The sequence below is a fragment of the Solanum stenotomum genome, chromosome 1 (assembly GCF_019186545.1).
Source record: "Solanum stenotomum isolate F172 chromosome 1, ASM1918654v1, whole genome shotgun sequence".
NCBI classification, from domain to species: Eukaryota; Viridiplantae; Streptophyta; class Magnoliopsida; order Solanales; family Solanaceae; genus Solanum; species Solanum stenotomum.
In genome coordinates, this window is record NC_064282.1 from 89695267 (window position 1) to 89767355 (window position 72089).

Below are 72089 nucleotides of genomic sequence, written 5' to 3' on the forward strand. Positions count from 1 at the left end.
AACTATATATTTAATCTCTATATCATTAATATTAATATCTATCCTAAGTTGTGAAGTTATCACATTTACTCGACCATTATACAGACTGAAAAATTCATAGATAATCCCCTCCATCTGAAAATCAACATATTTCCCTGTTTCATTAAAAAAAGCATCAGTCAATCTTACATAATACAAAGGAATAGTAAATATATTGTATTTATATTCATTTTTCATACCAAGATAATACAAATTTCATCCACAACTTCATTCTTCTCACACAAATTTATACACACTCGTCATTACTTATTCATACAAACATCATTCCAAACAGTCTATCAGAATTCATACCATAAAACACATTTATAAAAAAATAACATTTCATATTTCATACCAACTTAATACACATTTCATACAAATCATCATACTTCTTACTCATATTTTTTACACAATACACCAATATCATTTCAATTACACTACCAAATTCATTCCAACCTATACATTTTATTTATATTTTCAGGAAAAAAAACAGCATCTCATATTATAATTTTAAAGTGCATACCGAATCCATCTCATTATTATTATTATCAAATTGACTAAAGAAATACCAGTTTCATAACAATGTTACAATACATTTCATACCATTAAACACATTTCATACTTTTATTCCCACAAATTTCATAACTTTACAACGATAAAACTATTAATATTCCATACACTTATACTCAAATCATTCAGATATTAATCCAATATCGCACAAAACCATCTTATAAACAGAATACAAAATAATCAAAAATAAATAAATAACAAACACAATCGTACCAACAAAATCAGAGAATGTCATTAGCTACAGTTTCACAAAAATTATTAAGTATTATGAACAAAATAATGTTTATAAAAAAAAACACCACATCTTAAATCTAGTATACATAAACAAAATCAGAAAATGTCATTTACAGTTTCATTGCTCTTTTTTTTTTTACATTTCAATAATATACAAATACAAACAATAAATCGTAAAGCATACTAACTAGAAGGATCCCATCTATCACCATGGTTAATTTATATAGATAAGAAGTCGTCCATTACAACAAAATAAAGATTTTTCAAACAAAAAAAAAATTGGATCTACTCTTGAGTGATGCCAAATTCTGAAGAGAAAAAACGAAGAGAGACAAACTTTGAAGAAAATTAATAAAATATGATTTTTTAATTAATGTTAATAGATTAGAGTGAAATAAGGAAAATAAATATTCCTAATTTGTTTGAATCTCCTAAATTTATGCCAATTAACGATTATCATCAATGAATTCAAAATTAATTAATACACCTTTATCCGTTTTTTATCTTCTTTTTTTCAAAATCAATTTTTAATCCTTTTTTAGTTTTTTCAAAACTATTTTTTTACAATTACTTTTAAAAAAAATTAATAAAATATTCCAATCTAAAAATTTTTATTGTTACAACTTGAAAGTTTTATTCTACTGCCATAACTTGAAAATATTAGCCTAATAAATGTCATTTATAAAATTTTCACCGTGAATTGGTGGTTTAGCGTGTAACAGTAAACATGGAACTGTAATCGATCTAAATCCCTAAAATTATGTAATTGATAATTACTGATTTTAAAAAAGGAACTGTAATCAATATAATTAAATTATTAATAATATAAAAAAGTTTTTAATTAAAGTTAAAAAAGTAAAATTTAATTATTTTTAAAATAAAGTTAAATTTAATTGATATGTTATAACCCGTGATTAAACTATTATAAGTAAGAATTTTTTAAGAGTAGGTTTAAAACCCGTAATATTGTCTCTTAAATATGTATATGGTGTGATTTTTCCTTCATAATATTATTTAAATTTAGGCTTAAGTCATCCACGGCCCCTTAAAGTTGTCCGCATAATTCGTTTAAACACCTCAACTAAAGCTTGTACCTATTGAACACATATACCCCTTAAAATTGATACCTATTTGACACTTTTTTGACAATCAGCCCAAAATATGAAATGTGTGTAATACACTTGCTGTGACATGTCTGTGACATGACAAATTGATGAATTAAATGATGACATGTGTAATTTAAATCTAAAAATATATTTAAAAAATGAAATTCTAAAAAATAATTATTTTAGTCTGTTTTAATTATTTAAAAAAAACTAACTAAAAAATTAAAAAGGATTTTTCTAAAAAAAGCCACCTACACACCCACGCCACCAGTCCTCTTCGTCAAATCATGTACTATCACTTTCCCCGGTGGTATTGTGCGATCACAATGAGTAAACCTTGCCTCTTCTCCCCAAGTAGTAGGACATGGTTGCGCACCCAAGCTAAAAATTAATTCCCCTTTCAACCGAATAACATCAAAAGTTTTCACTCATTCCATTCATTTTCTTTCCATTACTAATCATTTATTACAATTATATGAAAAATAATTAACTTTTACCGAAAAAAATGTTATCTTCATCGGGAAAATGGAGTTATGCCGAAAAATATGAAGCTTAGATCTATGTAATAACTAAAAAATGAAAGAAGGAAAAAACCAAAAAGAGTTGGAGAGAGTGACAGAAACAAAGAGAGAGGTGGAAGGAGTGTGGTGAAGGAGATGATGAAAAGAGGGGGTGTGGGGAAGAAGATGTCATGACCTGAGTCTACACCCTGGACGTGGCCGACACTCAAGAACCATTGTTGGTCCCCAAGCGAACCCTCATCCCGACTGACTACAAGCGGAAGACTAACTTAAGCATGCAAAAGCTTAATAATTGAATAAAATTCATGAAATTTAAAGAGAAAGCTTTAACTCAAAAGAAAACTCTAAATAAAATAAATTATTCAACTCACCATAAAATATGCAACTTAAGTCTTTAAAACATTTAATAAAATAAATGAATAATACAGACTTCTCAACTATACTGACTATCTATGAAGCCTCCAACTGATAAAGATGAAAGTCGGGACAAGACCCACGACATCCTGACTAAACTGAAAAGTAAATGAAATCCTCCGAAAACAGGAGGCTCACCATAGCTAACTCGAACTCCCAAATGTAATAACGAATCTCCTATTGATGATCCTGAATACTTGTGTCTACATCATGAGAAGATCCAGGCCAAATGGCTCAGTACGTGGAATGTACGAGCATGTAAGAGGAACTTTAAAGCATAAACATAAGCTTGAAAATTGATAAAAAAGAAACATACTTACCTCTTCTCAAACTTACTCAACTCAAAGAATACTCAAGGATATTCAAAACTACTCAAACTTACTCAACTCAGAAGTACTCAAGGATAAGATACTCGACTTCAAAGATATGATACTCTACTCAAAGATATGATACTCAACTTGAAATACTCAACTCATGAATACGTAATTGAACTCATTTCATTATAAAGCAGTTAAAACAAGTGCAATATAAAGAAAAGGAAAATTGTTTAAAACATGATGTTAACTCATAATCATAATATCGTAAAAGGCATACCATGCTCCCTCTCAAAGTCTACCTGTGCAATGCAATAATGAAGTTCCATACCCCCATTCATACTAAGCAGAACCCCTTGAGGAACCAAGCAAATACTGCCGTGGGAGTTTCTTTAACCGACAACTATCACTATGAGCCTAAGTGGTGATACAACGTCTTGACCACACTGTCAGAACTGTCCTATACTTTGCCGACATATAGAACGCTTTAACTTAGTGGATCTACTAGCTTAACCTATGTGATCATCTAAAAAGTATGACTCATTAATACCCATGATGGCTACATGGTTTATGGAGACTTGAGTTAATATAAACTCGCATCCCCATATCGGTGCTCAATACTACTCTAAAAAATATACTTAGCTCATATGTTTTAAAACAACTTCTTTCTTTGATTTGAGAGAATTACACAAAAAAAACTTAGCTTAAAAGCTCTCTTGGAATCAATGTTCCCTTTGTTGCTCAAAACTCTTTTGGAAATCTCAGTTTTCTCTGTGAAAACATTTACTCTTGGGAATACTTAGTTCCCATATATCATTTTAAAGAAAATGAACTTTACTTTTACTATTTACTCAACTTTAAAGCTTAAGTCTTAAAACAAAGTTAAAACATTTGTAAAAGACTTCTTAAATTATGGTTCATGCCGAATTATGGATGTGAACGACTCGATGCAAGGTTTTCAATAACCATAGATAGATCTCAATACTTGGAACTCAAGAACTTCACTGATACTACTCATTTCAAGAATGCTCAACTCAAAGGGTTCATCAAAATTATGAGCATGAACTACTCAACTCAAGGACTCAAAGATACTTCTCATCTCAAGACTGTTCGACTTATAAGGTTCATGCAGAATTATGGGCATGAACGATTCAACTCAAAGACTTCATGGGTAACATATAATAGTCCCATGATTAGAACTATAATCTCAAATGGGTTAGAAACTCAATATCTAAGACTTCGGACATGAAGATATCACTCCTCTCATATATACTAAACTCTGGAGTTCATGCGGAATTTATGGGCATGAACGAATTGACTCGTAGGTCTACATAACATTATGGAACTTATGTATACAACTTTTCTCATTCTCATACTTACTTTCTCAAAACATAACTCAAATTGATGATGGATCTCAAAGGATTCACAATTGAACTCAAATGCTTTCTTGAACTCTACTCTTAACTCTCTCTTGAATATGAATTATGAATTCAAGAGTTATGGTTCATGATATGAAGGATCTCGTGATGATAAAGTAGACTCATGAATACATTCTCATCATTCTCACTTTCTCAAGTCTTGAAACAAGTTACTAGAAGTTGTAGAAGACTCCACAAAAGGACTCAAAGGGATTTTCTTAGAATGTTCGAAAGAATTCTCAAAACTTAACTCTTAACTCTACCTTGAATTTGAATTATGAAGTCAAGGTTATGATTCATGTTATAAATGATTTCTAGGTGTTTGAAGTAGTTTAGAGTGTTTAGAATCAAAGGGGAGTAAAGGTACCCTTTGAAAGAACTCAAACGGACGAAACGATGAAGAACATGTGGGGACAGGCGACCCTGGTGCTCTGAGTGGCGTGGAGCGCCAGCCCCTAAAGTTCAAAGAGGTGGTTGGGGCGCTCTGTCTGGCATGACACGCCAGGCCCCAACCCAGAAAACTTCGATGACTTTCTTTGTTCGTTTTCTCACCCTAACTCGCCTAAAATCGAACGGTTTCTTCCCCAATCACTTGGATTTGATTACTTAACATTATTACACTCTAATCTACTCAATGAATCCCTTAAAATACTCACTTTGATCTCAAGAAATCATCCAAAACCCAACATAACAAGATTTAGAATGAACTTCAAGAACTCAAATCTTTCAACTTCAAGAATGAAAATAACATGTTTGGTGTGTGGGTGAGCAAACCCAACACTATGAAAGATTACATACCTCTTAGGGATTAAACCCATGGTGAAAATCCGCAACAAGACGCAAGAATCTCGACGAACGCTTGATCCTCTCTTCTTTTCTCCTCTTCTTTTCTCTTTTTCTTTTCTCTTCTATAACTCTCAACTAAAACCCTAGGCTAATTTTATGATTATAAAATTGAACCTAATAGGATTAGACCCTTAAAATATTACTAAAAACGAATTAAATCTGATTGGGTAAGGAAAAGACCAACATACCCCTCTCTATTTTTGGCTAACTTTCCTTAACTGGACAGCCTATCTTCAAAAGGCCATATCTCACTCACCCGACCTCGAAACTTAGCAAACTTGGCGGTGTTAGAAAGATAATTCAAAGGTATTTCCTAAGGTATCTTGTAGCACACCTAACTCATATTGAGCTATGAGTTATGGTCGTTTGAAGTCGACCCAAAACTCATACTTAGCTTAACTTGCAAAATTTCAGATGTTGCTATTTCCAATTTAATTCTTTTTCGAACTCAAGGTACTACATCTAGTGAACTTAATACTTAAGAAATTTTAAATTCCTCGGTAAAATCTCATTCACTACGATGACCGGTTCGAGTCTTAGTTCGAAAAATTTTCTGAGGTGTTACAGAAGACGACTTTTCTTCTTCTTTTTTTCATTTCTTTTTGTTAATTAATTTTTAAAAAATATTAGCAGTATAAGTTGGAAAATAAATAAAAAATAAAAAATCAACTGTTTAACGCGCTTAAGGAGGGTGGAAAACACATTTTTAGTCATGTCAACATTTTGTGTTTAATAGGAATGACTTTTGAACAAATAAGGTATTTAATAGATACAAGCCTTAATTGAGGTGTCTAAGTGAAATATGAGGACAATTTTGAATGGTTGTGGATGACTTACGCCTTAAATTTAAAAATATATTTTTTTTAATTTTTATTTTAATCCTCTGACTAGGATATTATCTTTTTACTATCTTCCTCTTGGTCTTATGAATTATGCCATTTGGTGGATGAAAATAGAAGTCTAATTAAAAAATAAAGGTTGGGTAATTATTGAAATTTGAACTCGAAATAGTACTACAAATTCAACTGTATTTTCAATACTTTCATGACTAGGTTTTTCATTTGAAGAAGGTAGATAATATCTCTGAGTAAAACGTGATTTCTTTTTATACATATTAACCCTAACAAAGTAGCAATGGGTGTGTTGGTGCACAAATTAACATTTAAAATCGACTTTTTTTTTTTGGTTCCCATCCGATATCCGAAGCTCACATTTGAAACCGACTTAATTAAACTACTCCAATGGGCAATTCGTAAATAGCCATCAAAATAACCTTAGGAAAAATAACCTAAATACACAATTTATTTTATCATACTTTTTAAAATTTCCTACCATTTGAAAAAATTACAAAAATCTCTACTCTCTCATATTCTCAGATATATCGTTTTATGCGATCAAATATCAGGATGTTGAGTGATGTATTTGAAATCAAGACGCGATGTATCAGACGTTTTGGAATGTATTCAGATTCCACCAAATTTAAGAAATTTTTATAAAATTTTTTTAAAAAAATAGTGATAAAATATAATTAGCTCTTAACACTGTGAGATTTGTGTATAATTCTCCAAAAAGATATGCATCCTTGTAACATGTTTGATCATGACCATATTCTCTTACACCTCCTCAACAATGACGTAGCAAAAAATTTCCCAAAATCAAATAGTAAGTAAATTTTTTTATTGATGATTAGGTACACTAAAAAAATAAATATCAAATTTAATTTAAATGATGTTTTATGAAATTAAAACATGATTTTTAAGTTGAATTTTTGTTTTTTGTACCATCTTAATTGGGAAAATTATATGAAATAGCAAATTTTTATCTCAAATTAAATGTTATAGCCATAGTTTATTTTATTGTAATTCGCAGCAAACATCCCATTTTTTTGCCATCTGATTTGGTATACAATTAGCCATTTTATACATTTCGGTATAAGATGTATAAAATGTATAAAGCGAGAGAAAAGTGTATATACAAATACAAATACAAATACATATATTTTCGTCATATACACTTATAATTATACAAATACAGATCTTATTATACAAATTACAATGTATAAATGAATTTATACAAAACTGAACAATTTGTATAAAATTGGATGTATCTAGTGAATTATACAAATCAAAAGTTCTAGAGCAAACATAAAACTTGTTATGGACCGCAATTATGCAAACTATAGCTATAACATGCAAATATGATTTTTATGTTTGTTAAATGTGAAAGTTAGCAAAGGCCCATTTGGTTTCAAAAGCTGATTATGCAAGTTTAAAGCAAAGCCGGAAGGCTACAAAATAATAAAATCGTATGTATTGGTAAAGAATTAATATGAGAAAATTTTCAAAACAACAACACTTTAGCATTTAATAGGACTCCTTAGGTGTATATTCAATAGTTATTAAGAATAGCTTTATTTAAGTTTGTTATGAGGCTGATTTATGTATTTTTTTCCTTTTAATTAACTTGGAAGAATACAACTAAAACTCCATTATCGACTTTCAGGTCTCCATTGATAATCTTTTTTCTTCCTAGAATTCAAGTCAATTGGTTATCATGTTTTGCTGAAAAAATAGGAGATCAATATCAGTAAAGAAGATTTTGAAAACAAAATTGGATCCATAGGAGATAATTGATGAAATACATATTTGGCAGGCAAATTTCATTTTGATCTTCGAGCTATAATCGATCAGGTATTCAAAAACTCATTGAATTGTTATTTTTTTTTTTTGGGAATAAATTTCTAGTTCAATTTGTTTTGAACAAATAAAATAAAGTTTTATTTCGAATTCAAATTGTTTCGAATATAGCAATTGAAAGTCTTATTATGAATACATTTTGATTCTAATACAAAAGTTGATTTTGATACATCGATTGAATGATTGGATGAATTTGAAATATTATATGTTGGCTGCTTTGAATACAAAATAAGTTTGAATACAAATGTAGTTGATGTTTTATAAATTAGACAGCTTCATATAATATATATTTGGAATACAAATTAAACATATAAAAACACTTTTTTTTTTGTTTTGAAATACAATGTTTTTTAAAAATATAAATTGTGATTCTCAGTGTGAGTGAAAATATGTATGTTTGGATGAATGTGATGGAAAATATATTTAAGTTTTAAAATACATTTTGTCGTCATCTGGTTGGGATACAATTAGAGAATGATTGAATACTTAAAAAAATAATATGCTAACTGCTTGGAATTCAAAATAATTTGGGATACAATTTAGTTGATGTTCTACAAAGTAAAGATGTTCTACAAAGTAAACATTGACTATAATATATTTTTGGAATACAAAACATAATAAAAATACATTTTCCAATCGTAGAATAAATTTTTTTCTAAAATACAAATTGTGTTTACTATGATTGTAAATTTGTATGTATTGATGACTGGGATAAAAATATTGTTGGAATACAATGTAGCTATGGGAAGCATTAATATTTTGATCATGCATTCTGAAAGATGGAACGAAAAACATTGTTATATTGATTACACAATAGAGGCGATTATGATGAAAGAGTATGCAACCTTTAGATATTTAGTGGAGGAAGTTGCTAAACAAATTGGTGTTGATTTGAGATACAATTGTATGAAGTTGAAGTATAAGATAGAAGGTAGCAATACCCCTTTGAAAATTCACAATGAGATGGGTGTAAGAGTGTATGTGTCGTTAAAGAAAAAAAGTAAGAATTCGACAAAGTATCTTGTGTGTGTAACTGTATTTGTGAAGGGTTGTGAATTATTTGATAGAAATCTTTAAGAAGAAGGGGTTGGTATATGTGGATTAGATGGAGGTTATACAACTGATACAGAAGCAATAATACTTAGTGTGGCATTTGTAAGGGATGTGATAAATTGCAATATTATTTCAAACATCAATCAAAAGGAAGTAATGGTAGATCAAGTTTACAAGAACAAGGGAACTTTAAAAGCTGTGATGACGCAGTATGCCATTGATCATAGGTTCCAGGGGAAAACAGACATTTCAAACCAAATCATGTATGTGCATTTGTATACTTTTATATTTATTTTAATTGATTATTTGTATTGATGAGCACTTTATATTGTATTATGTGTATTTGTGTTCTTATTCATTTGTATAGTTATACACTTATATGTGTGTCTGAGAACTGTGGATGGATAATGAAGTCATTTAATATCAATAAATCAGAAAAATTTAGAATTAAAAAGTTATTAAATGAAAATACATGTTCCTCGAAGGATCAGGTGTATTGTCAACGACAAGCAACAAGCAATTTGGTTGGAGGGATAATCAAACCTAAACTGGTGAATCATAAAAAGAAGTTCACCAAAGGATATACAAGATAATGTTAGACTAGACCTTGAAGTAGATGTAACCTACGTAGTGACATGAAAAGCTAAGGAAAAGATTGTGAATTCATTAAGGGGACACCATCTGATTCTTATAGTAAATTGTTGAGTTGCTTATACATATTGGACTACCTACCCTAGACCGCATATAAGGATGAAGAAAACCGATGAAAATCAGTTTTTTTTTTTTTGTATCTGGTTGTCTCTCTCTCCATTCATAAAGGGTTTTGAAAGTTGTAGACCAATTGTTATAGTGGATAACAGCCAACTCAAAGGGACTTATAATGGTACATTTGTGTCTATCAGTACTCTAGATGGAGAAGATAATTGATCTATAATGAGTACAATTTGATTTAGCTTTTAGAATTGTATTTTTTTTTATGCAATATTTTTTTTTTTTTATCATTTGTATTCAAGAAATATATTGCCACTAACGTATGGTATTGTTGATTCGAAGAATGATGCATTTCGGACTTCATTCTTTGAATAGTTTAGAAAATCTTATGGTGTAAAAGAAAATATGTATGTTGTATTGGATAGGAACGAGAGTATTATAAATGCAGTTTTGAGGATATACAATGGAGTCTCACGTTATGCTTGCACAAGACATCTGTGGAAAAATGTAAAGACACTGTATGGAAAATCACACAATTGGCTTTCGAAAGTGCCATGTGCAAACATAATGTGGGACTCCATTGTATACCCTCGAAACTGCCTTTATAATACTCTTGTTCCTATCGAATACAACACACATGTTTACTTATACACCACGAGCTTCCCTAAACTGTTCAAAGAATCAAATCCAGGATACATCATTCTCCGAATCAACAATACCTCTAGTGGTAAAATATTTCTTGAATACAAATGATAAAAAACAATATTTCATAAAAAAAAACACAATTCTAAAAACTGAATCATATTGTATCCATTATATATCAATTACCTTCTCCATTTAGAGTACTGACATGTATAAATGTACCATTATAAGTCCCTCTGAGATGATTGTCATCCACTATAATAATTGGTCTACAACTATCAAAATTCTTTATGAACGGAAAGAGAAACAAACAGATACAAAAACTGATTTTCATCGATTTTCTTCATCCTTATATGCGATCTAGGGTAGTAGCCGATATGTATAAGTAATTACTCGACAATTTACTATAAGATCAGATGGTGTCCCCTTTAATGAAGTCACAACCTTTTCCTTAGCCCTCCATGTCACTGCATAGGTTACATCTACTCCAAGGTCACGTCTAACACCATCTTGTATATATTTTGGTGTTAACTTCGTTTTGTGATTCACTGGTTTAGTCTGGATTATCCCTCCAACCAGATTGCTTGTTGCTTGTCGCTGACAATATGTCACGCCCCGAGTCTACACCCTGGACGTGGCTGACACTCAAAAACCATTGCTGGCCTCAAGCGAACCCTTGACCTGACTTACTTAACTAAGAAGACTTAAACATAAGAAAAAATAACTCATGCATAACTTGAGAAATAATAGTTTAACCAAAATGGCAACTTAGTCTTTAGACAACATCTGAATGATAATGTAAAGACAACTGAATTACTAATTGTCTATGAAGCCTCTAAACAACTGAGATGGATGTTGGGACAAACCCCACAACATCCTAATGAACTAAACTAGAAAGCGAATAAAAGAGTCCTCCGGAATGCACGGAGGCTCACCATTGACTCTGAGTGTTCAACTGGATCAACGAGGCGATGGATGCTGATCCTGGTTACCTGCATCTGCATCATAGAACGATGTAGGCCAGCTGGCATATATACATTAAATGTACGAGTATGCGAGTTGGAATGCTAAACAACAACTTAAGCTTGAAAAGAGTAAGAAGGAACACTTACCTTGGCTCTGTACAACTCATGAATAACTAAACTAAATATAAAGCAATAAGACACATGCAATATATATGTAAAGCTTGTAAAATAGTATAAACAACTTAGTTCATTAAAGATGAAGCAATAACAAACTCAACTTTACTTATATATAAAAGTAATATAACTTTTGTGGAAGATTCTTTAACCGACAACCACCACTATGAGCCTAAGTGGTGATACATCGTCTTGCCCACACTGCCAGAACTGTCCTATACTTTGCCTTCATATAGAACGCTTAACTTAGTGGATCCACTAGTCTATGTTGAAAGCATCTTAAGGAGTCATCTAAAAAGTATGATCCTTTACTACCCATGATGGCTACATGGTTTATGGACTTGAGTTAATATGAACTCGCATCCCCATATCGGTGCTCAATACTACTCCCAAAATATACTTAGCTTATATGTTTGTAAAAACAACACTCTTTCTTTGAATTGAGGTAATTACTCAAAACTTAGCTTAAAAGCTCTCTTGAAATCGATGTTCCCCTTTCTTGCTCAAATGTGAAAACATTTATAAACTTCTTTGGGAATACTTAGTTCCCTATTAGCTTTTTGAGAAATGAACTCAACTCTTTACTCTTTGCTTAACTTGAAAACTTGAGTCTTAAAACGAACTTAAAACATTGTTAAAGACTTTTGAAAACTTTAAGAAACTTTGCGTTAACTTGCTTCTTAACTTCTTTGACTTTATCTTAACTTTCCTTGAATTGGATTATGGATTCAAGGTTCATGATCTCATGTTTATGGATGATTGCATGATGTTTAGATGTACCTTAGAGTGTTGGAATCAACTAGAAAACATAGGTACATCACTTAGGAACAAGTACAAAAAAATGGGGGAAGAATAGGGTGCACTGGCATCCTTGGCACTCTGAGAGGCGTGGGGCACCAGGCCCCAAACTTCAGAGAACATGTTGGGGTGCGCTGGCTGGAGCGGCGCCCCAAGGCCAAAACTTCATACACTGGTTTGGGGCGCGCTGGCTAGTGCGGCGCCCCACCCTTTTTACCAAACAAATTCCGACTTTTCTCCTTCGTTTTTCATCTCTAAACCCTCCAATCTTCCCTAGTTCTTTCCCCAAACACTTAGGGTCATAAGTACTCTCAACTTACAATAGATCTAACTTGAAAATCCACCCAGAAACATGAATCAAATCAACAAGAAACTTCAACAACACAACCAATCAAGAACTTAACGATGTCCTTCAAGAACTTCACTTTTTAACATATGAACAACTCAAAATCGCTGAATTGAAACAAGTTGGGGTGTGGGTGAACTAACCCATCACTAAAATATCTCACATACCTTAATAGGGATCACCCATGATAAATTCCACTCCAAACACTTGACGTTCTTGGCGAAATCTTGGCTTTTCTCCCTTTCTTTCTTCTTTTCTCTTTTCTCCAAGCCCTAAGTGTGAATTTAATTTTACTAATCTGACCAAAATAAGGTTTTACCCCAATAAATCCCCAAAAACGAATTAGGAAATAAATTAGAGAAAGGACTACTTTACCCTTCCCTAACTCTGGATTGGGACTTTCCTCAATCCAACAGCCCAACTTCCGAAAGGCACATCTCACTCATATGATGTCGAAATCGCGCAAACTTGGTGGCATTGGAAAGATATCTCCAAGGGCTTTCCAACCATACCAAGAGATGCTCCTAACTCATCTTGAAATAGAAGTTATGGCCATTTGAAAATGTACAAAACTCACTTTCTTAACTAAGACAAAAATTTCCAAACTTCCTTATTATTTCCAAAAAATCAATATTTTCATATTTTAAACTCTTTATAGTCATTTCTAGGTGCGATATGTTACGCAATACACCTGGTCCTTCAAAGGAAATGTATGGTCATTTAAGAACTTTTTAATTCTAAACATTTTCGATTTATTGATATTTTAGATGACTTCATTATCATCCACATTCTCAGACACACAAATAAGTGTATAGTTGTTCAAATGAATAAGAATATACTGAATACATTATAAAGTGCTCGTCGATATGAATAATCAATTAAAGACAAATATAAAAGTATACAAATATACATACTTGATTTGATTTGACATGTTTGTTTTCCACTGAAACTCTATGATCAATTGCATATCGCTTCATCACACCTTTTAGAGTTTTCTTGTCCTTGTAAACTTGATGTACCATTACTTCCTTTTGATTGGTGTTTGAAATAATATCACAATTTATCACATCGCTCACGAATGGCACACAAAGCATCATTGCTCGTGTATCAGTTGTATCACCTCTATCTAATCCACACCTACCAACCCATTCTTCTTGAATATTTCTATAAAATAATTCACAATCCTTCACAAATACAGTTACACACATGGGCTACTTTGCCAAATTCTTGCTTTCTTTCTTTAAGGACACATACACTCTTACACCCATTTCATTGTGTATTTCAGAGGGGTATTGCTACCTTCTATCTTGTACTTCAATTTCATACAATTGTATCTCAAATCAACACCAATTTGTTTAACAATTTCCTCCACTAAATCTCTAAAGGTTGCATACTCTTTAATCATAATCGCCTCTATTGTGTAATCAATATAGCGATTTTCTTCATTCCTTCCCATGATTAGAAAGCTAATGCCCCCATAGCTACAATGTATTCCAACAATATTTGTATCCCAGTCATCAATACATACAAGTTTACAATCATAGTAACAAACACAATTTGTATTTCAGAAAAATTGTATTCCATAACCGGGGAAATATATTTCTCTTATGTTTTGTATTTCAAAAATATATTATATTCAATGTCTACTTGTAGAACATCAACTAAATTGCATCCCAAATTATTTTGAATTCCAAGCAGTTAACATACAAAAAAATATCATTGTATCCAACTAGACGACTACAAAATGTATTTTGAAATTCCAAATATATATTATATGAAGATGTCTAATTTATAAAACATCAACTAAATTTGTATTCAAACTTATTTTGTAAGCAGTCAACATACAATATTTCAAATCCATTCAAAATCAACTTCTGTACCAAAATCAATATGTATTCATAATAAAACTTTCAATTGCTATATTCGAAACGATTCAAATTCGAAATAAAATTTTATTGATTTTTGTTCAAAACAAATGAAATTCGAAAATTATTTCAAACAAATTAATTATTCAACGAGTTTTTGAATACCGAATCGATTATAGCTCGATGATCAAATTAGAATTTGCCTGCCAAATATGTATTTCGCCGATTCTCTCCTATGGATTTAATTTTGTTTTCAAAATCTTCTTCACTGATATCGATCTCCTATTTTTCCAGCAAAAAATGATAATCAACCGACTTGAATTCTACGAAAAATAAGGATTATCAATGGAGAATTGAAAATCGATAATGGAGTTTGAGGAATAAGGGAGAGAAGCGCCCTTTTTTGGTCGATTGATGACTATAACATAACTACTGAAAATTATCAGCAATATTTACCTTATTTTAAATAGTATAAATTATAGGAACCACATATTATAAGTACTAAATAATATCCTATCCCTTCTAGTTTTCTATTTACCAAAAATCTCTTAAAAATGATGTTTGCGGGATACATAGCGTTGTGCACGGGATACATTAGGTTTGATACATTCCACATAGCGGAATACATATCGTTGCGCACGGGATACATTAGGTTTGATACATTCCACATAGCGGGATACATAGCGTTGTGCACGGGATACATTAGATTTGATACATTCCACATAGTGGGATACATAGCATTGTGCACGGGATACATAGCGTTTGATACATTCCACATAGCGGGATACATAGCGTTGTGCACGGGATACATAGGTAAATAAGGGATTTTTGAAAATTTTGAAATAAGTAGGGATAAATGGATATTAAGGTAATTAAGTAAAGGAGTGTAGTTACGTAATTTGTCCTTTTAAATATTCTCTTCTCTGATTTTCTCCAATTTATTATTTCCTAGTTATATTCTATCAAGTTAAACAAAAGAAAAAAAAAACATAAATCAGCCCCACAGCAAAATAAAATATAACTATTTTTAATGAATATTAAAAGTAAAGCTAAGGAATTCTAATTAAATACTAAAATGTTGTTTTGAAAATTTTCCCATATTTTTAAGGTCTTAACAAATAGACTTTCAATGGTCACGTTAAGGAAACATGCAGTTCGCCAAAAGGCTGACCAACAACCCATTTTGGTATGTGTTCTTTGGGACATGCCCTTTCGACGCCATTTCACCTCTCACACAACTCTCAATTAAAATTTAGGCAAAATTACTAAAGTACACTACATATGTTTACATATTATCAATTAATTCCTTCTCTTTCATAAAAATTCAAAAATCCCTACTTTTCTCCAATTCCTCTTTTCCGGATACTTTATTGTGAAAGAAATCAAACTCATCTTCCTCACCCCCAAAATCTCGCCTATAATCTCTCCCACTACCAAATCAGTTACCGCTTTCAAAGCAATTTGATTTTCAAACGATTCAATAGTGTCAAAGTTCAAAATAGGTATTCTTCTTCTTCTTCATTTTCTTCCAAAATCAATTTTTTGTTTCAATCGATTTTGGATTATTTGTCACAATGGATCATCCGTCTTTTAATATTGGGATTTCCCAATTAATAACACCTAACAATGAACAAATTTATGAATATGAACACCGAAACTTGAATGAACAGAGATCTGAAAGCTTGCATGCAACGGCATTAATGGCGAATCGAACTTCTTCCAACAGAAAATCGAAAACGAAAGTGGGGTCATCATCTAAAGCAAAGGATGCAAAAACTAAAAAGAAAAGGGGTAGAAAGGTTGCCCCTCCCATTTTACGACCAACACTACCCATGGTATGTCTATCTTTTGCTTTTAATTTTACACATTGTTGAAAAATAAACGTATCTAGTGTATATTGTAATCTGTAGAAACACTGATTGTTTGGGTTTGAGTTTTACGTTTAAATTTGTAGATGAAAGATATGGTTGAAAATTATAGTTTTATTGTATATATTGAAAAATTTGGAGTTTTTTATCGGAAACACTGATGTTGATATTGAGTATAAATTTTACATTTGTTGATGAAACACATTGTTGAAAAATAAAGTATCTCGGTATATTCTGAAATGTTGATTGTTGAAATAAAGTATCTGTTAATTGTGATTCATATATCTGTTTATCAATTGCTGATATCTTATTGTTGATATTAAGGTTTCATTGTTGTAAAATAAAGTATCTTGGTATATTCTGAAATGTTGATTGTTGAATTAAAGTATCTGTTAATTGTGATTCATATATCTGTTTATCAATTGCTGATATCTTATTGTTGATATTAAGGTTTCATTCTTGAAATAAAGTATCTGTTACTTGTTGATATTCAAGTTTCATTGTTGAAATAAAATATCTTTTACTTGTGATTCATATATGTAGATGATAGAAAAATAAGTATTTGTTTTACATTTGTAGATGAAACACTAGTTTAAGGCAAGTTTTATGTGCTGCGATTTGTATTTAAGATAGGCGTTCAATTCGTTGTATGATATAGAGGTTATTTGTTGTACAATGTATCATATTCGTAGATATGCACATGAATGATGCGAAAACAGAATTTATCATATATGTTAGTTAACATTTTGTATCATGTTTAAATAGAAGCCAATGTATATACATAAGTAATATGATTTCTTGTATCAGTCATGCAATTTTGGCATACTAAGTATAAAATGATCTGAAACACCATATTTTGAATCAATTATAATATTTCTCTTTTAGTTATGTATGCATCATTTATCGATATAATTATTGATCAACATCATTTATCTTTCTGTAATTGCAGAATATGAAATATGTGATTAAACATATTCCAAAGCAACCTTTAAAGTTTGGTCCTACTTACAATTCTAATTTTAAAGAAAACTTAGAATTGTCAATAAAGGATGAAGGTATGAACATGTTTAAGGATACCATATTTGGCCAGTACCTTAATATCCCCAAGTGCCACTACCAAGGCAAATTACCAAATGTTTATATCTTCTAGAGGTTAAGCATGATAATTTAGACAAAGAAATCCATATTCGACATGCTAAAGGAAATGTATTGCAATTTTCTATTAGAGAATTTGCAATTATTACTGGTCTCAAGTGTACCGAAAATGTTAAAGATTTTACATATCCGATTTCAAAAATTAGTACGCTGGTTCAGCGATACTTTCCTGGTCCAAATTATAACGTAATCAAAGGAAGGCTGGTAGATCGTTTTGAGTTGGGTATTTGGGACAACAATGATGATGCTCTTCAGATGGCTATATTGTATTTCATTCATACGTTTGTTTTCTCCCAACTCGGTGATGCACCAATTCCTATAGAAGATTTCTTTATGGTAGAAGATGGCAGCTATAAACAGTTTTTGTGGGGACAACTTGCCTTCACGAAGTTAATGAAATCATTTAGGAAAGAGCACAAACCTGACAAACAAATGTATCGGTTGAATGGATTTCCTTACGCATTTAATATTTGGGTATATGAATGTGCGTCGGCAATGCATAACGAGATAGCTGTTAGAGAAGGAAATAGTATACCAAGAGTATGCAATTGGAAAGTTGTGGGTGCAAGGCCTAAATACGAGATGTTTATGGAAAACATCTTTATTGAGGTAATTAGTATATAGCATCCATTGTTACTTTATTGTTTCATTTGTGATACATTATTTAAATAGTTCTAACGATGTTTTAATTTTTGTTTCTATAGAATGATTGTTTTAACGTGCAACCAACTCAAGAGGAACTCGAATCACTTGATTTACCAAATAATAGTCATGTACCTCTAAATCGGTCAGCCACATCAGTTGCTAATCAGGAAGAGGTGCGACCAGACGATGTTTCTGGTTTTAAAGACAACACCAGACGTGCAAAAGAATCAGTCATTTCAAACTTCGATTTCACAACCCCTAAAGTTTGATAATGTATCTGGTGTTCATCTTAATACAGTTCCCCGAAGAACATCATCGGACAATGCAAGACTCGAGGATCTGAAGGGTCACATTAAGTCTTATGTAAGTAAACATAACTATGTCATTTAAACATTTTCATTGTTATTTATAATCTCACTTGCTATGCTTAATTTGAATCCAAATTGACCAAAAAATTGGAGCTCTTGAGACATTAATTATAAAAAATCATTCTGAGTTGATGAAAGCAGTGGCAGCGAAAGATAACAAAAGTGATAAGGTAGTATTTTTATTTTTTAGATTATCTTTTTAGTTTTGTGTTATACTCAATTTTTGCATCATAAAGGACATAGGTGACATTTCTATGCCACATATAGTGGATGATTCAATAGTCAAAGGTAATGTTGATTTAGAATTTGCTTCTGATCAATTATTCCAACAATCCATTTCACCTATACACATGGATTTTGCAACTGTTGATCACAATGGTGATGCATCTGCTGTGGATGTTGAACAACGACTTGTTAATGAAGAAAATGTTGCAAAGGTATGCATATGATACTTAAATTTACATATACTTTATAATTCCTTCCTTATATTTTGTTTTACAAACATAGATTGAAGAGTCATTCAATAAAGATTTTGCAACTGTTCATCATGATGTTGATGCAAATGATGTGGAGGTTGAACAACGACATGTTAACGAAGTAAATGTTGCAAAGGTATGCATATGATACTTGAATTTAATTATACAACTTAATGACTTTCAATCATTAGTTAATTTCATTAAAATTACATTATTAACAATGTATAATTTACAAATGACTGATACATTATTAATTTTAATTCATATAATGAAATAATCATTGTTTTTTTGTGTATCATTGGTGTACAATAAACACATAAATCTCGGTTGATACTATTTTTTTTTTGAATCACTAGTAACAGATACTTTGTAATTGCATCTTAATATATCCGTTTACAAACACAGATTGATGAGACATCCATTAAGGATCAGACTATGGAAGATTCAACAAATGTTATACCCACAATACACCATAGTGATTTTTCGATAGAAGAGTTTGTTCATAATAAGGAAGTGGTAAGTTAAGAGCTTTTGAATTGTTATAATTAATTATTTTTGAAACTAAATCGAAATGTTGTGTAATATTCTGTTTATTAGGAGGATGCAGTACATAAGGTCACACGATTGCACACAAAAGTATTGAGCTGTGATAAAGTTGTTGCTGATTCAATTAAACAAGACTCCAAAAGACATACTTCAAATCCAGTAATTGTTGATACATCTGTCTGATTCTAAATTGTTTAATGCAAATGTCAACAATTGCGTATAAATTGTACTATTTTCTTATAATTTACTGATATCATGTAGGATTCTTCCAAAGCGGCATCTATTCCATCTGGCACTGAAACAGTCATAGATGCAATTGTCTACAAACTTTCAAACGAGCCAATTAATGTCGCACCACTGAGTGTAATCATTCCTCCACAGCTAACCAACAGTGAAGATTTTCTATCTGATAGCCAGCTACCCGCCCAACTTCCAATCAAGGAATCTGCACACAATCTTGATACAAAGACTCCAGCTCCACGTAACAGAATCCCTTCAAAGATTTTGCAGTCTCCTTATGTGAATACTTTTGGATCTAGCGATAAGGGCAAAGGGAAAATAGACGATGACATTCGCCCATATACTCCATTTGAAGGATGTGGCATCACCTACCAAGTTTCGTCACTTTTATTGCAAGAGTACTCCCAGTGGATACAAAAGGGACTCCTCAAAACACATGCAAACAAGTAAGTTTTTTTATTAATGTATCTTGTTCGCAAAGAATATTCGAATAAGTAAGTTTTCTTTTTATATTATTTCTATACTATTATTTTGTATTAGCTTATTCTTATGTTACTATAATCATTCTCATAGGAAACCTTTGGATGATAAATATAGAGGCAAAAATGCTCTATTTGGCTTTTGATTATATGGATTTTGTTGTCGCATTTCCTTTGGACAAGCACTGATTTTATACTATGTCACAGCCAAAAAAATGTTGGACTGGTCAGGTACAATATACAATACAATTATGTATTCGATACACAATTAACATGTGTAACTCAAAAAAACCAGATTACTAATTGTGTTGTATAATTGTTACATGTATCATATACTTTTTATCATATATTGTTGTTTTATGTATTGTGTTCTTTTTTTCTTTAATTTTGCAGCACATAGATGTAATTTTTTATTATCTATGCAAGAAGTCAAAACTAAGAAGCATGGATCAATACAGATACACTACATGCAACTGCTTGTTCAATACCTATATAAAAAATGCATACAAAAGGTACTATTGCAGTCCTACAGATGATACTCTCAGTACACATCAACACATTGCCCGAGCTGATGTTGTATCTGTATATGAAAGATCCACCAAAGACGTCATCAATGGTTTTTCTGTCTCTGCTACTTTACCATGGCATCTAGTAGATGAGGTATATATTCCGATCAACTGTGATGAAGAATTTCATTGGGTGTTGGCTGTTGTTATTTTAAGTGTAACGACCCGAAAATGATAGAGTGAAACTAGAGCCTCACATGTGAATTTGGAGTCGAGAACTTAATGAAATGATTATATTTGAATTTGACCCAAAAAGTTCTTAAAAATGTGCTTCGGAAGTTACCGGAAACTTGTTTAGCTCTATATAAAAAGATCCGTTTCGTTTTTCAAAAATCCGACTTCATATTCTTGTTTAGAGGGTCAAATTGAGTGGGAAATGGGTCTAACCCAAATTTTAGAGCAACCGTATCAAAATCCGAAATTTCAAAGTGAAGCCTTTTTCAAGGGTCTACTTTGAAGGGTCATATCTCCTAGCACACAAATTATTTGGGTGGCCAATAATATATCCATGGAAAGCCCTTTGAGTTAGCTACCTAACGCACTTCGTTTCATCTCATTCGGAGTTCGGACGAAGAAGTTATGCCCATTTTCGTAAAATCTGTCCGGCAGAAAAAGGCAATTTCCAGTAGCTAATTTTACTGTTCACCCGCCCCATTTTTTTTCTAAGTGTTGGACGAATTTTTTTCCAAAGGGCATATATTATTTCCTAGATACCATTAATTCAATTCCCATCCCTAAAACATTTCCCTCTCTACAATCCTCCATTAAGAAGAAGAAGAACTTGGAGCTAGGGCTTGGATTCAAGGCTTTCTTCATCAATTTTCTTGGGGAATCATAGCAAAGGTATGGTGACCCTTGATCCTTGATTATCTTTCCTTCAAGGAGTCCATTAAAAAGGGTTTCAAAAGTCTTCAAAGAACAAAATTTCTATTTTCTATTCTAGGTATGGGTTCATGGGTAAAATGTTTTCAAAGTCATTATATTGGTGAATTGAAGTTGTATTTATGATTTTAAGATGATTTTATATGAAACTTCTTCAAGAACCCATGATTTCTCTCTATTCCTAGTTTATGCCTTTATGAAGTGGGTTGCTTGATAATGAATGTATATGAATCAAACTTGTTTAAATGTCTTTAGATTGTTGGAGTATGTCATTACCCATGCTTATTTTATGGTGTATTGTTGGTATATGGATGAATTGAGGATTGTGGCCTTATGGGCAAGTTATGGATGAATTCTCTTGTGGTAAGAAAAATGGTTGGGACTTGAGTGTTGTTGATTATGGCTTTGGAGGATGGTAAGTTAGCTTAATCTCATATTATGGATAAAAATTGTTCTTGCTTGGTTTGATCCACTTATGGTGGAGGTGTTTAATTATGAAATGTATTGTGACCATGGCCTTAAAGGCATAGTATGAGAAATTGGAGTGTTATCATGACATTATATGAATGAGAATTCAATGAAGATAATGTGATCATGTTATGAACGTAAAGGTGTTGCTATTGAAAGATTATTTCTCAATTTGACACTCATGAATGTTGATGATAGAATATGAAGGATTCTTCAATATAAAGTATACCTTGAATTGGTAAGACTTATGCATCATTTTCTTGTATAAATGATTATATTGTTGATTGTTGAATCCTCGGATCGGTAGGCTAGTGGCACCCTTCCACACGAGCTTATAATGAACCTTGGAATCGGTAGGCCTATGGCACCTTTCCATGAAGGTTAATGATGAGACTTGAACCGGTAGGCCCATGGCACCCTTTCAAGAGGAGTTAATGAGCTTTCCTAAATGAACCTTGAAACGGTAGGCTTAAAGCACCCTTTCACGTGTTAATGAATGTAATTTGGAGTTGGTAGGCCAATGGCACCTCTCATATGTGATAATGTCAAGGTAACGAACTATTCTATGGGAATGTAGGCTAAGCACCGAGTGGATTTGGTTAGATGGAAACTCCCCCAATAGTTAGGCATGAGTTTCAATGATCGTCTACCTTATCCCATAAACTATGTGCCCGCATAGGTAGCTAGTGGATCCATTAAGCTATATATCGGTCTTCCTTAGGCAAGTAGACCACCTCTTTACGGTGTGGGGACTTATGACACCGGATTCCATGACAAGCTCTCATGGTCTATGTCGGTTAAACGCTTACTTCCCATCATGTGAGATTTCATTATGGTTTCTTGATAAGCTCTACAAAGTGTAGGTAGTAGTATGGGATGCTACCTATACATTGCACGAGTAGGCTTGGAGAGGGTCATAGTGAGTTTCTCTAAATCCTAATGTATGTGACACAAATGTGCCCTAAATGAGGTTATTAAAGAATGTTGGCTCTCGAATGTTTAATATGAGATGCATGCTATACTTGGGTTATATTATGAGTTATTTTCCCTTGTCATGTCTTAATTAATGATATACCTCTTATGTATGAATATTGTGCAAAGGTGAAAGAAAGGAATGATAAGTTACTTTAAGTGACCTAAATGTGGTACCTTAGTATGGATAGTGGTATGGGACGCCATCCATACATTGCACGAGGTATAACATAAGGGTTCTTGAGGTGAAGGTCCAAGGTAAAGGTTTTCATGTTGAAATTGTTTAAAGGTAATATTATGACTTACTTGATGTTTATGCTTGTATTGTATGTCTTTTATGCAACTATTCATGGTACTTCAAAAAGTGGCATAATGCATGGTTTCTAACCAAAATGTCCCTTTTAAAGCATGTTTTGCATGGTCATCATACTTAGTACTTAATTGTGCTAATTCCATATTTCTCTATTTTCTATAAGTGTAGGTTCCGGCAAGTGATCACTCCTAGCTAGTTTGAAGTGTTGGATTGCTTTCCTCCAAGACTTGGTATGTCATCATGGATTCGAGGATAAGACTTTTAAGTCTTTTTGTTCATGTAATAGACTTAATAGACTTCTTTTGATTGTAAAGGGTTGTGTTCCTACTTATGTTTTGTGACTGTGTCTAAGATGGCCATGTGAGACTTAGACTTCCGCTGTGTGTTTTTAAAGTTGTTTTAATGAAGTTCAAATGTGTGGATGTAAATAAGTTTTTTTTTATTCCGCACTATTTTCATTATTGAATGCAATGAATGACTATGTGGCTCGTATAAGGCCCCTTCGGGGTCGAATACACCATGTTACGACTAGGGGGTACTCTCGGATCGTGACATTAAGGAACCGGTTAATCCGGTTTATGACTCAAATTTGGGAACAAGGAACAAAAGTCAATCTGATGAGATAAAATAGTTGTCTATCATCCTGCCAAACTACCTTCATGATAGTGGATTCTTTGATAAAACCGACAGAATTGATTGGACAACATTGGATGCATACAAAGACAACAAAACTGGTGAATTGATGGGTCCACAACATCCGTTTGAAGTGGAATTTACTCGAGGCATTATTCAACAAAAAAGCGATAGCCTGTCAGTATTTAATCCACCCAGCTTTATTTACACATTTCCTTCAATTTATAATGTATCTTCTTTATGTTTTCAGCGACTGCGGAACATATGTAGCTGCTTTTGCTGAATTTCTAAGCGATGAAATCAAGGTCCCATCGATTCCTTTTCAAAGTGAATATCTTCGCTCAAGATATGCAACACTGTTATGGAAATATGGTACCGACAAGGCCAATGCTAAATACGTTAGCGCGAATGATGATCCTATAAGGCTAAAGGCTACTTCCATTCTATTGCCAGATGATGAATTGTTTAATGTAGATTAGTTGTTTATTGACTGACTTACCGTAAATATGTGAAGTTTTACTGTTTTGAAGATACATTAAGTGTTTTGTAGTATTCCTCTCCAAGTTTACATTATATTTCTAAGTAATTAATTATTATATTTCTGAAGAGCATTTATTTTCACAATTTTTATGTCGCTTCTAAATTAGTTTTCACTGCATTTTAATACCGTATATTAATTTTTCTATATTATAAGTATTATACATGTCAATGCAGATTTTACAACAGTGAATCCGATACAAAATTTCATCACTCATATTAAGTATATGATACAAAAATTAAAGTATCTTAAAATGACATAATTATTGTTCACACAACACTGTACAATTTATATTTTATAAGATGATACTAAATTTTTTTTACTTACATAAATATTAGGTATATGATACATAGGTGCCTAAAACATTTCAAATTGATACAGTTTTATCATTTCATGACAAAGTTTCAAAGATATAAAGTATCATATACAAATTTTATACTAAAATCAATCTAACTTTTTAAATATCTTATACTTAATTTTCAGAAAACTATTTTGTGCACGAAAACTCAAATTTCGTCCATAAAATATCAAAATTTTATGTATATGATATATAATATAGGTAAAAAATACAAATTCTGATACTCTATTATTAGTAGATACAAAATTTAGAAAATAATATTATGTATATGATATATAATTGATTCATATGATACCTTTTTTAAATGTTGTCTCTATTAACTTTGGCACACATCACAACTATTTGGCACTATTAATCGATGTAAAAATTATAAAAAGCACATAGTATACCAATCTAATTTCCAGAAAATTATTTTGTGCATGAAAACTCAAATTTCGTCCATAAAATATCGAAATTTTATGTATATGATATATAAATATTGGTAAAAAATACAAATTCTGATACTCTATTATTAGTAGATACAAAATTTAGAAAATAATATTATGTATATGATATATAATTGATTCATATGATACCTTTTTTAAATGTTGTCTCTATTAACTTTGGCACACATCACAGTTATTTGGCACTATTAATCGATGTAAAAATTATAAAAAGCACATAGTATACCAATCTAATTTTTATAATAAATTGACAATCAAATAATGTTGCCAAAACATAACATTATTCATTTATTGCATCATAAAATAGTACCCATTACGAATCTTTTGGGAAGAAAGTACATGTTCTTCTATTGTGACCTTCCCGTCCACATTGTCCATAACAGTTCGTGTTTGTGGTAATCTTTTCATCTGGATTTTTCTTCCTCTTTTTTCTTGGCCTTCCAGGCATTTTTTTGTATCTTGGTGGCAAGACTACTTCTTCCAAAACAGATTCTGGAGCTATCCAATCACTTTTGTCATGCATTGGTTCTATTGGAAGTGCATAAGTGTTTGTTAATGCATCATGTTTATAGTAATCAGAGCAGTAGGGATGTACATCTTTAATATTCTTCTTCTTCAAAACAGCCATTGCGTACGCACAAGGTATCTCGTCATGTTGAAATCTCCCACATGAACAAGTTTTTCTTTCAAGACATACAATGTATCTTATCGCACCTTCATACACTGTAAAGATATATTCAAAAGATGCAACTACCTGCAAATGTTTAAAAATTACAGATACATCAAACGAATTTGTAATTGGTGTACTTAACAATATAACGAGAAGAAAAGCTAGAATCATAAAAATTGATAATACAAATATGTACCTTCATTTTCACACATTTGGACGCGTTTATAGTCAATATTTCTTCAAATCTTCTCCCTAATGTTTCCTTTGTATAAGATGCTATTTCTCGATTTTTGCAATTCCAAGTACCAAATAGAATTCTAACTTCTTTCAGAAAGTCTATAATAGGTAATTGTCGTGCATCAACAAGGCAACCATTGATACATTCCGCTATGTTCGAAGTCATCATCCTCCCCCTGTTCACAGTTGCATGAGATATAGCCCACCTTTCATACCCAGCATCTTGAAGATACTTCTTAACTCTTCCATCTATTTTTTCCACTTTAGCCATTAATTTTCAAAATCATCTTTCCGATAAGCCTTTGCCATCGAATAGAAAATATCACTTAGTATGGTTCTGCTTCTCTTGTAGTATGTACACACATTTTTCCAGAGGTGTCATATGTATGCGAAATGAGGAATACTTAGATAAACAATACTTACACTCTTCAATATGTTTTCATTTCGATCTGATACAACACACATTTGTTCTCTATCACCAAATACATTTTTAAAGTGTTGGAAGAACCATGTCCATGAACAATCATTTTCCGTGTCTACAATTCCATAAGCTAATGGGAAGATACAACCTTCAGATTGAAACACATACCATTACGATTCTTTATATATGATTGTTCCATTATGTTATATTAATATCTTGAAATTTCAAATTAATAAACAACATGTCATACCTGTCCCATCGAGTGTACTTGTCGATACAAATGTCCCTCGATAAGATCCGCTAAGATGTGAAGCATCAACAACAACAACAGGCCTACAAAACTCAAACCCTCTAATCATTGGCCTTAATGATATGAAGAGATACATAAACTCATTTTTTCCCGACTTGTGCATACGTATGTATGAATTTGGATACATAATGTTCAACATATATATGTATTTTGGCATCTGTTTGTATCCGTCTACAGGTTTACCTCTAATCATCTCCAATGCACGTTCTTTTGCACGTCATGCTTGTTGGTAAGAAATTTCAACTCCATATAGTGCCCTAACATCTTCAATTAAGTATGTTTTCTTTTATGATTCACTAACTTTGGAGCTGTCACACCACTAAGAAATCCAACAGTAGCTTGAACCTTACTTAATACCCTATCCCTCAATGGACATGTATGTTCACTATTGAAGTATCTCACTTTGAATATGTCCGTATTTTTCCTAACAGACGCCTTCAATTCCCAACAACAAGCATCTGAATGACATACTAATACGTAGCTGCAATAAAAATAACAGTACACCATACATTATTACAAAGACTTTTAGTTAAATTGTAATCTGCACACAGTTCAATGACGACTCATATTATATATTTGATATACAAATCAGATAGCACATTCAAAATTCAATTAAACTGTCAAACAGAAACCCTTATGATACCTAATAACTACAATTGCACCATACACACGTTATTTGTGTATCATGATCAACACGATATCAAATAAATCTTAAAAAATCATCAATTTTATAAGATTTAAGTATCACATACCTTTTGCTATCAGATCTCTTAACTCTAAAATTGAAGGTATGCTTAATTTTATATTTTTCCATAACAGCCATTAGAGTTGCCTTATCCTTGTACAATTGCTTCACTTCCACATTAGAAATATTTGTATCTGATATATAATTTTCCACCTCCATTTCTGGTATGTAATAAAAATCACAAATTTTCGATTCAACAATGCTTAGAGCCTTTGTGTCCATTTTTCCACCTTCAACACACACAATTGCACCTGTTGTTGAATCAAAATTATGTATATCTTCATCACTTTTATCCGATGTATCAATGCATAGTGGATACATACCAAATTCTACCTCATGTTTCTTCACTTCTATGTACAATTTCACCCCCATATCATTCCAAATGCACAATGGACATGAATTACCTTCTACAACGTATCTGATCTCCATTTTTTTTTTGATTCATCAACATTTAATTCTGCTGCAATTGTTGATTTGAGATTAACCAACGAAATATTTTCCCCAACCACTATGCCATCAATTTTGTATCGCTCGTACCTAACATCACTTTCCCATATACCTGAATGCCTTAACAAGATGGAAATATTCATTACAAATCTTCACCAAAAAAAAATGTTGGAATTTCTAGAGCTTTTCGTAAAACAAGAAATAAAAATTTCAAAATTTTTGAAATTCAAAATTTTAGATTGAATGATTTGCAGCTGCATTAAACGTATGCGTGAATTGTGACAGTTAATTTTCAAATCCCTTAATTAACGCATAAAACTGTTAAAATCCCTTTTTTAACGCACTAACCTGATAATTACAGATTCTTAATTAAAGTATCCGGCCGCATATTAAAGTATCCGCAACACAAAAAAAAGAAGAGAATTTCGTAATTTATGAAAGAGTAGGGACAAGAAGTAATTTATTTATTATACTATGTGCTTTATATAATTTTTACTAAAATTTATCTCAAACATTAATTCAACTAGGTTAAGAATAAAACTTCCAATATAACAATAATTTAGGGAATTTTTTTTTACCTATTTACTAAACTTGAAGATTGGATTCTACTCATTTGTGGAAGGACAGATTCTTCCTTTTTTCTTCTCGAGAGTGAGTAGCATACAATTCAAAACTCAATAAATAATGAGCATGCCCCTCTATCCTTCTTCCCTCAAGTATCCAGCTTTTATCTACAACAAGATTTGAAGGCATAGCATACACTGATACACACATCTAGGGGTGGAATGATGTTACATCCACTACCTGCATTCACCCTGACAAGCTAACCCGAGCTTATCCACTACCTGCATTCACCCTGACAAGCTAACCCGAGCTTACCCAGGGCCTTACCGCCTGAACTAGTAAGACTAGGTCTACTTATACCTTTGTCCACTTATACTATTGATAAAGAACTGATGTCTCAGAGTATACTCTTCCTCATCTTTCATTATTCATCTTTTATGTCCGTCCTGGGACATAGATATTCTAGATACCCCTTACTAGACCTTTGTGGCACTAGTGTGCCACAGAAGTCATGGGTGATCATTGGTCCAATGCTTCGGGTTTCAACTATTCTTATCTTCTGGTAGTGCTTATCAAGTTTGTGAACTCGACGAACATATAAACAATTTCACAAGTTCTCTAATTGTCTCTATAAATTTTTCAAAATCTGATAATGAAACTTGTCTACAACTACTTTCGCCGGACTGAAATAGACCTCAACTTCAAACCAAACAGACAACTTGATTTGCCACACTTCTTTAACAAAAATGAAGCTATCTGGTATGTGCCCACTGCAGCCTGTAGATTAAGTTCTGATTATTCATACACAGGCACAACTACGCTGCGTAACAAGACCAAAATGTCTTACTACTATTACGGTGTTCATCGTTGGCTCATCTTTCAGAAAATATAACCATACGCTTTCATTGTTATGTCAAATATAACCTGGACAACTTCCACATTAATCAAGACAAATGTAATCCAAATTCACGGTCGTATAAAAGCAACAATAGTCTTGCTATCATCCATCAATATTCAATGTTAACTGAAATTGCATACATCCAAGTTAACAGGAAAACATCGTACTCACTTCTAGCAAGAACTTTTTACCCCGTAATTTGAAATCCAACAGACCCAGAAAAAGAACAAGAAAAAAGCCTGGGGTTTGGATGAAAACTCACTACTGAATATGCTCTATATCTCACAACGGGCCATATATCCATTGTGTGCAAAGATGAAGTGCTAAACATTTGTATTCCCGCCTCATGCTATAGGTAGCTCACCACAGTCACTGATGACAACCCTCTTCCTTGGACGGTCACCCCTATCAGTCTCCTGGGACTCGATCAACTTCACAATGTCCATGCCTTCTAAAACTTGCCCGAACACAACATGCTTTTGATCCAGCCATGGAGTCTGCAATGCACCCGAATATAAATTCATCCAATATCAGGACAAGTCAAAAATAAATAGAAGTAGTTCTGTTTTCTACATTATGGCATCTAAAACATACTAGTACTCAAAAAGGCTTTGCTCTAAAGAAGGATATCTTGTTGTCAGACAACAAACATCTGAAGTGACCAACTGTAATAGTTAAAATATGCTTGGCTAACTGAATTATCCTAAAAATACCCAAATTCATATACTTTCATGTATATCGTTCCTTGGACAGGTAAGAACGAAAAAATAAATATATGTTCGCTGACATGAGCTGGTGAAATTTGCTAATTCGGTTTCCTTAATTCGTTTTTAGTTTTAAACAGTCCAAAGTATAAATTGTTAGTAGATGTTATTCCAGTATAAGTTGGTATGATCTGGGTAAAGTCCAACTATGCTGAAGCATGATAATTAACTAGCAGATACATCTTTATCACAACACATAAGAAGCAACGAATAAGAATAATTTGACAAATAATGTTTGCTCAAACTAAATATTTACAAGCTCAAAAACATGGGCTTTGCTGAGGGCTGAGAACATTAAGAAAGAAAGGAAGTAAACAAGTGGTTATTTGTTTCTAGGAATTAAGAGCAGCTAAAAATGATTTCTCAATGGTCAAAATTCCAAAGATGAGTAAATAGTTTCTCTTTCATTTCATATACCCTTGCAATATGATAAGAGTACTATTGTAATCACAACTTCGCATCCAGTATTCACAAAAGATATTCAGCTGATTGCGGTTCTTATTCCACATACCTTTACAGTGCAAATGAAGAATTGGCTTCCATTGGTATTAGGGCCTGCATTAGCCATGCTAACAATCCCAGGTCCAGTATGAACCACTGCAATTACACAAGCATTTTCATCACAAAAGAACATCGTACACAATCTGAATCAAAGGGATCCATTGCCTTAACCACAAGGAGAGGCTTGAAACCAATTTTTAAGAAGAAAATTCAACTTACACTTGAAGTTTTCATCCTTAAAGGTACGACCATATATGCTTTTACCACCGGTTCCCTGCGAATAAAAAATTCAATCCATGGGGGAATGATTACAATATGCCACAATGGCTAGTGAAATTTTTTCAAATTATGAACAGCGAACACTAGAACTCTTTAATCAATCTAAGCATATTAAAAATTAGAACGGTCAAGTTGTGTGGAATAACACATTCCACTTGAAGAGAACCATCAACTATGCCAGTAGTACATATTCCACTGAGCATCTCATCTCATGGACTCTTTCACGCATTTAACTACTAATCAAAGAAGACATCCCATTCAGAAACATAGAACAAGCAAAGTTACATCATGCAAGTTCATTACTTATTTTTAAAAAAAGTTTATACCATGAAAGTTGATGATTTTAGAATACAGAGATCTTACGTTGCTATAAGTCTCAAGGAAATCTCACACAAACAGAACTGAAACAAACTGAAAAACAACCTTTTTGTCTTTGGTTTTCCATGGTAGAAATTGGAGCCATTGCGGATCCAAAAGATTAAGGATAAACCACCAAACAGAAAGAAGAAAACACTAAGCAACGAACTAATTCAGAATTTTGCATTTCTCTTATTTAAAATCTTGTTCAAGGTGAAACAAGCAAAATAAAAGGCTAAAAGATCATCCCAAAACATACCCAATGTCCTATAGAAAATACAATGAACTGGGTGAAGGATGTGTGTGTCAAGAAGAATGCCAATTAGAGGAACAAGTAGAAAAAAAAAAAAAAAAGAAGCAAACCAGGTGTTGAGACACCTACATTTCCCTTGTCGAAATCACCCCCCTGAATCATGAAATCTTTAATAACACGGTGAAATGCAGAATCCTTGAAGCCAAATCCCTTTTCACCTAATCGGAAGAAATCAATCCAAACTATAAGCAAAACATAAATGATAGAAAGTAATTTATGCAAGAAGCACAAGCAATAAGGCAGAATATTATAGCAATAATGATAATGAGAGCATAAACCACGATAAAGGCCGTAGCGAAAGCAGCACCAGTAATAAGAATATCGATGACAATAATGATAATAACATAAAATCTATTAAAGAACCTGTGCAGAGTGCACGGAAATTTTCAGCTGTCTGTGGCACATCATCACCATATAATCCAATTACAATTCGTCCAGCAAGTTTTCCAACAGGATTCCCAATGCTAATATCAAAATAAACTTTGTTTGTCACTTTGGATTGCAAATCCGCCACCTGGATTTCAATAATACATTCAGACCGATTAAAAACTTCAACTAAGTAATGAACGAATTATGGAACATTAGTCCCATACAAAAGGCAACATAACACCGTGTTTGCTGAAAACTGAACCACAGCCATTTTAATCATGGTCCAAGGCTTAATAATTCACTTCCACAATTCACTTTGCTAAACAGAAGAAAACACTGTATTATATGACACTCCACTCATTTTGGGTCATATTTTACATCACTTCATTTTTATACCAATTTCACAAGTTGCAAGTATTAAAAGTCCTTGTTCCAACCTTTGCTATAAACTCTTTTCCACACATTGTTCATATTTTCTTCTAGTAGCACTAATACTATATATACGCCAAATTTAACATCATACTATCAGAAACCAGACAATTATTATCACATAAAATGAGACGACTTAGTAACACTCAGCCACACATGCCATTTGCAGACAATGTATTCATCTTACATTCAGGTCTAGAACTTAAACAGACAGGTTATTCGACACAGAAACCCTAGAAAGCATATTTCCTAACTCAAGAATAGGCATATTGACTCCATCTTCAAATTTTTAGGGGGAAAAGCGAAGAAACACATAAACATTAAAGCGACCAGTAATAAATTAGCTCAGCAAGCGAGCGGGCACAGACCTCCACCGCAGCTTGAATAGAACCTGATGAACGGCCGGTTTTTCTGTGAACCGAACGGTTCGATGAAGTTTCCAGACGCAACGAACCACCAAATAAGCTTGACGATGAGAATGAAGATTTCAGCAACTTCGGAGAAGCAGCATATGTAGGGTTTGCAACTCGTGGAACTGAAATTGAGCCTAAATTCGACTGTAAAACGGAGAAACGTAAGTCAACTAAAGCAACAACATCAACAACAACAATGCTCTAATTCCAATAATTAGTGTTATTACGACAAATTAGAAGGTAAAACTGAACAACGAAGCTCAACTGCAAATTATTGAGAGGTTAAAGAAACTCACCACTGTAGCAAATGTAGCTGCCATAGTTGCCGATTTCAGTTCTCCGGTACGGCGAGTTAACTGCAATAGAGATAGAGATAGAGAGAGAGTGTGTGGTTGGTGAAAATGAGGGGCAAAGATGGTGTGTGACGGAGATGACGAGCCTCAACCCTCTTGTATAGACCGATTAGGTAAACATATCCATTACAAATGGTAAAAAAGTTGTTGTTACAATACAATTAGGAAATAAGGTAGGGGTTGTATTATACATTAATTTTTCGATTACTCTATGTAATTAAAATTAGATTTCTTTTATAATTTGTAACAATTGTCTTGGTTTTTGGTAGGTTCAATGAATATCGCAATTGATAAAACTTAATAGAATTAAATATTTAAAAATTATAATAACATAAAATGAAAATATTTTTTTCTTTTTCTTGTAGGCAAGGGAAGCTCAATAACTGTATTTTTAAGTCAACTTTTACTAAAAAGAAAAGGTCATACGAAGTCAGACTTGTGAAAAGGTCATACGATGCAGACGCAACGCTATACCTAGGACCCATTTGGCCCCAAGGATACTTGGAAAAACTTGGGGAAAATTTGAGAAAAACTTGGGAAGTGGTGTTTGGTTATGGCAAATATATTAGCAAGTATCCCAAGTTCCCAAATACTAGAAAAAAACTACTCCCTCTGTCCCATTTTATGTGGCAACATTTCCTTTTTGGTCAGTCCCAAAAAGAATGTCACATTTCCTTATATGGTAAGTTTATAAAGGTACAATTCCTCTTTTATTCTTGTTGGTCCCACTTAATCTTAAAATAATACTCCAATACATTTATGAGAAGAGAGAAAAAAGAGTCTACTTTTTAAAGGGCAATTTGGTAAACATTTCAAAGTCTTCATTTATTTCTTAAACTCTGTGCCTGGTCAAATGTTGCCACATAAAATGGGACGGAGGGAGTACTATTTTGGCCAAGTTCTCATATTTGGAAATTTTAAAAAATTTAAAAATTACCCCCAAACTTTTATATTTTATAAAAAATATCCATTATTTATTAATTCCAACTAACATATGTTACTGTCTCTTCCAAAAAAGCGAGTTCTACTTTGAGTGATAAAATTGAGAAAAAGAATAATTTGTGTTTAATGGGTTATAATTATAACTGAATCAGTGACAAATTTGAGTATGCGATTAATGTATTGTCTTGCCTATATTGTTATTTTGTTATTGTTATCAATTATATTATAAGGTTATTTTTTAACGGAACATATTCATTATAAAATAATAATATAAATTTATGGGTACTTTTAATAATTTTTAAAACTAATGGATATAAATCATAGTTTTTGAAAAAATTTGGGGTCAAACACATGATGAAACTTCACCCAAATATGATTTGCCAATAATATTTGAAAACTTAGGGGCCAAACGCTAGCCTAGAGTCCTATTTGTTTTAAGGGAAAGAGATCGAATATGCCATCGAACTATTAGAAAAGACTCATTTATGCCATTCGTTAAAAGTTTGGCTCATTTATGTCATTGTTGTTAAAGAAAAGGCACATCCATGCCATTTTTTTAATACCGATTTTGGAAAACCATTTTTTACATCCAAACAACATTTAACACTTTTTAATTGGAGTTTTTCGATCAAATGTACTCTGTTTGTTTCTTCTTCCTTAAGAACACTAAGAACACATGAAGAACATAAATAACTCTCGAATTTTCAACATCTTCAATTCTTCAGGAACTCATCTCAATCGTATTTTAAAAAATCCAAAAAAGTGTTTTTGAGTCTACGTTTAAAATTTTAAATGATTTGAAGTTGTGGAGAAAATTTTATAATTAAAGAATGTTGAAGTTTTGAAACTTTGAAGAAATTTCAAGTGGGCTTTATTGAGTTAGGTTGAATTCGAGCTCAAAAGATATTGAATTTTGGTATCTAGCTCGGAGGAAAACTATCTTTGAAATTTGAGGTGATTTCGTGAAGATTTGAAAAAGTTTGAAATTTGAAAATTGTTAATATTCTTTTATGTGTTGTTGGTGTTCTTAAGGAAGAAGAAGCAAAAATAGTATATTTGATCCAAAAACTCTAATTGAAAAGTGTTAAAAGTTGTTTGGGACGTAAAAAATAGTTTTGCAAAACTGAAGTTAAAAAAAATGGCATTGATGAGCTTTTTCTTTAACAACAGTGACATAGATGAGCCAAATTTTTAACAAATGATATAAATATGCCTTTTTCTAAAAGTTTCATGACATATTTGAGTCTTTTCCCTTATTTTAATCACCAAAAAAGCAAAAGGGGTGGGAGCTCCTAGGGAGGGATAAAAAAAAAATAAAAAAAATATAATCTCAAATTGAAACCCTACACAAAACCTCCATAGGGAAAAACATCTAACCAAATCTAGTATCAAATGATAGAACTAGAGTCGAAAGCCACATAAATTGCCATGATAGAATGAAAAAAAAAATGCCTTAGCCTGAGTCCCTATGTCCGCCCCTTTGGGTAGGGAATCCACAAGCATGAACTCATAATATACACTTTAAGGACTAATATTACATATTTAATTTGATTAAAAACTAAAATATATTATCTATAATTACGGAGAAGAAAAAAGAAAATGGCGTCGCCCGGGTTCGAACCGGAGACCTTCAGTGTGTTAGACTGACGTGATAACCAACTACACCACGACACCTTCTTGTTACTGCTTTGTCGATATCGTTACATAACCCGTCTATAATTGATGCAATCTTTTCACATGCAGATCCTCCGTTTGGATTGAGGACCAGAAGCAACAACAGAAATGGTAGCAGCAGTGAGAATAAACTCACTAAAGTCATTGACATATACTCCATTTCTCTCTTCTCTAAATAGCTTCAATTGCCCATGGTCTTTTGTATCTATTCCAAGAAAACATTCAAGATTAAGACCCTTATTGAGTCAAATGGCAGCAGCTGGTGAAGTAGAGCCACAAATCATTGACTCACATTTACATGTCTGGGCATCCCCACAAGAGGTAAATATCACTAATTCCAAAACCCCACAAGATTTTATACTACTTTTTTTGTTGTTGTTGTGGGGAATTGGCAAAATTGTTATAGCTCTCATTTCTGTATTCCCTTTTCAAATTGCTTGAAAATGCTTTATTAAAGTTTGTGTGTACTCTATCCTCGCCATTCCCCCTTTTATGAGATAACATTGGGTATGTTGTTGTGGGGAAGTAGCAAGATTATGTTGAATTGAAAGTATGAGGAATTAATGGGTGTTTCTTTGAAATTTGTTAGGCTGCAGAAAAGTACCCCTATTTTCCTGGTCAAGAACCTAGTTTGACTGGTCATGTCGATTTCCTGCTTGAGGTACCTCGTAAAGGCTTCACTTTTTTTATTTATTAAGATGTTTAATTGATTGTTATCTTGCTGTTGTTGTTACTGCCTCTTGTTGTTCTTTGAGCTGAGGGTATGTCGGAAACAACATCCTAAGGGTAACGTTTGCGTACAGTCTATCCTCCCCTGGCTTCCACATTGTGGGATTACACTAGGTTTGTTGTTGTTGTATGTTTAATTGATCAGCTGATGATGTTATAGTTTTATAGATGCCTTTTTTTTTGTGTATTTTTGGTATGACTGAAGTTGTTCTTTAGAATTAATAGTTTTTTGTGATTAAACATGTTCTGGTGTTTGATTATGTTAACTTGTTTGAAAATGTTTTTCAAGAAAAATGTTTTACCATAGGGAAAAATTAACTACATGGGTTGGTGTGGTGAAAAATATTTTCCTTGATGATATCATTTTCTAGTGTTTGGTTATATTGAATTGTTAAAATGATTCTTTAAGGAAAATACTTCAATAAGTGACTTCCAAATGTTTCCATTCACAAATATCTATTGTTTATTTCCTTTCAGTTGCTTCAGTGAACACTTAGAAATTGGGGTCAACTTTTAATACTCAGAAACATCATAAACACATCCACATATTCTCACCTTTGATGATCAATGGTGTTTCACCTATTTTCTTACCCGACTAAACATTAGAAAATGATTTGCTCAAGTAAAACATCTCTATTAAAAATATTTCCGACATACCAAACACACTTCTTCTGTTGTCAGCGTTGAGTACTAATCATCACAATGCTTTCATTGTACCAACATTAAGACCTACTCATATGTTTATGTTTTGAGCAGTGTATGGAAGAAGCAGGTGTGGATGGAGCCCTTATTGTTCAGCCCATTAATCATAAGTTTGATCATTCTTATGTTACTAGGTCTCTTCATTTCTCTCTTCACTAAATTTGCAGCTTCCTTTTTTTTTCTTCTGTTGTTGTTGTAAGAATTAGATTTCCAGCTTTCAGTGAACAAATCACATGTTCCTTAAGTAATGTATATAATAAGAGATTCATCAGTTGTCTTCACTAAGATGCGTGTTTCAATACCTTACTAATATTATATAGCAAACGCAGTCCCAAACTAACATCTGTACATAAGTCTTTCAACTTTCAAGGATGTTGCACCAAATGCTATTTACCTTCTTATTTTCTCCTTCACTTAAACTGCATGTGGAGACGTATTTGTTTGTGCATTCATCGGTCTTCTAGTTGTTTAATTATCTCTTGTTGTTAGCGGTCATATTGACTTGAGAGGTCTTGTCCTATGCATAATTACTTCTATTCAGTGTGCTGAAGAAGTTCCCTTCCAAATTTGTCGGTTGTTGCCTCGCAAATCCAGCAGAAGATAGAAGTGGGATAAAGCATCTTGAAGATCTGGTTTTAAAGGTTTGTAACAACTCATTATTTTAGATATAGTGTTTTCATTCTTTAGGAATTATGTTGACAAAAGATACTTCTGCTGATTCTAGGATGGTTATCGTGCTGTTCGCTTTAATCCGTATCTTTGGCCTTCCGGTGAAAAGGTATCAATCTTCTTTCCATCAATATTGATCTCGGAGTTTATTTTGCCTTTGCTTTTGCATATGAAAATTATCAGAATATGAGGCACATTAAACTCTTTTATAGATTTGTTATGTGGGAAGAACCTATGAAGTTTTCTTTTAACCTTATGTTCCTTCCTGTATGGTTAACTACTGGATGAGAAGAGACACATTACGATCAGAAAGTAGAAGAAAAGCAGATACATATCTGATAAAAATCTTTGTACTTAGTTATGCCTTCAAATTCTAAGAATAATGTGACAGTGAAGTGCGTGAACTTGTATATGGTAATTACCATGTTTAATCTTTTTTCAGATGACAAATGAAATTGGGAAGGCACTATTCTCAAAGGCCGGAGAGCTTGGAGTGCCAGTCGGTTTCATGTGTATGAAGGTACTTCAGTTACTAGCGTTCAACTCTTTAATTTGGAATAATATTAGAACTCAAGTAATAATGTGGTATAAGCTGTTTACTTAAGGTACTATTACAAGCTTTTTAATTAGGGAGAATGGTTTAACTCAATGATTTTCCATGAATAATTCCTGTTCCGCTATTAATAATGATGTTAATGGTAGACTAACTATGATGGATTCTTTCAGGGTCTACTTTTACATTTGCAAGAAATTGAGGAGCTGTGCACAGAATTTCCCTCGACTGTAGTTTTGCTTGATCATTTGGCTTTCTGTAAGCCCCCAAAGTAAGCCATCACTGAAGTTTTCTTCTAAATCGTCATTCATGCGTGAAAATACAAAGTATAATGTGAGGTGATTTATCTATATGTCTTGTAGAAATGATGAAGAAAGACGAGGTTACTCAGAGCTGTTAAAGCTTTCAAGATTCCCACAGGTAACATTTACTGAAAATCATGCTTGATTTCTTTAATCTACACTTAGTTCAATATCTAACATCTGCACGTTAACTAATTTGAATCCTGTAGAAGACAACTAAATCCGTGTAAACAAAAACTAACCAATTAACACGTTCTCATGATTCTAAACCTTTATAATTGGGGCTCAAGGCACTTGAACTTTCTTTTTGATTATAGCTTGTGTCCTGCTTAATTATCAGTTTTTAAGATATTACCAAACAATAAGAGCTGGCATTTATTAGACTATTTTTTACATTTTTCTGAAATATTCTGGACAAATCCCTTTGCTCAATTGAACTCACAACAGACTTAGGGGCCGTTTGGCCATGCGATATGGTATCATGATATGAAATCATGATATGGTATCATGATATAGAATCATGAGATGAAATTGAAGGTGTGTTTGGACATGCGATATGGAATTTTTGTGTTGTATATTTTCTCATAAACATAAAAATCTCATAAGTTGTAAAACTATTAAAATAGCCCCAATTGTTTATTCAATCTTATCAAATAAACAAAAATTATAAAATCGCATAATAAATTATTACAAAGTTATTTGTTCTTCAGTTAAATAATTGTTTCATTTAACTTTAATTTAATTAAAAAAAATTGAACATAAATTGTACTTGATATGTTCATATCTCTCAACTACTCTTACAAATAACCTATAAAGTAGAAAAAAAACATACATTAGTGAGTAAATATTAACTTAGAAGTTAAATGCACTAAGATAAAAATTAACAAACATCACTAACTTCTAACTATTTACAAGAAAAATCAATAGTTAAATATTATTGAATAACGAAATTTTAAAAAGTTACCACAAGTTTGAGTCAAAAACACTTCTAATAAAATTTAATCAAAAAAATTATAACTAGTCCACTTGACTAAATATTAATAACTAATTGATCAAATTTTCCTAAGTCCTCAATCAATTGGACTTGATATCCTTCAGTCATGTGAACGAACATTTTGCAAATACTAAGATTAAGAAAGTGCGGCACCGCCAATGAAAATTGTCTTTTATCAATATTATGCTTAGTCATAAGATTAAGACGTTTTTTTTTATTATGAAAAATCAAAAAAGTATTACTCCCTTTGTTCTCATTTATATTCACCAAATGAATTTCTACTTTATCATTTATATTCACCAAATTTAAAGTGATAATAAATTTTATATTGGTGAGAATAATAAATTTTAAAAAGTAATGATGTGATTATAAATTTTATTTACATATGAAACAAATGGTTAGTAGATATAAATGTGGGGTTGTTTTAACAAAATATAAACTCATGGATCAATTATTGTATTAAAATATCTCAAATCATGATATGAAATCACATGGTGATTCCATATCATGGTTTTTGGAGAATATGGTATCACCTCTCATGATATGGAATCATGAGATGAAATCAGCGTAAAATCGCATGTCCAAACGCTGATTTCATCTCACGACACCATATCGTGATATGATATCGCATGGCCAAACGCCTACTTAGAAATGCAATTACGACACTATTTCCTGCTTACCCTATTGTTGTTGCCAACAGTTGGCTTAACATCGTTGAGTTGATTGATATCTGAGGTAGTATTTGAATTTTGGCAGGTATATGTAAAGTTCAGTGCTTTGTTCAGAGTGTCGAGAAATCCTTATCCATATGAGGACTTGTCTCAAGTTCTTCCCCAACTAGTCTCCAGTTATGGTGCAAATCGTATCATGTGGGGAAGGTAATAAATGACGTTCTTATTGTTTATTACTCGTTAAAACAACCTCAGAACTTCTAAATTGAGTGCTAAACTGCTCTTTAGTGATCTCTGAATTTTGAACCTATGTACCTGCTGCAGTGATTTCCCCTACGTTGTTGCCGAATGTGGGTATAAAGAAGCAAGAGAAGCAGTTTCTTATCTGGCTAAGCAAGGACATTTACCTTCTTCTGCCACGGAGTGGATCATGGGTAAAACAATTATGCAGCTCTTTGACGGAAAATGGAGTTCTGTAGCTAATTGAACATGAAACTTGACAACTAGCAATAACAGGTTAGATGATATTTCAAACATGTCATTGAACCCTTAATTGTACTTGAGCATATCCAAAGCTTTACCTACGTTTTCACGGGAATCTAGTAACTTTTGCTCATACACTGTATTGAAAATTTCATGCAAGCCATCCCGTGCTTGAACCTGTTGATTGTAACGCTCGACAACCATTTGCTGATAACGTTATACAAGAACCTTCAAGCTGTATATCACGAATAATTTCTCCTTCGGGATGATCCAATACAGCACTCTCTGTTGAGTCTGTGCTACCTATTTCTGGATGGCTTCACATTTCTCAGTCCAATGGACTGCACAATTTCTACATTGTTGAGTTGTTATATGTTATTGGAATTTTACTGTTGTTTTTCTTTTTGGTTTCTCACCTAGTGTCCGCGCCCATATTGGAGCTCACTAAATTTGGATCACACACTGTAGGGCCCATTCTAGGGGTGATGCTTCCAACAAGATTTTCTCCATGCCCGAGACTTAAAATTGAGACCTCTGGTTATAATGTTACTATTTTTGTATTTTGTTTATTAGCTACAATTTCACTAATTACAGTTTGCAGCTACACTTTTGTTTGCTACATATTTGTATTCGTTGTATTTTTTCGCGGGTTTTGGAGAAAAATACAAATATAAATTGATTTGTATCAAAATAAATACATATTAGAGGAGAGAGGCGGCAAGATCGAGAGAGGGAGGAAAGAGGATGAATACATGTATTCGTTGAATCACGAATACAATTGATACATAATACAAATACATTTGAAACAAAATACAACATAGTTTTTTCAATACAATTGATATGAAATACAAGTCTCTTACCTATATTTGATTGGATACAATTGATACATAATACATTTGAGTTTTGACGGAGAGGATGAATGCATATTGTTTTCGTATGAATCACAAATACTATTGATACATAATACTAATATAGTTTATACAAAATACAAAAAATAGTTTTAAAAATACAATTGATATAAAATACAAATCTTTCATCTATATTTGGTTGAATACAATTGATACATAATACATTTGAATGTATTTCTTCTTATTGGCAGTGGAGAGGGAGAGAGAATGAGAGTGAGAGAGAGAGAGAGGGGGTGAGAGAGGGAGAGAGAAGAAAGAAATTTGCTATAAAATTTTACGTATAATTATGAATTGTAAATATTTTAAACTATAGTGGTTTGTCATAAATAAATATCAATGTTTGCTTTTGTCGCATAATTTTTCCTTATCAGTTATTGGAATTTTACTGTTATAAACTTATAATCAAGCTTTTTCAGTCTTCTTCACCTGCACCATTTTTTTGTTGTTGAATGTTTTAGTCATTACTCAACAGGTGGTGTTATTTTCTTAATTATATCTTATTAGGACTAAATAAATATTTGAAGTGAAAATTTTATAAACGATATATATATGACTAATAACTTCAAGTTATGACAGTATAATAATTCTTTCAAGTTGTAACAATAAAATATTTCAGGTTCTAACATTTTGTTTTTTTTAAACAAGCTTTAAAATAATAGTAAAAATCAATTTTTAAAAAATAATAAAAGGTAAAAAATGGATATAGTTATAGTAATAAATTTGAATACATTAATGAAAATTAATAATTGCTATAAATTTAGGAGATTCAAAACAAAATAGGAATATTTGTTTTCTTCTTCTTCTTTTTTTTTTATCTCAAATTAGTTAAAAGTATTTCAAATTTAACTATTTCAAAAAGCACATTTTCTTCTTTTGTTCAAATGTTTCTCTCTCCTCTAATTTTTTTTTTTGTAATTGTCGTCACTCACGACTAGTTCCAATTAGTTTTGGCTCAACAATCTTTATTTTGTTGTAATGGACGGTTTCTTATCAATATTAATAAAACATTGTGGTAGATGAGATCCTTCAGGTTAGTATTCGTTGCGATTTATTATTTGTATATATTCTTATATTACTGAAACGTAAAAAAAAATAAGAACAATGAAAATGTAAAGGAATTTTTTTGATTTTGTTTGTGTATAATAGATTTAAATTGGGATGTTTTTTGTAGGGATAATGGTCTGAAAAATATCCCAACTTTGGTCGAATTTGTTGTTGCGATACTAAACTTTCATGAGGACCTATTACCTCCCTAGACTATTTAATACCGTATTTTTTACCCCTTGAACTATTTAATAGTGTATTTTAAAGGTATATATGTGCCCACGTGGACACATTACTATTTATAATTTTGCATTATTTTTTATGTCCACGTGGGCAAATATATATGTTTAAAATACAGTATTAAATAGTCTAGGGAGGTAATAGGTCCTCATGAAAGTTTAGTATCGCAACAACAAATTCGACCAAAGTTGAAGTATTTTTCAGACCCTTATCCCTTTTTTGTATGAACATTCTTTTGTTTAGATTACATACTCCCTCTGTCCCAATTTGTATGACTCACTTTTCTTTTTAGTCAGTCCCAAAAAGAATGACACATTTCTATATAAAGTAACAATCTAACTATAAAATATCTATTTTACCCTTAATGAAATGATTTACATCCACACAAATTTCTATCATTCATTTTGGACCACAAGTTTTAAAAGTCTTCCTATCTTTCTTAAACTCCGTGCCAAGTCAAAGTACCTCATATAAAATGGGACGGAGAGAGTAATAATTTTTTGAAACTGGAATAAATTTTGGTATGAATATTTTTTAATTTAAGGTATTTGGTAAAAAAAGAAAATACATAAAATTTATTTGTAGTTAGTATACTGTTTATACCATTTGTGTGTGCGATTTTGGAATTATATTTAAATGATTTGAGTATACTGTTTTCTTGATAAATGACAGTGTATGAAATAATAATAATGTTATCGTTGCAATGGAACTGATATACTTTTAGTTTATAATAAAAGAATGTTTACAATTAACTTGTTTAAATTTGGTATGCTTCTTGGTATGATTACTGTATGAATTAGTGTTTAGTCTTGATATGAAATGTGTATAAAAATGTTCATGTTAGTGTTTATTTTGAATTTGAAACTCTTCTTGGTATGAATTTTGTATGAATCAATGGTTAGTCTTGGTATGAAATTGGTATAGAAATGTTTAGGTTAGTGTTTATTTCGAATGTGCTTTAGGAAAAAAATCCGGAAAATTGAAAACACTGAAAAAATCCAAAGGTTGAAAATACGTTTTTTATTGATTTATAAATTAAATTAAAATTCTAAAATAATTAATTCGATTTGATATTTTAAAATCCAATTCAATCTGACTTTATACACTCGCAATGGTAATATATGTTAGATTTACACTCATAAATATTGTTTTTGGTAGTGTTATGTTACGTTCCTTAAAAATCAAAACTACTACCTAACTAGACATACATTACTATCATATATACTAGCATTACCTCTAGACATATATATATATATATATATATATATATATATATTATCACTTTTAATATGTTATATCATATATTTTAAAAGATACAATTAGATACACAAATTCCTTAAAAATGGAATTGATTAACTATCTTAACATTCAAATACCTAAATTAATGGTCAATTAACAATTCAATTTTTTTCTCTCTTCAACAATTTCTCTAATCCAATCACCTTACCCAACAGTAAACTCTCACCCCTCACCCCCCACGTCACGTTTTCATCTCCAACTATTAAAACTGAATCTTGGCAATCAACATTATATGTAGAAGTTTGCTACTATTGTTACATTATCATCATGTATCTGATAGAGTTCTTCTTTTTCATGTATCTAAGATACAATTCATATCGTTTGGATTTTCAATTTTAAAAAGGTTTACAAATTATGTTCTACATTGTTTGATTTTATTGTTTCTCAAACTACTTTCATCGCTGACCATTCTCAAAATCGGATGATTAGTATAAAGGTACAACACATTAACAACAAGAAACCAAAATAAACACGTTTAATATTTTTGTTTTCACTCATGAATTTGTCATTGCAGGATTCAACTCTTCTTTACATTATATTTCTGAGATACATACTTAAAAAAAATACATGCTATAAAAATCATTATTCTTAAATCTATTTATTCTTGCAAAAATATATATTATGTTTATGAGATACATAATTAAGAAAATCAGGATACATGCTATAACAATAATTACACTTACATTAATATCATTACTATTCAAAAGATATACATTATGTTTCTGACATACATTCTATAAAACTCAGATACATGCTAAAAAAAATTTTACTCTTAAATTTAAGATCATTACAATTAGACAGATACATTATGTTTTTGAGATACCATTTAAAAACATCAAGATACATTCTAACAAAATCATCAAACTTAAATACAATGCCATTACTCTTAAAAAGTTATACATTACGCTTTCAAGATACATCATACATGACTAAATTGTGTAAAAAAAAACTCATAAACGCAAGAAAAAGAAAAGATTGCAGAGAAAAAGATGAAGCTTAAAAGAAGATGAAGTTTAGAGAACTATTTTGGGTTTATGATATCGTTAGTTTAGAAAGATTTGTTAGAGTTGATATGGTAGGAAATCTATAAATCTGTTAGAGTTGTTAATTAGTACTCAATTACTCCTTTAATTAAGAATATCATTCACACACATTTAATTCAAAATTAATGAAATATATATCTCGAAATTTAAAACAAATGGATACATGTATCTGGTGAGTAATGATACATGTATTCAAAGGTCAAAATACGGTATAGAAAGTAATATTTGACTCTTTTTTAAGATATAATAATCATGACATCATAAATAAAGAAAATTATTAAAATATCACCGATGGAGTTATTCTTGACACTTTTTTCATATCAACTTTGAAATTAAGGAATATATATTAATAAATGTTTGTCCTATTTCAATTTGAAAAAAACTTATAAAATTATATTTTATTAGGAATTTTTAAAAATCATTATCTAAATGAAAAGTAATAATGAGATTATTATTATCTTATATGTATGACCTATATTATCAGTTTAAAGATTAGGAAGAAAAAAAATACTTTCCCCTTTTATATTAGTTAAAGAGGTTTTACAAGAAAAAAATACTAAGAAAAAGGTTCTTTTAAAAAATATTTTACTAGGAAAATAATGTATTTTTTTTAAAAAAATAGTAATGTGTTTACTAGGAAAATGAGTATTTATGATCAACAACCACAAGTAATAATAAAAATATTTTTAGATCAAATTATTAATAGCAAAGATATTATTTTTGAATCAAAATATTAATAATAAAAATATTTTTTAGACTAAACTATTAAAGAAAATTAATATTTTTATTCAATTTCACATCATTTAAAAACTTTTTTAACCCCTTTCCCTTAATAAAACATGTAGAACCGCATAATAAACTATTTTAGATTCATTACTTTTATTAAATTTTGTAATTTGTTTTGGTTTTCCAAAGTGTCATAAATTCTGTGGAAATAAACTTCTTTTTATTAATAAAGTTTAATAGATACTCTATTGGCTTCATTTTTCAAAGGAGGATATTTTACTTGTATGCAAGTAGCATATAGTACCTAAAAATTAACGTTGTTAATAGGATCACTTGCGGCTTAGGTCAGGGGTGGAGATTGTCAGGATGTTCACTTGAATTTTTAAGTAAAAATTATATTATTTCTAAGATCTATCTATATATAATAGGAGAGGTGAAAACGCTTACGTGTCAGCACCACAAAAAACAGAATTTATAAATTGTTAAAATTAATTTAAATTCTAAAGATGAAAATGCTTACGTGTCAGCACCACAAAAAACAGAACTTATAAATTGTTAAAATTAATTTAAATTCTAAAGATGAAAACGCTTACGTGTCAGCACCACAAAAAACATAATTTATAAATTGTTAAAATTAATTTAAATTCTAAAATAAAAATAAAAATTACAAACGTAAAAAAAAAAAAAACTGAAAAAGTACTACTTATCTATGTTTTACTATTACTTTAACTTTTTACCATTTTTTAAAATTCAAATTTTAATAGTAGTTAACTATGTGTGTGATTCTTTTTTTTTGTGGGAAGTTATTATATTTCAAAACAAATAATAATAATAATAATAATAATAATAATAATAACAATAAAAATAAAAATAAAAATAAAAATCTATATATATAATAGGAGAGGTGAAAGCACTTACGTGTTAATTTCAATTCTAAAAATAAAAATAAAAATAAAAACTTAAAAAGTACCGCTTATCTAATGTTTACTATTACTTTAACTTTTTATCCTTTTTAAAAAAATTTCATATGGGAAATGGGGTAAAAATAAATTCTCCTTTTTATTAAATATTTGTTTCTAATAAATAACTTATGAAGAAAATTAGAAAAAAATATATTTTCATTTTATAAAGAAAAAGAAATGGAACGTGAGTTCAAGAAAAAAAATCACCAGTTTTTCACTTTTATTATTGTGAGAATATGCACTTGGCAGTTCTTTTTTGAAAATAAACTATAACCAATATTAATTAGCAAAATTAATTTAAAATATAATAAATTAAAAAAGGAAAGGAAAACTGCAAACGTTTTAAAAAAAAAAAATGAAACAGTTTTGCTCAAATATGTAACCTCTAACCACTTTTTAGTATTTACTTCCTATAATAAAGGCATTCACTTCTTTACATTTTTTGTTGATTTGTCAAAGCTATCTTTGACCGGTTGACGAGAGGAGTTGCTCGGATGGTAAGTATTCCTCACTTTCAACTTGAAGGTTGCGAGTTTGAGTCACCAAGGGAGCAAAAGGGGTGGGAGCTCCTAGGGAGGATAAAATAATTTTTTTTTAAAAAAAAAATCTCTGATGGTTTTTTTTTTTTTTGTGTACTTGCTAGAAGACAAATTTTACATGCAATGAATATTCAGATTCTGTACGTTTTTTAAATTTTGTGTTGATATATTTTCGATAAACTAAATACTAAGTTGTAATATTTCTTTTGATTCTAAATTAACCTTTTATCATCTTTTGGTTCTAAATTTATCTTTTTCTGCAATATTGTATCATTTTCCCCCTTTATATTAAATAAAATGAACTTGAATTTATTTATATATTTTTTATGATTGCATACAAAACATATTCCTTTTCAATGCATATGGTAACACTGGAAAGTAAGTTGTGTTATTGTATAGTTTGATTTTCCATCAAGATTTTATTGTTTATTCATTTTTAGCAATTTACATTGTTACATGTCTGAAAACAATCCTAATTAGACAAAATTAGTTTGTTTAAGTCAATTATATCTCGAGAAAACTATTGCTGAAACCATCGATTATATAACAATATTTTATTATTTATTATGTATTTATTTAATATTTAATTTGGTTCATGAAATAAAAAAAACGTATGTGAAAGCAAATAAGTTTGTGATTAATTAATCATTTAAAAAATGAGAAATTTGATGGGTGCACTGCTATCAATTTCAGGAGATATTCTAAACATATTGATTAATCATGCATTTAATTTTTTGGCTGGATAGTAGGTAAAACCATATTCACTTTACTTCACTACTTTTTTTTAGCCTATTTTTACAATATTCTCCATAATTGCTTTATTTTATATTGCTTCCTCTTTAATTTCTCTTTTAAGTGTTTCATATTATGACTTATGATATATTAAATGAAATTTTAAATTGAATTAAATGAAATTTACAAAAAATATCCGCGCAACGCTCGGACACATATACAAGTTTACTATAAGAAACTTAGAAAAAAATCTTTTCAAATCTCTTAAGTATAAAATGAATATTTCTTATGTGTAAAATAAAAATCTCTAACAATTTTACCAATCGACTCATATGCTCTTTAATAAAATATTTTTATTATTTTTATTTTTATTCGTCAACTGCAATTTCGCACTTTCAAAACCAATGGAATCCCTCAATATTGTAAAATAAAAAATAAAAAAATTGAAGAACTGTATCGATTTTCTTTAAAAAGGTATTTTAAAAAAAAGTATAATTTCACATATAAAAAACACGGCAAACATTATTCAGCTTTCGATTTATAAAAAACGACAAACTAGATTGTTTTTTCCTCAAATTTTTTAATCAACATTGTTCGTCGGTTTTCAATCCCTCAATTTTTGCATTGATTTTAATGAAGTGAGAAATTAGTTCAATTCAATTATTTATTGTAACTAATATTTTTTGCAAACATTATCTCTAAGATCTCAAAAAAGACTCAATAGAAATGTTTCTAACAATATTATTTATAAAATTTCGGAGATAAGAAATCATATATATATATATATATATATAACAAGTTAACTAATTAAAACAAATTAGTGGAAGGGAATCGACTTTCATATACTCTTCCCTGGTAAGTAACAAAACTCTCTAATTATGTTGTGTTACGTTTTAGAACTTTGTTAAAATTACAAATTGCTCATAATATTTTCCTATAAAACCATACCATAGCGTATATATGAAAAAATGGCAACTAGCTCTTTTATAAATTATAAGCTAATTGAGTTTAATTTATATATTATATGAATCATATATTTTTTTCTTATATATATATTAATTTGTATACTAGAGGATTACCGATTAATTCTCATTCAATACATTTTTTTCTTATTTTTTTTACTAGCTAGTGCACCCATATTCCTCTTGTTTTAATGATTGTTGTGTCCCAATAACTTTCAGCCACCTCGACTAATTCTACGGGACACATGTCATCTGCAATCAATAACAAATACTAATTTTGGATTCAAATCCCGAGGAAATTCTAATTCTCTATATTTTTTCAAACAACTTCATTCAAAATTGGAACATATCCACATACACCTTAATTGACACGAATATATACGTCATGGTATAATGTTGAATAACAAGCCTTCTATTTTTTTTATTTGTAGAAAACTCGTGTGCTTGGGAGTTCTTGATGATTAAATAACTAAGATTTTAACATGATTACAGTAACTTTGTCCATCAAGTTTTTTTTTTCTGCTTAGTTTTGACACAGAAATCTCACGATTCTCAACTACTTCATTGACCACTAAGCCATAAATGTACCCATATTTTAGAAAGTGCATATTCGCCTCTACTTAGTATGTGGATGAAAGTTAAACTCTACCACTTTTTTTAATCAAATTCTTCTCAAATACTCACTCTGAAACCTGACTAGTATATATAATGTATGTATAAATTTTGAATTTTTTAAAGACAAAATTAGATATTATATTGATTCAGTAATTTAGCGTTCAAAATTTATCTTGAGATTCTAAGTTCAAATTCCATGTATTATATTTTTAATTTTGAATCCTCTTGATAAAAATCACGAATACCCATTGGATTAGACTTCAACAATTATTGCCAATAATTATTATATACATATACTTATTTTACACACTAAAACATTTAATTAATATATAAAATTTGGTGAATATCACAATCCATAGAGATATCAGTTTGTCACACTAAAACAGTTAATTAATGAGTGTAAAATTGGTGAGCAATAGTTCTAATGAGTATAAAATTGGTGAGCAATAGTTTTAATGAGTATAAAATTGGTGAGCAATAGTTTTTATACTAATTTTCTTCGTTAGTATATACTCATTTCGTACATATAAAAAATAATAATTAAGAATACCATTTATATGCCTCAATTTCAGACTAGAGATAGTTAAATGTGTTAGCAATATGTGTTTAAAACAACATTACTGATTCCAATAAACTTTGCAGACACACGAAGTAACCAAAGTTTTAATGAACCAGTAAGAACAGAAGAACATAATTAATTCAGAACAACTAAAATCTGTAAAACATATCAGAATCGGGAAAAAGACAGAACAGAAAAGATCAAGCCCACCGAATGCACTGTGTCTCCTTAAGGAAATTATTCCCCTCTAGTATCCGAGGTTTGATTTGGAATATGTCCTCCCAGGATAGAATGATCTCAATCACCAATGTATTGATACCCAAAACTCTGGTGTCAACGAACCATTCAACAACAGTAAAGTACGCGAAGAAACTTTGTGCAAAAGAAGAAGAAATCAGAAAAATTCGTAAGGAGTAAATTTGAAGAATCAATGTATTTATAGGCAAGAGGAACTGGTTCCGAAAGGTTGAACCCCTTTCAGAATCCACACGACCATTCATGAAAGTCTGTTCTTGAAAGTTGCAACCTTTCAGAACAGTCAGTTCCAACGGCGAAAAATTTAAATAAAACGGGAAAGAATTTAAATAAAATGGGTCGCGCGCGGATCCGAGTCGGGTCGGTCAATTAACTGAATAATTGAAACGTTTCGATTAATTAACTAATTAATTGAAACGCTTTGGCATTTTGGCCATTTAATTTAATTTAATTAATTGAATAAATAATTAACTAAATAATTAATACAAACTTTGTCCAAAAAATAATCTCTCGATCATTTTTTTCCAAAGCCAAAGTCGAAGCCGAGCGAGCGACGACGACGACGACGACGCGAGGGAGGTCCCTCTTTCCAACCCTTTTAACAATTAATAGGAGTGTTTCTATAGTTAAACTCTTCTATTTTTCTTTCCACCACCGATGAGAGAGAAATGCCTTCTCACTAAAGCATAAGAGGACTTTTCAAGTTCCCAACTTTCCAAGTTCCTCTCTTTTCATCTTCCCTCCATTTCCCATTAACTTTTGCTACATATCCAACAATCCCCCACATGAATGGGGAATGGTTATAACATAAAGAATGCACGGACGAGTGTGTACTTTACAAGCAAGGATCAGTTGCATCTGGATAAGTAGGTTTCCCCTTAGACTTTCCATAGTGAACATATGTCGAATATACTCGGTCAATTGGTAGACGCGATATCTTTAAACCATCGCGCTTTGGTGTATACCTAGACAACCATATGTCACACAATTAACCTTTTACCATTTCTGGTTCTTGCGGTTGTGTTCGTTTCAGTCATGAACACCTCTTGGTTTCATGAGTGTATAGAGAATAGGCTTTTGACATAAAATCCTCTTTGAAACGGCTTACCCTTCACACTCACATAGGTGATTTCTAACCATGTCATCTCATAGATACACTATTTGGTCAAATCTTCCAAACTTAGCAAATCATTAAAAACGTTAAGCTTTATTAGCTCATTAACAAGCCTTAAAGTCTTAACCTTGTTCCTGAACATTGTCTTCATCATGAGAATGGATTGAGTTGATTGACAATGTCGAACCGTCAGTCACAACTTTATTTTTCTCCTTGAATCTAGTTTTTGGGATCTCCAGTCTGCTAGATAGAGTTACCGCCATGCTGACTTATCCTAAGCCGTAAACCCATTCCCTTAGATGATCTTTCAACTTCCTCTCTCACTAGGCCTTTCGTTAGTGGATCTGACACATTATCGCTTGACTTCACATAGTCAATTGTAATAATTCCACTAGAAAGCAGTTGTCTTACGGTGTTATGTCTCCGTCGTATATGACGAGACTTTTCGTTATACATGACGCTCCCTGCCCTACCTATTACTGCTTGACTATCGCAATGTATGCAAATAGGTCCCACAGGTTTGGGCCAGAATGGAATATCCTCTAGGAAATTCCAGAGCCATTCAACTTCTTCACCAACCATATCTAAAGCAATAAATTCAGACTCCATTGTGGAGCGAGCGATACATGTCTGTTTGGACGATTTCCAAGAGACTGCTCCTCCACCAAGTGTAAACACATAACCATTTGTGGATTTTACTTCATTTGACCCGGTGATCTAATTTGCATCACTATATCCTTCAATCACAGCAGAATATTTATTATAATGCAAATCATAGTGTTGTTTATGTTTCAAATACCCCAACACATGTTTCATTGCCATCCAGTGAGTTTAATTTGGATTACTAGTGAACCAACTCAGTTTGCTAATAGCAAATTCTATATATATCTGGTTGCGTACAATTCATAATATACATCAAACTTTCCAACACTTTGACATATTCCAATTGAGAGTCACTTTCACCTATATTCTTTTGAAATGTAAAACTTAAATCAATTGGAGTTTTGACAACATTGAAATTCAAGTACTTGAACTTATCCAATACTCTTTCAATATAATGAGATTGAGATAATGCTAGTCCCTAAGGAGTTTTGAGAATCTTGATCCCTAGAATCAAATCAGCAACTCCTAAGTCCTTCATATCGAACTTGCTGGACAACATGCGCTTAGTAGCATTTATATCGTCAATATATTTACTCATTATTAACATGTCATCAACATATAATCAAACAATGACTTCATGATTTAGAACATTTTTAATGTAAACACACTTATCACATTCGTTAATCTTGAATCCATTTGCCAACATTGTTTGGTCAAATTTAGCATGCCATTGTTTGGGTGCTTGCTTGAGCCCATAAAGCGACTTCACAAGTCTGCACACTTTCTCTTCTTTACCAGAAACCACAAACCCTTCAGGTTGTTCCATGTAAATTTCTTCCTCCAACTCTCCATTTAAGAAGGTTGTCTTTACATTCATTTGGTGGATTTTAAGATCATGCACTGCCGCTAGTGCTATTAACATCCTAATTGATGTTATCCTTGTTACTGGAGAGTATGTATCAAAGTAGTCCAGACCTTCCTTTTGTCTGTATCCTTTGACTACAAGTCTACCCTTATATTTGCCAAAAGTCCCATCGGCTTTCATTTTCCTTTTAAAGATCCACTTTGATCCTAAAGGCTTATTTCCTGGAGGAAGATCAGCCAATTCTCAAGTATGATTACTTAAATTTGATTCGATCTCACTATTGACTGCTTCTTTCCAATAGATTGACTCAGATGAAGACATAACTGCTTTAAATGTTGGAGGCTCATTTTCAAGCAAGAATGCCACAAAATCTGATCTGAAAGAAGTGGGTTTCCGTTGGCGATTACTATGCCTAGGATCCTCACTAGGTAGTGTATTTTCCGTTGATTCTTCCTGTGGTCGTTTAGGTCTTTCACTTGTTGACTCATATTCAATTTTATACGGATAAATGTGTTCAAAGAACTTAGCGTTATCTGACTCAATTATCGTATTGACATGAATCTTAAGATTATTAGAATTGTCAACCAAAAATCGGCAATCATTACTATTCACAACATTATCCAATAAATACATAATCCACTTGTTGACACCCAATTTTGGACCTCCACATTATAGATTAATCATCGAGCTTCTTCAATTTCAAGCAATTTTAAAAAAATTAGTTTTATAGAATTTCAAAAAAAAAATAAAATTATAATATAGTTTGCAAGTTATTTTAAATAGTTGTATTATTTTATAAGTTTTAACTAATATATATGTTTTACATAATTATGTATATAATTAGTATATTTTATGATTATTCGAAAATCGTTTAAAAAAAAAAATTTATATTTTAAATATTAGGGATGGTTATAATTTTGAATTAATGAGTTTTATGAAATTCAAAATACTTTCAAGCTAGGTTTAAAGTAATTTTATCATTTTTTTTAATAAATATGTATATTTTGCAATCACGTTATTTTATAAATATTTGAAAATCATCACAAAAGATTTTACATTTTAGTTAAATATTTTATTAATTTACTTTAAGTTATAGTTATAATTTTGAGTTAATTAGTCTTGTAATTTAATTAATTAGTTTATAATTAGGTTAATTATTTTTTATTCCGTTAAAATTAAGAAGCTCATTAATTAATTTGTATTAACTCGTCTTGTTTAAATTTTAGCCGAATTTTCTAAGAACAATTTTGGGCCACTTCCTAAAGGCTCAATTCTAATTCCCTATACAACAAATAATTCCAACTCATTCCAAACAACAACTCATCAAATAAATACCCAATTCAATTCCATTTTCAGCTTTCTAATAGGCCCAACCATACCTATAAACCCAAGCCCACAACAATACAATACATATAACAACAATTCCCAAAAGACCCAGCAAACAATACATACAGCAGTACCAAAACGACCCCACTGCCCTGTGCGCCTCCTTCTTCACGGGAGCAGAGAATTTCCAGAAAATCTCAACAAATCCGGCGAGAAATCTGTGTAAATAAGCAGATCCGTCACACCAGCCGCGTCCCTTTTTTCCACAATTTCAGAATTTCCCATCCCTTCTATTGTTGACTTGAAAGAACAAGCAAAGATTTTGAATTTCAAAAAAAAAATTCAATCCGTTTTCCCTCTCTAATCAACCCTTTTTTCATCTATTTAAGATCTTTTTCTCGGTAGTAAAAAGAGATATAGAAAAAAAAGGGAGAAAGAAAAAAAAAAGAGACAGAAAAAAGCTTCATGAAAAATTGGTTACTATAGTAAAAAAAAAAGAGTTTTGATTTTTGAGTTATAAGTTTTTCTTTCGAAACCACCGGACTTCATTGGTGGTGGTGGAATCGCTTCTAACCCGTCGTTTCAGTCTCGCTGCTCAGAAAGAGGTAATATTCCGTTTCTCTACTTTCTTATGTTGCTTATATGATCAAGCGGGGCTTAGAGTATTTGTATATTGTAATTGGACCTTTATGTTTGCTTGGTTTGTGTATAATGCATAGTTTTAAATTAATTCAATATTTTGATTATGGCGTCTAAAGATTTCGTTTTTTTTTGTTTTGATCAATGCTAGTTCTATGTGATTGTTATTTTCTCCAGATATGACCAAAGCAGGAATATTGTTGCTAAAATGACAACTTGTTTTCTTGTGCATCTTTAGTATGAGTCATTTGCCTAGAACTTTTATTTATTTATTTAAGTTATATGTTGGTTGTCATATTCATTATGAGTTCCTTTGAAGATGAAGTCTTGCCTAAATATTCGTCTAAATGAATCCCTACAAGTCATCCTTATAAGTACTATGTTGTTTAGATATTTAAGGCCTAGCAACTAGCAAATGTGTGTTAAGTTGAGTTTCTTCTCCTTTATGCATTTTGTTGACTGTTGTGAATATATATATGCTTGTTAGTCTATTACACTCTAATTGATTGAATTTATATCTTTTTGTAACATATTTATGCTTAGAGAATTTATTGAAATGGGTAAAAAAAAAATAAAATTATATTACATTAGAGATTGTTCAAATGCCCCCCTAGAACATACAATGATATGCTTCAACTTAGCACCTTGCTTATCTAGTATTGTTTACATGATATTTTTGGCTTAATTCCCTTTCAGTTGACAACAACAAATGATTCATTTTAAGTGTTTAGTTCCTGCTTTAATAATTCATGCATGTCTCTGCTTATTGACTAAATTTTATTTTTATTTTTGAATCTAATAGTTACCTTGTATTTGTTCCTCAAGCTGAAAATACTTTGAAAAATAATTGGGGTGTTCCTTGGGGTCTAATACACGGAGATGAATATTTGTTTTAGCATGTTAGTTAATTCGAAGTGTTTTTAACCTTTCCTACTAAAGTACTCAATTTTTGATGCCTTATTGTAGTAATATTGAATAGTTCAATTAACATCCCTATTCATATGTTGCTACTATTTCTGTAAAAAAAAAAAGAGTTGATAAGCTCACATTTTGATTGTTACCAATATGGGTATTAATATATTGCTTGTCAAAAATACATCTTTCCCTTATTTATGCTAATTTTGTTTCTTTTGTTTGTTGTATGAATCCCTTCCGAGTCCGTGATGGACTTGCCTTTCCTTGCATTATCGAGTTGAGCCATAGAGGCTCAAATTTCTTTTCATCGTTTGAGTCAGCCTGATTACCACAAATACGATGAGATACAAAAACATGGGCTGGAAGTCCAGATTGCAGGTGTCCGAAAGTCCGAAAAGGAGTTGTATACGAGATGTATACAACTATAGACATCGATATACATGTCAAAAATGCAGGAATACAAGGCTGGAGTGAAATACAGGTGTTTGGAAGCAAGAAATACACGAAAAGAGCTGATATACATGCTCATATACACTGATATACATGAGCTGTATACCAAAAACGGGTTTTGTTTAAACCCCAAAAAAATAGCGAATTTGGCCCAAGAAAGGCCCAAATTCAACTTCTCCCTTACGCTTTAATTATTTAATTGCGATTACTTATTATTTGTTGTTTAACTCTAACTTTAGAATTTTTAATTAACTTAGTTGAATTCCCCAAAAGACGAACTATTCATCTGAGTTGTTTTGTTTCTAACAAAACTTATTTTATCAACTCTTGTATTTTCATTTATAATCTTTAGTCAAAAAAATAAAAAATAAAAATTTATTAGTTTAAAATAGTTTTTTCATAAACCAAAAAATAACTCAAATAAAAAATCAACTAATTTAAGTTTCGTTAATATTTCAATTAAGGTCCCATTTTTCTTAAAAAATAAAAATCGCTCTTTGTTTAACTACTTTCTCAAAGTTAATCTACTAGTGTAATTTATTATTATAACTACTTACTTAGTCATTTTCTCGAAAAAGGTTAGTCAATTAATTAAAAAATGATTTTTATGCCTTAATTTATTAAATTGGTTTAAATTATTATTTCAAAATGAATAAAATAAATTCTAATTAATCTTGTTTTATTAATATTCTAATCACTTGTATTTCGAGTCAATTGTTCCATTTTGAACCTTTTTCTCTAAAAAATCAAAATAAAATGTGTCACTTATTTAATTATTTTCTCAAAGTTAACTAAATATTGTAAATTATCATATTTTCTTTTATGTTAAACCATTTTCCTAAAAATAGTCAAAAAATATATTTTAGTCAAGTCGCAGGTCAACCGCATGTTAGCGGGCACTTCGAATGCTTAAACCCTTCTCGAAGTGTAAATTGAACCCCGAACCTTCTTTGATATTTTCAAATGATTTTTTATGTTTAAATCTTTGAAAATTATAAGTTTTCTTAATTTCTTTAAAAAATTAAGTGGCGACTCTTTTCTAAGTATTTTTCTCAAATTATTTTATACTTAGAACATTTCAAAAAGGTGATTTTTCTAGAGATAGTCAAATTACGGCACGACACCACTGTTATGGGTCCAATTTTCACCCTCTTCGGTAAAGGAACCTCTACCTTGGCTAGTTTGAAATATTTCAAGTTGGGTTTCTTTCCTTTCCACAACTTATATGGAATTGATTGCATTTTGCTACGGGGTACCCTATTGAGTATCTTATTAGTTGTAAGGATGGCTTCCCCCAAAGGTTTCGCAGTGAACCAGAGCTGATTATCAAGGCATTCATCATTTCCTTTAATGTTCTGTTCTTCCGTTCCGCCAAACCATTTGACTGTGGTGTATAGGGTGCAGTAGTTTGATGAATAATACCATATTCCAAACATATCTCTACAAAAAGAGATTCATATTCTCCACCCCTATCACTCCGAATCATTTTTATCTTTAGATTCAATTGATTCTCTACTTCCTTTTTGTATTGCTTAAATGCATCAATTGCTTCATCCTTACTGTTAAGAAAATATACATAACAAAATCGAGTGCAATCGTTAATAAAAGTTATAAAATACTTTTTTCCACCACGAGATGGTGTCGACTTCATATCGCATATATCTGTGTGAATTAAGTCTAAAGGTTTTGAATTTCTTTCAACAGACTTATAAGGATGTTTAACAAACTTACTTTCCATACAAATTTCACATTTCGATTTATCACATTTGAAATCAGGCAATACTTCTAAAGTAACCAATTTTCGCAAGGCTTTGTAATTTACATGTCCCAAACGGGCATGCCATAAATCAGTTGACTCCAATAAGTAAACATAAGTAGAATTCTTATTAATACTGTCAACAACCATTACATTTAGTTTGAAGAGGCCCTCAGTGAGGTTGCCCTTTCCTAAGAATATCTCATTCTTACTTATTACAACTTTGTCACTAACTAGGACATACTTAAACTCGTTCTTAACGAGCAGTGCAACATAAGCTAAATTCTTTCTAATAGTAGGAACATGCAGAACGTTGTTCAAAGTCAACACCTTTTCGGATGTCATTTTCAACATTACTTTCCTAATTCCTGCAATCCTCGCTGTTGCTGTGTTCCCAAGAACAAATCTTCCTCGAACTCAGCAGGAGTGTACGTTGCAAAGGCTTCTTTTGCAGAGCAAATATGTCGAGTGGCATCTGAGTCGAGAAACCACTCCTTGGAATTTCCAACTAAGTTGCACTTTGAGATCATTGCACAGAGGTCATCTGCATCTTCCATCTCTTCCATGATGTTTTCTTGAGTTTTGCCTTTGTCTTTGTCCTTTCTTGGAACACGACAGTCAGAAGACTTGTGACCAGCCTTACCACAGTTGTAACAGTTGCTCTTGAATTTCTTCTTGGCCTGTTCTGACTTCTATCGGTTGGACTTCTTTCTCTTCTTGACTTTGGCAGGAGCTTCTTCAACAATATTAACTCCAATTATTGTCGAACTCTTACGAGACTTCTTTTCAGCGGTCTTGTTATCTTCCTCAATCTTGAGCCGAATCACAAGATCTTCAAGCTTCATTTCCTTACGTTTGTGCTTTAGATAATTCTTGAAATTATTCCACGAAAAAGGCAACTTCTCGATCATTGCAACTACTTGAAAAGCTTCATTTACTACCATATCCTCAGCAATCAGATCATGAAAAATAAGTTGAAGTTCCTGCACTTGTGATCCAACAGTTTTACTATCTGACATTTTATAGTCTAAAAACTTTACGACCACAAACTTTTTCAAGCATGCATTTTCTGTCTTATATTTCTTCTCAAGTGCATTCCACAATTCTTTCGAAGTTGTCATTGCACTATAGACATTGTATAAGTCATCCTCTAAAGCACTCAGAATATAGCCCTTACATAGGAAGTCTGTCTGTGTCCATGCTTCAATAATCATGAACCTTTCTCGGTCTGATAGCAGCAGACATTGGAGTTTCTTCATTGGTAAATTTCTGCAAACCAAGAGTGGTAAGCCAGAAAAATACCCTTTGCTGCCATCCTTTGAAATTCGCACCAGAGAATTTTCCCGATTTCTCTACTAATGGTACAACAGTTTGGGTTGGTGCAACAACAACCACTATATCATTGTTGTTTTTCATTTCTGATAAATAAAAATCGATATAGACTTAGTAAGCAATAACTTTAAATTGCAACCAGAATAGGAGTATAAAAACCACAAAGGTTTTTGTCTCCAACAAAAACACATATTAACATGTAAAATAATTTCCTTAAGATTGTTAGCAATATGTGTTTAAAACAGAATTACTGATTCCAATAAACTTTGTAGAAACACGAAGTAACCAAAGTTTTAATGAACCAGTAAGAACAGAAGAACAAAAATTAATTCAGAACAACTAAAATCTGTAAAACATACCAGAATCTAGAAAAAGACAGAACGAAAAAGATCAAACCCACTGAATGCACAATGTCCTCTTAAGGAAATTATTTCCCTCTAGTATCCGAGGTTTGATTTAGAATATGTCCTCCCAAGATAGAATGATCTCAATCACCAGTGTATTGATACCCAAAACTTTGGTGTCAACGAACCACTCAACAACAGTAAAGTACACGAAGAAACTTTGTGCAGAAGAAGAAAAAGAAATCAGAAAAATTCGTTAGGAATAAATCTGAAGAATCAATGTATTTATAGGCAAGAGAAACTGGTTCCGAATGGTTGCAACCCTTTCAGAATCCACACGACCATTCATGAAAGTTTGCAACCTTTCAAACGGTCATGGTTGTTCCTGAAAGTTGCAACCTTTTAGAATAGTCACTTCCAACGGCGGAAAATAACTAATTAATTGAAACGCTTTGGCATTTTGGCCATTTAATTTAATTTAATTAATTGAATAAATAATTAACTAAATAATTAAAACAAACTTTGTCCAAAAAATAATCTCTAGATCATTTTCCAAAGCCAAAGTCAAAGCCAAAGCCAAGCGAGCGACAACGACAACGGCGCGAGGGGGGTCCCTCTTTCCAACCCTTTTAACAATTAATAGGAGTGTTTCTATATTTAAACTCTTCTATTTTTTTTTCCACCATAGATGAGGGAGAAATGCCTTTTCACAAAAGCATAAGAGGACTTTTCAAGTTCCCAACTCTTCAAGTTCCCAACTCTCCAAGTTCCTCTCTTTTCTTCTTCCCTCCATTTCCCATTAACTCTTGCTACATACCCAATAAAATGTTCAAAAATGTGAACAAACCATGTTATATATCCATTTCATACCATTGTTTCTGTTTTGTAGGCTCTCCATTGGTTTTCATATTAGTTGTTATGTCTTTTTCATTGTTTTTTCTTTTTTACTTGAATTTGATATATTTGAGCCGAGAGTTTTTCGAAAATAATTTTTCTATCTTCATAAAGTTAAGGTCTCCGTATACTCTACCCTCATTAATTATACTTCACGTAGTGAAATTTCACCAATTTTTTTGTTTTTGTTATGGTTGTTTCAGTCGGCAGTTGTTATACCAATTTAATAACTCGAAAAAAAGAACCAACAAATAATCACAATAAAGAAAAATTTGCCATGAAGATCCCAAAAAATTAAAAGTTGTGCAACAGAGAGGGAGTTTTTTTTTTTTTTCCTTTTCTGGAAGGGTGATTTGTATGAAAGAGCTGTGATGATTTTGAAATTTCAAAAGTGATGGAATTAGATTAGTAACTAATGATAATTAATTTTAGATGTTTCATATTTTTTTCAGATATATTAAATTGAGATAAGTGTCAAAAAACACATCTAAATTATCCCTTTTTTTTAGTGTCATACCTAAACTATTGAGAGTGTGAGTTTCATACATAAACTATCCGCTATTAGTTTGAGAAACACACCAGTTTGTGTAGTGCACTCTCTCCTTTATCTGAAAAATCTTGACACATGACATTCCACTTGGATAAAATATTTCTTCTTGACAAAAATTAAATAATAAACTATTAATATTAATTAAAAATTAAAGATTAAAGTATTACTATCCCAAAAAACAATTCATACTTCACCCTCCCCCCAAACCACCCACTCATTCCCCCCAAAAAATTGATATTATTTTATTTTTAAAAAACAAGAAATTCCACCCCATCCTATTTAACCCTCCACTCCTAATTTATTTATTTATTTTTTACATTTTTCTCATTTTGTGTTAGATATGTACATATATTTTTAGAAATTTTTTTCTACATTGTGTACCGAATATAACATAAACAAAAATTTATTTAAAAAAAGTCTTGCAGCGGCAAGTAAAAAATATTTTCAATATGTATGTATCTAACACAAAACGAAAAAAAATTTGGTAGCGGAAGCTAAGGTTAGATGGAGTGGATAGAATTATCTTAGTATTTGAAAGGGGGGGGGGGGGGGGGGGGGGGGGGGNCAGTGAGAGAAAGTGATGGTGGGGTAAGAAAAATATTTTACATTTTATTTAATAATTTTTTTGTTGTATAATAATTTTTTAATCTTTAATTTAACTAATACTAAAATTTATTTAATTTTTGTTAATGTGAAATGTTTTGTCCATGTGGAGTGTGATGTGACAATTTTTTTAAATAAAAAGGAGAGTGTATTACACACATCATGGTGAGAGTGTTACAAAAGAGAGAAGTATGTTTTTCAAACTGATAAGTGATAGTTTATGTATGAAACTCACATTCTCAATAGTTTAGGTATGAAACTAAAAAAAATGATAGTTTAGGTGTGTTTTTGACACTTATCTCTATTAAATTTTGTATATAAATTTATGTTTGATAAATAATAAAATGTGGTTTTATGTATTATGATATAGGGCCGTAAATATATGTTTGGTGTAATTTTTTTCAATTAGAAACAAGATTAGAGAGCTTTTTCTATATGCAATTTATGAATTAGGCTAGTCACCAAACTTCATGTTGAAAAAATTAACGAATTATTTAGAGGGGTATCCAGAATTTCGATTACGAAAAGTTCGTTACACACCTAGAATTATCCTTATAAATAAGATATGCATGTAAACAATATTGATCACCCACATCTTTAATTTCAACTTTCATTAACCATGCAATCCACAAGGTTCTCCCAATTCACCTTTCAATCAATTGTATGGACCTTACCCCGCTCTACAACCACCACCACACCCCGTCGAAAAATTGGAAACTTATCTCCGATCTCCGCGATGACTTCACGTCATCCGGTTACTCACTCAATGCCACCCAAAAAATTAGAAGTGTTCAAGTCATTAGAACCTTGGTTTTTCTGAAACCTATAGAGAAATATTGGCAACCTAGTGAATTTCTCCCTGACGCATCTCAAGGGCCTGATGGATTTATCGAGGAAGTCCGGGCATTGAGACAACGAGTTTTAGGGCTATCAGATGAGTACTTTGTGATACTTTTGGCTAATATGTTAGGTGAGGAAACTTTACCAACTAATTTAACCGTGTTTAATACGTGGGATGGAGTGCGCGATGAGACGGGGTCAAGGTCATTTCCATGGGCAATTTGGAGTCGGGCATGGGCAGCTGAGGAGAATCGACATTGTGATTTGTTACGAACTTACATTTATCTTTCAGGCAGAGTTGATATGATGATGATTGAGAAAACAATGCAATATATGCTTCGAGCAGGATTGGTAACATATCTTTGTTAAATTATTTATGTACCGTCAATATAAAAATATTTTTAATCACTCAGATGATATTTATAGATAAGTTTCATATTTCTTGAAAATAAAATTATAACAAGTAAAAATATTAACTTTTTATGCATGTAATAAGTATGATAAGTTGATTATGATGTTTGAATTGTTACATCTTATTAGGACAATAAAACAGAGAACAATTTATATTTGGGTTTTGTGTATACATCAATTCAAGAGCGAGCGACATTTTTTACACATGGTAATATGGCTTGGCTAGCTAAAGAGGCCAGAGACCCCGTGCTAGCCCGTATATGTGGAACCATTACGTCAGATGAGAAGCGGCATGAGAGTGCCTGTACAAAAAATGTTGAAAAATTGCTTGAAGTGGATCCAAATGCAACTATGTTAGCCTTGCGCATATGATAAAAAATCGAATCGTAATGCCGATGCACCTAATGTGTGATGTGTAACACCCCGTATCCGAAACGGACCAAAAATGCAGATTTTGAGAAGTTGCACGGTCACCATCCATGGACCGTAGGTCAGACCACGGCCCGTGCTGGTGGTTCGTGATTCACCACTGCAACCCCTCCCCAAACCAGCTCAGAAAATTGGCTAAGTTCCGACTTACGGACAGACCCACGGTTCATAGATCAGACCACGATTCGTGGTCTGTGTTCGTGGATCGAGACTTCCCTTACCCAGCCTCTGACACAAACTACGGTCGACCAGCACGGACCGTCATTCGATGCACGGTCCGTAGGTCTGACCGTAAGTGAGGGTCAACAGTCAGTTAGATGAAAATTGTGGTTAAGTCAACTTCAGATGGTCATAACTTTTAGCACAAAATGAATTATGTGTCCCATGGTCTATGGTTAGATAGATAATTGAATTATCTTTCCAACGCCACCGAGTTTGTTAAATTCCAACCTCCAAGTAAAAAGTTATGCTCGTTTTAGTGAAGCCCTGTCGGGCAGACTCGACCTACTGATCCAATCGACGGACCATCGATTGAATAACGGCCCGTCAGTCCAGTCCGTCAGTCACTCCGACATCAATTAAGTCAGGGGTCTTTTGGTCTTTTCTTATTTCGTTTAACCCCTAAGATACGTCGTTTAGACCCTAAATCATGAGATTTTAGTCAGTTTAAGCCGAGAAACATAACTAGAACTTACCTTAGTCAAAATCATTAATCAAAACATAGAAAATTAGAATCAAGAGAGGAGAAAAAGGTCAAGAACCCTAGTTCAAGAACGCAACAAGGTTCCATCAGTTCCAGCCCCGAAATCGAAAGATTTCTTCGTGGAATTCGTCACCAGGTATGTGGGATTTCACTAATGGGTTCCTTTCGCCTATTAGGTCCCTAGAATTCAGTCAGATTCTTGATTCCATGATTATGAACAAACCTAGGGTTTCTAGAATTACAGTAGATCATCATGAATTAGTTATTTAGATGTTCCAAATCAAATTATCATGTTATTGCACAATTTATCGCATGAATTTCAGAACCCTAGCTATGTATTTCTTTAGTTCTTGAATTACACATGCTAGGTCAGATATTTTAGTATTCAGTTTTACATGCCTCAGTTTATGAATGCATTGTTATCAGATTAATTGTTGCATTCTCAGTTTGCATGTTCAGTTTAGAGCTATCCAGTATTTACAAAAATTCAGTCATAACCAGTTAACTACTTAATTCATTGGGAGTAGCATAATACCAAGTAGGACTAGGGTTCAGCGTACCCATATAGTCCCAGAACTACGAGCCACGTAGGTGTAAGTCTCCTCTGTGGGAAACATCAGTTTAGTGATCACACCAGTATGCCTTTATACCTCTGGCAGGGTATATTGGGTCCTTTCGATGGGGCGTATACATCGGACTCCACATTTAGCTCATGTGGTTTTATGTCGGTTATTAGTAGCTCCCACAGTTCAGTCATACTCTATTGCATTGACCACATTTACAGTTCATTCAGTATTCAGTCAACATGTTATAAATTGGTCATTGCATTCAGTTAGCTCAGTATTCAGTATCTATATCATGTTCAGATTATTTCATTGCTTTATTGCTTTGTTCAATTATATGTTCTTTCAGCTTTACTCTATCCTGCATGCTCAGTACCTTTCAAGTACTGACGCATACGTGCGCTACATCTTCTCGTGATGTAGGTTCAGGTTCTCAGCATCCAGATCACGCTTAGATCGATTCCCGATCTTCAGTTCAGCAGCATCAGTAGTGAGTCCTCATTCTTCGAGGACTAGTGACATGTTTATCTTTATCGATTTTAGTCTTTAGTTTCAGTTTTGCTAGACCTAGTTGGGGCATGTCCCAATATTTCTAGTCAGTTTAGAGGCTTATTTCAGACATAGTTAGATTCAGCTTAGTATTTTGAATTTTATATTTCTTTTGTGTTAAACTCTCAGATTTGATATATTCAGTTATAGTATATGGGTATTCCCTATCTTTTCAGATTTATTTATGAATTAGCTTCCGCATCAATTTATTATCTTTAGTATGCTCATGATCATGCCACCAGAGTTAGCTTGGTATCACTTGTGGTCGTAGGTCCTGTGTTCGCGTCTCGGGGGTAGCTCGGGGCGTGACAAACTTGGTATCAGAGCATTAGGTTTAAGTGTCCTAGGATGTCTGAAAAGCCGCACTAGGTAGAGTCATTTTCATGGATGTGTAGTGCGCACCACATCTAATGAGAGCGAGGCTACAAAGTGTCTTTAGGAAAAATCTTCATTTTCTTGTTACTCTTATCGTGCGTAAGGTATGATCTAAATTCCATTCTAACTCGGCGTTCTACGTTTCAGTGATAATGCCTCCTCGTAGAGCTTACGCCAGGAATGCGAATGCCAGGAACGCAAACGCTGCTCCTCCAATTCCAAATCAGGAAGTCTTAAATGTTGAATTCAGGAATGCCATTCAGATGTTGGCTCAGAGTGTCGCTAACCAGAACAATCAACGAGTTCAAACTCATGTGAATGCAAATGGTGGATCAGCAGCAGCAAGGGTCCGTGACTTTGTTAGGATGAGTCTGCCTGAGTTTTTAGGATCGCAGACTGGTGAAGATCCCCATAATTTCTTGGATGAGATCAAGAAGATCTTTGAGGTGATGCAGGTCACTGGGAATGATCGGGTTGAGTTAGCATCTTACCAACTTAAGGATGTAGCTCATATCTGGTATACTCAGTGGAAGGAGAACAGGGGTACAAATGCTGCTCATATTACTTGGGAATGTTTCAGCGAAACCTTTCTGGATAGGTTTTTCCCAATAGAGTTGAGAGAAGCAAGGGCCCATAAATTTATGAACTTAAGGCAGGGTAACATGACTGTCCAAGAGTATAGGCTCAAGTTTAACCAACTCTCCAGCTATGCTCCTCACATGTTTGCTGATTCCAGGGCTCAGATGAATAAGTTTTTGTATGGAGTGTCAGACTTAGTGAAGACAGAGTGCAGAAATGCTATGTTATTGGGAGACATGAACATCTCTAGGCTCATGACTCATGCTCAACAGGTTGAGGGTGATAAGCTTATGGAACATGCTAAGGAGACTAAGAAAGCAAGAACAGGAAACTACGAGTATTCCCAACAGAAATTGGGTAGTGGAAATCGCTCGCAGTTTCAGCAGAAGTCTTCGACTCCAGCCCCTTCATCAGCTAATGTTCCATACCCCAGGTTCCGTAATGATCAGAAAGGTAGGGCGTCAGGTTCTAAGTCTCAAGGTAGTGTTTCAGGCACCAAATCGTACCCAACTTGCCCGAAATGTAGTAAGAACCATCCGGGCGAGTGCTTTGCAGGTAAGGAAGGATGTTTTGGGTGTGGTCAGTTTGGTCATAGATTGAAGGATTGTCCTTCTAGACATGGTCAAGGAGGAAATAATGGTAGAACTCAGTCTACAACTTCAGCAGCACCAGCAGGTCGCCCGACTCAGCAGGGTAACTTATCTGGTACAGGTGGCGGACATCGCCAAAATAGGCTTTATGCTCTTCAGGCTCATCAAGATCAGAAAGATTCTCCTGATGTAGTCACTGGTATGTTACGAGTCTTTGATCTTGATGTTTATGCATTGTTAGATCCAGGGGCTACTTTGTCTTTTGTAATTCCTTACATAGCAGTCCAATTCAGTGTTAGCCCAGAAACTCTTTCAGAACCTTTCTCAGTCTCTACTCCAGTCGGTGACCCAGTTATAGCTAGACGGGTATACCGAAATTCCCGTGTCACAGTCTCTCAGAAAGTCACCTCAGCAAATCTTGTAGAGTTAGAAATGGTAGACTTCGATGTCATTCTAGGCATGAATTGGTTACATTCCTGTTATGCTTCAATCAATTGTAGAACTAGGATTGTTTGTTTTCAATTTTCAGACGAACCAATCCTAGAATGGAAGGGTAGTAGCTTAGCGCCTATGGGTTGATTCATTTTTTACCTTAAGGCTAGAAAGATGATCTCTAAGGGTTATCTCTATCATCTAGTTTGGGTTAAGGATTCTAGCTTCGAAACCTCAACTCTTGAGTCAGTTCCAGTGGTTAATGAATTTCCAGAAGTGTTTCCAGAAGATCTTCCCAGAGTTTCTCCCAATAGGGAAATCGACTTTGGAATTGATCTCATTCCAGATACCTAGCCTATCTCTATTCCTCCTTACAGAATGGCTCCAGCTGAGCTTAAGGAATTGAAAGAGCAGTTGAAAGACCTTCTAGATAAGGGCTTCATCAGACCTAGTATTTTGCCATGGGGTGCACTAGTGTTGTTCGTAAAGAAGAAAGATGGTTCTCTCAAAATGTGTATTGACTATAGGCAGTTGAACAAGGTCACAATCAAGAATAAGTATTCCATCCCCAGGATTGATGACTTGTTCGACCAACTTTAGGGTGCTAGTCATTTCTCGAAGATAGACCTCAGATCAGGTTATCATCAGCTTACAGTCAGAGATAGTGACATTCCGAAGACAACCTTCAGAACTCGGTATGGTCATTACGAATTTGTAGTTATGTCATTTGTACTAACCATCGCTCCTGCAGCTTTCATGGATTTGATGAACAGAGTGTTCAAGCAGTACTTGGACTTGTTCGTTATCGTCTTTATTGTTGATATCCTCACTTACTCTAGGAATGAGGAAGAACATGCAAGTCATTTGAGTGTTATTCTGCAAACTCTCAAAGATCGCCAGTTATATGCAAAATTTAACAAGTGCGAGTTTTGGTTACAATCAGTTGCCTTCCTTGGGCATATTGTGTCTAGTGAAGGAATTCGAGTAGATTCCCAAAATATAGAAGCAATGAAACAATGGCCCAGACCTACCTCTGCTACAGATATTAGAACTTTCTTGGGTCTAGCAGGTTATTACAGAAGGTTTGTGGAAGGATTTTCATCCATAGCCTCACCATTGACTAGGTTGACTCAGAAAAAGGTTAAGTTCCAGTAGTCAGATGATTGTGAGAAAAACTTTGCAGAACTGAAAACTAGGTTGACTACAGCTCCGGTCTTGACTCTACCAGAGGGTTCAGATGGTTATGTGATCTATTGTGATGCATCCAGGGTCGGCCTAGGTTGTGTGTTGATGCAACGAGGTAAGGTTATAGCTTATGCTTCCAGACAACTTAAGGTACATGAGAAGAATTATCTAACTCATGACCTCGAGCTTGTAGCAGTGGTGTTTGCACTCAAGATTTGGAGACACTACTTGTATGGTGTTCATGTAGATGTGTTCACAGACCATAAGAGCCTTCAATATGTGTTCACCCATAAAGAGTTGAATCTTCACCAGAGAAGAAGGCTAGAGTTCCTCAAAGATTATGATATGAGTGTTCATTACCATCATGGTAAGGCAAATGTAGTAGCAGATGCTCTTAGCAGACTATTCATGGGTAGTGTAGCACATGTTGAGGAAGAAAGGAGAGAGCTAGCAAAGGATGTTCACAGACTTGCTCGCCTAGGAGTTCGTCTTATGAGCATATCAGATGGTGGTGTAACTGTTCAGAATGGGGCAGAATCTTCTTTGGTAGTAGAGGTTAAGGAAAAGCAAGATAGTGATCCAATCTTGCTTGAACTTAAGGGTGCAGTCCCCAATCAGAGAGTGGAGGTTTTCTCCCAACGGGGAGATGGTGTACTTCGCTATCAAGGTAAATTGTGTGTTCCTGATGTGGGTGAATTGAGACAACATATTTTCGCAGAAGCCCACAATTCCAGATATTCTATTCATCCAGGCACCACTAAGATGTACCGTGATCTGCGGGAAATCTATTGGTGGAATGGTATGAAAAGAGATATAGCAGATTTTATGGCTAAGTGCCCCAATTACCAGCAAGTCAAGGTAGAACATCAGAAACCAGGAGGTATGACTCAAGAGATTAACATTCCTACTTGGAAGTGGGAAGTGATCAACATGGACTTCATCACAGGTTTACCTCGTACTCGCAGACAACATGACTCCATTTGGGTGATTGTTGATAGGGTTACTAAGTCTTCTCGCTTTTTGGCGGTCAAAACTATAGATTCGACCGAGGATTACGCCAAGCTTTACATTAATGAGATTGTGAGGTTGCATGGGGTTTCTTTGTCTATCATCTCAGATAGAGGTCCTCAGTTGACCTCTTATTTCTGGAAGTCATTTTAGAAGGGTCTTGGTACTCAGGTTAACCTTAGCACAACATTTCATCCACAAATGGGTGGTCAGGCAAAGCGTACCATTCAGACCTTAGAGGACATGTTGAGAGCTTGCGTGATCGACTTTAAGGATAGTTGGGATGATCACCTTCCTCTGATTGAGTTCGCCTACAACAATAGTTACCATTCCAGCATTCAGATGACCCCTTTTGAGACATTGTATGAGAGTAGATGTAGATCTCCAGTTGGTTGGTTTGAAGTAGGTGAAACATCCTTGATAGGACCAGATTCGGTCCTTGATGCTATGGAGAAAGTGCAACTCAATAGAGATAGACTTAAGACTGCTCAGAGTCGCCAGAAGTCTTATGCAGATGTAAGAATAAGGTAACTAGAGTTCCAAGTTGATGATTGGGTTTTCCTGAAATTGTCACCTATGAAGGGGGTGATGAGATTTGGCAAGAAAGGGAAGCTCAGTCCCAGATATGTAGGCCCTTACCGGATCTTGAAAAGGATTGGTAAAGTGGCTTATGAGTTAGAGCTGCCAGTAGACTTAGCAGCAGTACATCCAGTCTTTCACATTTCTCTTTTGAAGAAGTGTGTGGGTGATCCAGCATCCATAGTGCCATTAGAGAGTGTGGCCGTGAAAGATAGCCTTTTATATGAGGATGTACCAGTAGAGATTCTCGATCGTCAGGTTAGAAGGTTGAGAAACAAAGAAGTCGCTTCAGTCAAGGTTTTGTGGAGGAGTCAGTCCGTAGATGGAGCTACTTGGGAAGCAGAAGCAGCCATGAAGTCCAAGTATCCTCACCTCTTTCCTTCCGATTCCATTCCAGCTTGAGGTAATAGTTCCTCTTCAGTTTTTCAGTCATTCATGCGTAAATTCAGTTTTAGAATCATGTTCCTTCAGTTTGTACTTGCATTTTCAGCGTATTTGTATGTTCTTGGAACTCAGTTCAGTTATAAATTCACTTCTCAGTGTTTAGTGGTAGGGATTGCAGCCCTCTCCCTCTATTTCAGCTAGTTTAGTCTTCATTCGAGGATGAATGGTCCCAAGGGAGAGATAATGTAACACCCCGTATCGGAAACGGACCAAAAATGCAAATTTTGAGAAGTTGCAGGTGCAACTTACGGTCACCATCCACGGACCGTAGGTCAGACCACGGCCCGTGCTGGTGGTCTGTGATTCACTACTGCAACCCCTCCCCAAACCAGCTCAGAAAATTGGCTAAGTCCCGACTCACGGACAGACCCACGGTCCGTAGATCAAACCACGGTTCGTGGTCTGTGTCCGTGGATCGAGACTTCCCTTACCCAGCCTTCGACACAAACTACGGTAGACCAGCATGGACCGTCATTCGATGCACGGTCCATAGGTCTGACGTAAGTGAGGGTCAGCAGTCAGTTAGATGAAAATTGTGGTTAAGTCAACTTCAAATGGTCATAACTTTTAGCACAAAATAAATTATGTGTCCCATGACCTATGGTTAGATAGATAATTGAATTATTTCCAACGCCACTGAGTTTGCTAAATATCGACCTCCGAGTAAAAAGTTATGCTCGTTTTAGTGAAGCCCTGT

The 72089-nt window shown here is 32.7% G+C and overlaps 2 protein-coding genes, 1 non-coding gene and 3 pseudogenes across 3 annotated transcripts; 3 read left to right on the forward strand and 3 right to left on the reverse strand.

Moving 5' to 3' along the window:
- Nucleotides 1-16095: 16095 nt before the first annotated feature.
- On the forward strand, nt 16096-24852 carry LOC125858631 (uncharacterized; annotated as a pseudogene).
- Nucleotides 24853-25954: 1102 nt separating this feature from the next.
- Nucleotides 25955-26857, reverse strand: LOC125875356 (uncharacterized; annotated as a pseudogene).
- Nucleotides 26858-30039: 3182 nt separating this feature from the next.
- LOC125875373 (photosynthetic NDH subunit of lumenal location 5, chloroplastic) lies at nt 30040-33850 on the reverse strand. The gene is made up of 7 exons (XM_049556400.1): nt 33655-33850; nt 33314-33502; nt 32511-32661; nt 32217-32305; nt 31418-31472; nt 31209-31294; nt 30040-30430 (listed from the first exon to the last, which is right to left on the reverse strand). Exons 1-7 carry the CDS (start codon nt 33676-33678, stop codon nt 30278-30280), a joined length of 747 nt encoding a protein of 248 aa, XP_049412357.1. The 5' UTR covers nt 33679-33850; the 3' UTR covers nt 30040-30277.
- Nucleotides 33851-36253: 2403 nt separating this feature from the next.
- TRNAV-AAC (transfer RNA valine (anticodon AAC)) lies at nt 36254-36327 on the reverse strand. The gene has a single exon. It is a non-coding gene; the product is annotated as a tRNA-Val (tRNA).
- Nucleotides 36328-36406: 79 nt separating this feature from the next.
- Nucleotides 36407-41827, forward strand: LOC125875324 (uncharacterized). The gene is made up of 10 exons (XM_049556398.1): nt 36407-36648; nt 36917-36988; nt 37813-37892; nt 38300-38399; nt 38483-38536; nt 38870-38947; nt 39154-39251; nt 39343-39400; nt 41033-41154; nt 41272-41827. Exons 1-10 carry the CDS (start codon nt 36436-36438, stop codon nt 41432-41434), a joined length of 1038 nt encoding a protein of 345 aa, XP_049412355.1. The 5' UTR covers nt 36407-36435; the 3' UTR covers nt 41435-41827.
- Nucleotides 41828-63324: 21497 nt separating this feature from the next.
- The window catches only part of LOC125844309 (acyl-[acyl-carrier-protein] desaturase, chloroplastic-like), a 10674-nt pseudogene continuing 1909 nt past the window's right edge, over nt 63325-72089 (forward strand).

Coding starts and splice junctions, on each gene's coding strand:
- LOC125875373 (XM_049556400.1), bottom strand. CDS start 33,678: ATGGCAGCTACATTTGCTACAGTG. Junction 31,295..31,417: donor TAAGGATGAAAACTTCAAGT/GTAAGTTGAATT, acceptor GTGTAATTGCAG/TGGTTCATACTGGACCTGGG. Junction 30,431..31,208: donor TCTTCATTTGCACTGTAAAG/GTATGTGGAATA, acceptor GGTGCATTGCAG/ACTCCATGGCTGGATCAAAA.
- LOC125875324 (XM_049556398.1), top strand. CDS start 36,436: ATGGTAGCAGCAGTGAGAATAAACTCACTAAAGTCATTGACATATACT. Junction 38,948..39,153: donor TCGGTTTCATGTGTATGAAG/GTACTTCAGTTA, acceptor GGATTCTTTCAG/GGTCTACTTTTACATTTGCA. Junction 39,252..39,342: donor GCTTTCTGTAAGCCCCCAAA/GTAAGCCATCAC, acceptor TATGTCTTGTAG/AAATGATGAAGAAAGACGAG.